Consider the following 72089-nt stretch of genomic DNA (forward strand, 5'->3'; position numbering starts at 1 on the left):
CAGACAGAATCCCTGGCTTAGCATTCTGCTGACCAGAACTGCCAGAGTTCAATGACTAGTTTAGCCATTTCCATTGCTTGTTAGGGTCTAGATCTAATAATACATAAAATAGATGGAAAACATTGACCTGGGAAAAGGTTGATAATACCTGACAAATTGGGGTAAAGGTGGAGAAGAGAAGACTGTAGAAGAACAATCCAAGTCTCACTGTGAAATGCTTTGACACCATAAATTATTTTATTTGGGGAAATGATCAGAAGGAGAATCCTTTGTCCCCCAAACATACCCCAAAACAGCCTATAGCACAAAGGAGAGCACATGTAGCATAGTAATAGCAGAGTGGCAGGCCAGGATGGTCAGGAAACCCAGTATTGAGTAGGTTGATCCTTTCTCTGTTATGTCTTATCTCATAGATGTATACGTAGTTGGCGGGGGGGGGGGGTAGGAAATAGAGAGGGAGAAAAAATTGGAAGTGGGGAGTAGGTATGATTACTAAAATGACCAAAGCTTCAAGAGCAAATAACTTCTCCTAGAGCAAATACCTCTAGTATAGATCAAAGACAGAAGAGCATGAAAGTTCAGAGAGAGGGATAGAGATGTTTAGATGCTCAAATTCCCCATTTCATGGTCCTAGAAGCTGTTACTTCCTCTTTGATGGGCAAGGAGTTATTTCTGCTGGCACAACTATAATGTTTATGACTCCTGGCATTTGTTAGAGTATAGTTATGGGCACTTGACCTAGTAAGGATGTGAGATTTTAAGAGGTGATTGGCAAGACAATTGGATTGCTGCTACTTCTGGTAGAACTTTTTTTCCCCCTGAAATTCAGAGAAGCTACCCAGGTGGGAGAGTCCAGAGGCCAAATCCAGAGAGACAGAAGCACATGGCTGGTCTAGGCTTATCCACAAAATAAAAGCCCTTGGAATTTACCAATGGCAGAAAGGATCCCACATGAAAAAAGGATGTTCCAGGATGAAAAGCCCCAACCATTGAGGGAAGTTCTGGGAGGTAGAAAGGAGTTGAATAAAGGTAGAAGAATTTAGAGAGTCATAAACACAACTAGGAGTGGAATCAAAGCTATACAGGATTTGTCTGTCATCTGAGAACCAATAAAACTAAGTTCAGAAAGATTCACTGATTAAAGGTAAGATATTCCATGATAATTTGGAAGCTCACAGAAATGTGAAAAGACTTTTGATGAAAATAGAGTCATTTAAATAATTTTAATAATTATTATTCCTAGTCCATCTAAGTTTCCTTCCCTTCCCTTTAACTTCTCATCTATTCATTGATCCTCTCTGGTTAATTCTATCTCTTTTCAAGTCATTTCCCAAACACTTTACCCACTTCTTTGTCTCATCCCTATAGAGTATAAAGAAAAAATGCTTAATCTATGGCCCTTCACTTCCCTATCTGTAAAATGTGGAGTGAAGGAGTTGGTCATATGATTCAGAGAATAAAACACTAGTCTGGAAATCAAAAGACATTTCACAACTTCTCTGTGCCTCAATTTCTGGTAAAGTGAGAATGAATGAAATGAGCTCTAAGATCCCTGCTTGCTCTAATATTTAGGGTCTCTATAATTTTACAAACTGTGAGTTATTTATAAAAATTACATAAGCATGGATAAAAACTTGAGACAAAGGTAGCAATTCACTGAAATTCTATAATAAATTCACATATCGCCATTGTTTTCCCTTCATTACTAGTATTAACTAAATACCTAACTGACCTATGTTAAGATCACATGAAAGAAAATGCATATATAAATTACTTTCTATATGTCAAAGACTATTAAATTCAAAGGACATAAATATAAAAGCAAAGGCAGTCTCTTATTTCAAGGAGTTTCATTCTAATTGAATCATACAACACACATAGGAGCATAGTATCCAAGGATGAAATTCTGATTTGCAAAATTGTAGAGTGAGTCCAATGAAGAGGTTGGGGGGTAGATTGACATATTTTTCCAGGACCAATAGCAGAATTCCAAGCAATGGCATGGTTCCAAATTTAAGAGAGAGTCAGGAAGAAGGCATGCATTTGACACCAAAATTGTTGGTAAGAAAATAGCTAGGAATTATAGTGAAGTATATAGCTGAAATGTTCTTGACAGAGTGAGTCAGATGGGGAGAGGACAATGGGACATCAGGGCAGAAGTTCTGAAGATGATTGGGTTAAAACCTCCAAGGCATGATTTTTGTACTCTAGCAAGTCAATTATGAGAAAAAAATTGGCTAAGGAACAGGAAATGAAGCTGTACAGATAATTTGGCAGGCTCCCAGGGACTCATACTCATAATAATATCTCAAGAGAAGACTACTCTAGAGAACAAACTTCTACGGGGGAAGAACAGTTCAGAAGAGGTATAATGAGTTCCACATTCTTATGATCTAGCACAATGTGGAAGTTAACTCTTCCTCCAGACCACTATACCAGGGGCATATATGAAGGTATAGCCTATCAGAGATAGGAGGATTAGGAATACAGAGTCATCAATAAGAAGCTAGGTCTCATTGAGGATTAGTAAATGGAACAATGTCAAAGAAAGAGATACAGGATGAAAGAAAGTTTTAGATTAGTAGATAGCCACGTCGTTAAATGATAGAAAGATGGGGAGAAATATACATAGATAAATAGATGTATAGCAATGTAGAACTTAATGTGTGCTAGGCACTGAGTTAAACACCAGAGATATAAATTCAAACAAGTAAAATAATCCCTGTCTTGAAGTAGCTTCCATTCTAAGAGGAGAGACAATACTTAAAACTATTTTATAAAAAAACAAAAAACAAAAAACAGTGATAAGTCAAACTATTTGATACTGATTAAAAATAGAATAATGGATCTGTAGTTCAGACCTTATGAATTACAAACAAATAAAACAGTCCGTTGTTTGGTAAACAGAAAAACATAAACTCCTTAAGAAAGGACTCACTATTGGAAAAAGAGTATAGTAATAATAGCTTATTAAAAGTTAACAGTTTATAACTGGGAAAAACTGGAAAGCAGTCTTGGACAAAAATAAGATTGGTTCAGTCACTTATTCTAAATTGAGAGTTCTTAAATGAAACAGACCACATTTTTTTTTTAATGTAAGAAAATGGAAGGATGTACCAGCTATATTAGAATACTTAACAAGAGGGAGAAGTAGTCATAAAATATAAAACAGGCATTTCCAAGTATATGAACTTGAAAAGTTTTTGCATAAGTAAAATCAATGGGATACAAGGGTAGAAGGAACAAAAGATCAATTAGGAGAATAATTTGGTGAGGTTATGTAGTCCATGAATCAGGAAGTCCAGGGGAGCCTGCTCATTTGTTCCAACACAGGATGAAAAAAAAAAGCCATTCTTTGTGTCAAGTATCTTTGATAAAGCTTTAATATCTGAGTTATATAGGGAATTCACATGCAATTCTGCAACTGTTTACCTCATTACTATTACCATTAGCTCCCTCTTTTGCAAGATGCACTGGGACAGCTGCATGCTTGTGAGCATTTCACACCTAAAAGTACCTTCCTGCCACCTGACTTTATTTGATGACAAATGTACCTCCTTGTCCAGCTAGGGGCAAGAGGCTAGAGAGGCAAGGAGGAAATATGGATTTACAGTGGATGGTCTAGGGGAAAAAAAAGATATTAAAAAGCTGCAAGAGAGGCAGTGTAATGTGCCATTATAAAGATACTGGTTCTCAGTCCAGTAAAAACTGAGCCCTAACTGAGTCCTGGCTCAAACACTTATTAGATGTATAATATTGAGTAATTCACTCAACCTCGAATCTTTCATTTCCTCATCTTTCAAATGGGAATAATGAAAATTACATTACCCGACTCACAGAATTGTCAGAAGAGGACAAATAAGAAAACTCTCTTGGGCTTCCTGATCCATGGACTACATAGCTTCACCAAATCCACCATAAATTATTCTCCTATTCTATCTTTTGTTCCTTCTACACCTATGTCCCATCCCCCAACATGCCTGGGCAAAGTGTCAAACTTTGGCCCTTCATCTTGGCACACATAACACCCTCTCCCTTTTTATTTAAACTTCCCTTCAAGAAAATATTTTCCTAATCTCTTTGCTTTTCTCAGCTCCTTCCTTGCTTTTCCTGTAGCTTTAGAGGAAAAAAAAACATAACAAATGCCCCACCCAAGAGAAACTATCCTAGTCTCCTCCTCGTGTACAGTTCTCTACTTACTAACAACACATATTTATAGATAAGGTCCTTTAAGGTTTACAAGGCACTGCTCTCCTGGCAACATTTCAAGGTAGAGTATATTTGTATTATTGTTCTGAAATTAAAGGTGAGAAAATTGAGGCTCCTAAATTTTAAGTCACCAGGTCAAGCTTCTCTTCTTGACCCTACCATTAACCAACTTCCCCCAGTCTCTAATTTGTCATTCATAACTAAGGAGTGGCAGAACTTGGATGTGACCCCAAGTCACTTGCTCTTGCTCTTACTCTTGCTCTTGCTACAGCATCACTCTGGTGATATATTGGATCCATCAATACAGCATTTCATATATTCATTGTCAACCTTTTGTTCCTCAGAGTTCAGTCTAAGAAAAACAGACTAGTTAGGTCGTATCTATGGATTTATACCTTTTAAGTAGGTGAACATGTATACATGTGAACATAGAACTGAGCTCAGGATAGGCATAGGAAGCAGAGTTTATAAAAACAAAAATTACAGAGGAGGTGGTATAATCCCTTAGTGGTCTTATCAGGTCATCTCTGAGCTGAGTTGTTTTTCAGAACTGGGAGTTGACAAGAATCTGCCTGTTTGATTATCTGGCATAGGAGGGGAAGTTCTGAATTCACTATACCATTACTGTAAAGAGCTTCCCATACACCCAGCTTAAGGAATGCTCAGTTTTATTTCTTGCTGGACTGGTCAGTCTAGCCTCTTCTGGGTAGTAAGGGAGCTTGAATAAATCAAAGTAATTATTAAAGTCATTAGCCATTCCATTTTCACATAATAGCCATAGCACTACAATGATGACTCATTTGCCTGTCCTTCCCTTAGGACCCCAAGTTCACTTTGAATCCATTCTGTCTTTTTGGTCATCTTTCCAAGTCTCTTAGTCCTTACACTGAATCTGTTGCATGCTTTTCTCAGTACACCTATCCACACACAGGATTATGCTTCTACCTACCGAGTATCTGTCTCTGATAATGTCTGGTCACTTTTTCAATTTTGTTGTGGACATCTGGAAGTCTGATCTCTCTCTTTTCGGCAACCCTTCACACTGGACCTCATTTACACAAATCACTCCACTGGTTTTTCATTTCCCTCTCCAAGTTATTGATTCTGATCTTTGTTCAACAATGTGAATGGATCTAATTGGTAAGTTATTGTTTCAGATAAATATTAAAAAATACTTTACTTTGTGACAATGTGATAACCAAGTTTCATTCATTACAAGAAAATCAATCTTCTCCAGAGCAAACTTTGCCTTTGCCTATTTCCTTTTAAGAACCTGCAGCAGCTTCTTTGATAAAAAGCCTCTTAAATTAGAACTAACCAGGCCTCCAAAACACTCAACCAATTAGTTCCATATTTCTTTCATTATTCTTTTCTTAAGAATCTGTTTTCATATTTTTAAATTGTGTTTCATATCTTTACTATAGTAGCATTAGACTTAGCACTAGGATAGACCTTGAAAATAATCTGGTCCAATGCCCTAATTTTGAAGATGAGGAAACAGCTGATTTTAGGCCAGGAATTTGAAAGTAGGCTCAAGCAGTTTGGCAGACCAACATCTTATACTGTAAACAATATAACACTAAAATGGATATATGATTTGGGTAAAAGAGTGATATTATAAATAAATTAGAAGAGCATGAAAAATGTTGCCTATGTATAAAAGATTTATGAATAAACAAGATATAGAGAGGATCACAGGAAGTAAAATGGATAATTTAGATTATATTAAATTAACTTTTGCACAAACAAAATCAATGCAAGCAAGACTATAAGGAGAGTAGGATATTGGGAGAAATGTTATAGTAAGTTTCTTTGATAAAAGCCTATTCTCAGATAAATAGAAACTGGAGTCAAATTTATAAAAACATATGGGTCATTCTTCAAAGGATATAAACAGGCAGTTTTTAGATAAAGAAATCAAAGCTATTTATAGTGACATGAAAAAATGCTCTGCATTATTACTGATTAGAGAAATACAAATTAAAAGAATTCTGAGGTGTTACCTCATATCTATTAGATTGTCTAATATGACAAAAAAGGAAAATGACAAATGATGAAGGGTACGTGGGGAAACAAGCACTAAGTCACTGTTGGTGGAGTTGTGAATTAATCCAACAATTCTGGAGTGCAATCTGTAACTATGCCCAAAGGACTGTGCATATTCTTTGACCCAATAATACCATTATTAGATCTGTACACCAAAGACATAAAATAAAAATATTTTAGTGGTGTTAAAGTATTGAAAATTAAGGATATGCTCATCAATAGGGGAATGAATGAACAAGATGTTTGCAATGGTATATGTTTGCAATGGAAGCCTATAAGAAATGACAAGTAGAAATGTTTCAGAAAAATCTGGGAAAATTTATATGAATGGATGCAAAGTGAAATGAATAGCACCAGGAGATTATCACATATACTAGCAGCAACAGTATACTGTAATCAACTGTGAATAACTTACTAATTCTTATCAATATAATAATTTAAGACAATTCTGAAGGATTTATAATGAAGAATACTATTTACCTCTATAGAAAGAATTAATGGTGTCTGAGTGCAGCAGCATAATTTTTTTCACTTTATTTTTATTACTTTTGAAGGGCAATATGGCTAATATGGAAATTGTTTTGCATTATTTCAAATGTATATGATCTCATATTTCTTGCCTTCTTGGAGGGAGGGAGAGAATTTGAAACTCAAAACTTTTTTAAATGTTAAAAATAAATATTTTTTAAAAATAGGCAATCTAACTAATTCTTCTTATTCATATACTTTGGGTGCATTTCTGGTTTGAACTGAATTAAAGCACTCTGAGTCTCAACTTTCTCATGTGTGAAATCAGAAGATTGGATAAAATAATCTCTAACATCTTGTCCAGCCCCTAGATATGATAATTGTACATTGAAATAAGGTAATATAAAGTCAGGAGATGGAGAATGAGAATGTGAGCACAGGATTGAATTTATCCCTCCAAAAAGACTCCTGGGGGCTCATAAACAAAATAATCACTAGGATCTGAACTAAATGATACATTTGATAACTTGAGTCTCAAAGGAGATGTTGTCTTAAGGTGAGCTTGAACAAAACAATGGGGCACAGAGTATTACAATTCCCCACTGGGACAAATGAATTATGAGGTATAAGACAAGGTGCAAAACAGTACTGAAAATGATGACCAGGGATTCCAAGTAAAACTTGGTCTCAGTGAGTCCCAGAAGATGGAAGGAATAAAAATTAGAAGGACTAAAATGAAGGAAAATTTGTTAAAGAATGGGAGTTTCAAGGACATAATACAAGTAGGTGTCATAGAAGATAGATCATTGAACCTAGAATCAAGATAAGATGAGTTCAAATCCATACTCAGACACATAACTAGCTATGTGACCTTAGGTAAATCATGTAACTTAGGTAAATCATGCCTGTAAAATGAGTTGGAGAAGGAAATTGCAAACAACTACAGTATCTTGCCAAGAAAACCCCAAAACGAGGTCATGGAGAGTTGGATATGACTGAAATAACTTAACAACCACCACCACAAATGCAAGTCTGGAATCTATGAACTTGTTTGTTTTAATATTTTAATAGCTATATTTCAGTGAAAATTGATTCCTTAGGAATATTGTGAATTTTATTTTGGGCATTTAAAATATTATTCTATGGGCTTCACTAATAGCCAAAGATGTCCATGACACAAAAAAGGTTAACAGCTTCTGGTACAGTGGGAAAGGATGGGGAAATCTAACATGGAACATTGGTGGAGCAAAGTTAAGATGCATAGGAATGAGGAAGCAAACAGCTGGGGTTGGGGAGGGACATTTATCATTCAGCAGTTTGGAGTTCCATCTCATTATGATAATGAGAATAAGAGGGAGTGGAATTGTGCTAACCGTTGGGAAATTACCTTAATTCACAAGAACTAATATTGTGTTAGATAACTATATACAACAAAAAAAGGCATAAAAGGTCTCTACTTTTTTTTTTAATAACTTTTTATTGACAGTACATAAGCATGAGTAATTTTTTTTACATTATCCCTTGCACGCACTTCTGTTTTGGCTTTTTCCTTCCCTCCCTCTACCTCCTCCCCTAGATAGGAGGCAGTCTTATACATGTTAAATATGGTATAGTATATCCTAGATGCAATATATATATATGTGTGCAGAACTGGACAGTTCTCTTGTCGCTCAGGAAGAATTGGATTTAGAAGGTAAAAATAACCTGGGAAGAAAAACAAAAATGCAAACAGTTCTCACTCATTTCCCAGTGTTCCTTTTCTGAGTGTAGCTGATGCTGTCTATCATTGATCAATCGGAACTGAGTTAGATCTTCTCTTTGTTGAAGATATTCACATCCATCAGAATATGTCCTTATACAGTATTGTTGTTGAAGTGTATAGTGATCTTCTGGTTCTGCTCATTTCACTCAGCATCAGTTCATATAAGTCTCTCCAAGCCTCTCTGTATTCATCCTGCTGGTCATTTCTTACAGAACAATAACATTCCATAACATTCATATACCACAATTTACCCAACCATTCTCCAATTGATGGACATCCATTCATTTTCCAGTATCTAGACACCACAAAAAGAGCTACCACAAACATTTTGGCACATACAGGTCCCTTTCCCTTCTTTAGTATCTCTTTGGGATATAAGCCCAGTAGTAGCACTGCTGGATCAAAAGGTATTCACAGATTGATAACTTTTTGGGCATAATTCCAGATTGCTCTCCAGAATGGCTGGATTCTTTCACAACTCCACCAACAATGCATCAGTGTTCCAATTTTCCTGCATCCCCTCCAACATTCATCATTATTTTTTCCTGTCACCTTAGCTAATCTGACAGGTGTGTAATGATATCTCAGAGTTGTCTTAATTTGCATTTTTCTGATCAATAGTGATTTGGAACACTCTTTCATATGAATGGAAATAGTTTCAATTTCATTATCTGAAAATTGTCTGTTCATATCCTTTGACCATTTATCAATTTGAGAATGGCTTGATTTCTTATAAATTAGAGTTAATTCTCTCTATATTTTGGAAATGAGCCCTTTATCAGAATCTTTAACTGTAAAAATGTTTTCCCAGTTTGTTCCTTCCCTTCTAATCTTGTTGCATTAGCCTTTGTACAAAAGCTTTTTAATTTAATATAATCAAAATTTTAATTTAATATAATCAAAATTTTCTATTTTGTGATCAATAATGATCTCTAGTTCATCTTTGGTCACAATTCCTTCCTCCTTTACAAGTCTGAAGTAAACTATCTTGTGTTCCATTAATTTATTTATAATCTCATTCTTTATGCCTAAATCATGGACTCATTTTGATCTTATCTTGGTGTATGGTGTTAAGTATGGGTCCATGCCTAATTTCTGCCATACTAATGTCCAGTTTTCCCAGCAGTTTTTGTCAGATAATGAATTCTTATCCCAAAAGTTGGGATCTTTGGGTTTGTCAAACACTAGATTGCTATAGTTATTGACTATTATGTCTTGTGAACCTAACCTATTCTATTGATCAAGTAATCTATTTCTTAGCCAATACCAAATGGTTTTAGTGACCTCTGCTTTATAATATAATTTTAGATCAGGTATAAGTAGGCTACCTTCATTTGATTTTTTTTTTCATTAATTCCCTTGAAATTCTTGACAAAAAATCCCTACTTTCAAAGAACTCACATTCTAATGAATTCAAAACAAAATATCAACAAATAGTAGGAGGACTAATGATGGAAGGCAGATGGTTAGAAAGCTGTAGGTTTTGGGAAGTCCTGGTCCTTTAGGCTTCAATTATCCAGTCTCACAGCAAATGGTGTTTCTCTTTCCTAAAGAAATGTAGAAGTACGACATATCAGGAAGCATGAGCAGGCTTTGTTAATATCGTGTTATGTGAGCATCCAGAAACCTAGCATGTGAAAATTATGAATCCATGATGACTGGGTCAACTACAAATTTATGTGACATAATCTCAACTGAGTCCCCGCTATACTGAAGCAGTTTTTTTAAAAACTATTTCCTAATCACTTTGCTATCTTGCTCATCATAGAATCTTTTCCAAATCTTTCATTCCTTTCTGTATCTTCTTCAGGTTGAGCTTCCTAACCATTGGTGACTTCCAAGGGTTTATCCTGGGCCTTCTCTTCTTTCTATATACTATTTTGCTTGATTATGTTATCTGCTCCTCTGAATTCAATTATATATCTGCATTGATGATTGCCAGATCTATTTTACCCTTACTTTTATTCTGTCTTAAAGAGATGTCAAACTGGACTTCCCATTTGCAGCTTAAACTCAACATATCCAAACCTGAATTCTAGTTTTTTTGAAAATTCTTTCCTCTTCCTAACTTCTCTATTACTCTTAAGGGGACTATTACCATCCTCAGTCACCCAAGCTCTCAATCTATATGTCACCCTCAGCCTCTCAGCCTTTTTCTCTCTCCATATTTATTCTTTTTACCATGTCCTGTCTATTTGACTTTTATAAGATCTTTCGTATATGTCTCCTTTTCTCTTATGCTACTACCACTCTGCAATGGGCTCTTATCTCATGCCTGGATTATTGCAATAGCCTCCTAAAAAGTCTCTTTCCTCAATTCTTTTCTTATTCCAAGTCATCCTCTACTCAGCCCTCAAACTGATCTTCCTAAAGCATAAGAATATCTCCCACCTCCCATCCAAAAAACTCCAGTAACTGCTTCTCACCTTCAGGATCAAATATAAGATCTTTGCTTGGTCTTCAAAGCCCTTCATAATCGGCCTCCTTCCTACCTTTTCAGACTTCTTACATTTCACACTCTTCCTCTCCCATGTACCGGCCTTAGTAATACTGATTTCCTTGGAAGAAAAGGCAGGAGATTGGAAGGAAAGGAAGGAGAAGGAAAGGGAACCAGAAGGAGAGGGAAGAAATAAGAGGGGAGGGGAAGGAAGGAGAAGGGAAGGGAAAGAAGGGAGGGAAAGAAGGGAAGGAAGTGATGAGAGGGAAGGAAAAGAAGGAAAGGAGAGTAGAAAAGGAAAGGAGAGGGAAGGGAGGATAAGGAAGGTAAGGAAAGGGAAGGGGAGGAAAGAGGAAGGGAGAAGAGAAAAGGGAATCTTCTTAATTTTTTTCAGAATCTGGGATGAGAATCTCTGGAGTGAATGCAGAACTGAGAACTGAGAATCCCTAAACTAGAAGGACTCTAAGGTCTCTCAATCTCTAATATTTTGTCATCCTTTCATCATGTGGTCTTATTATAAGATTGGATATTACATTTAACATGTATCTCAACATATTTAACATGTATTGGACTACCTGCTAGCTAGGAGAGGGAGTGGGGAGGGGAGGAGGGAAAAATTTGGAACAAGAGGCTTTTCATGAGTCAACGTTGGAAAAATTACCCATGCATGTGCTTTGCAAATAAATACATAAATATTTTTTAAAAAAAGATTGGATATTACTTGGAAAGAAATATGCAGATCTGCTGATTTGCTCATTTTGGTTCATGATATGATTGTTTGCATTTGCCTTATATCAGGACTGTGAACATCTTGCTTTGCTGTAATCCTTGAGTTTATGATTGTTTTTTACTTTATGGGTACTTTCTGTATCTGGCAAAAAGCTCATTTTACTAGGATAGTTTGTGAGTGTCCAAGATGGAAAAGTGAAAGACAGCTTATTTTCTCATTCTGTCTTTTTGTGTCTGTCTCTGTTTTGATCTCTCTCTCTCTCTCTCTGGAACTTCTAAGTGCTGTCTTGGTAGAAACATAACTAAAAATTTTTGCCTTTGGGACAAGCAGTAAAAAACATCTTTGAATTTGGTCCCTGTGACAAGGTTGGTAGCCAAAACCTTAAGACAGTATGAGGGCACTAATGAGGAAGGGAGCAAGGTGAGAAATAAAAAAGAAAAAAATTCACCTAGAGTCCAGTCAACTGGTCAGGAGCAATCTGATCTCTGGTAGCTTCCAAAGTGGAATAAGTCACAGATATTTAAAAGATTTATTGCTGAATATTATGTCTGAAGTTCAGCATCTATGCTGTAAAAGCACAGAAAATAGTATAGGGAATCCCTCTGAACTTTGGCACCATGTACTACTTAGATTTCTGAGACTAAGAATCTGATAAACAAGATTTTAGAAACACGTCAAAGAATAGATTACTATCTATAGGTTTGGCCATTTTAAAGATCATAGGAATAGCAAAGACTATAAACATTGATTGCTGTATAAAATTATCATTCTGATTAATGGGTATGTTGAGATAGAGCCAATGTCCCCATTATTGGGCCAGTAAGACACGAGGGAAAAGCCCTATTTTCCCTTTAAAAAAATTATTATATACTTTTGGACAAGAATTGTACAAGATGGGAAGGCATAGTGGGATTGTAATCAGCAGGAGGCTCCAATGAAAAAAATCTGTTATCCTCCTAGTGGCAGCCCACCCACATTATAGGGTGTAGAAGGACATAAACCTTTTCCTATGTATTTGCCTTGCAATCTCAGACCTATTTGATGCTTATAAAATCTGAAAGTAGGAGATCAGCTCCATAGACACAAAAACATCAATTGTACTTTTTGTCTTAGCAAGGTTTGGAAACAAAGTAGATGTCAATTCCTTGGTGAAAATGATTAGATGAGTTATCTCACAAGAAGAAAAAATATTACTGTATCATGAGAAATAAATACTGTAAAAGCATGTGAAGAGAAGGGAAGAGAAGCATGTGAAGACTTACATGAACTAATGCAAAGTAAATAAGAAAGATCAGAAAATCAATATTAAAAAAGACTGTAAATGAGAAGGACAGTAGAAAGAGAAAGCTGAAAACTTTAATCATAGTGACCAAGCTTGGTCTCAAAGAAGAGATGTGGAAATTCTCCCCCATCCATTTCTGCAGAAGTGGGAGATGCTGGGTGTACAACAATGCACATATTATCAAAAGCAGTTTAATGATTTCTTTTGCTGAGATGCTATTTATCATTGTTCTTTGTTGTCTTTCATTCGCAAAGAGAACCGTGACATTGTTTGTCACAAGAGAAGTTTCTCTGGGCAGGAGGAGGAGGAGAAATTAAGAAACCAAAGAGATGTATAAAACAATAAAAAAAAAAAAAGGAGAGTGCCAGTGCTCTCAGGAGCTGTCCAATGTGCAAGGAAACTAGAAATACCAAGTACTGAACAGTTTGGAGGCAACAAAAGAGGAATGTAAAGGGTAAAACAGGAGGTGAGCCAGCCTTCTTCTCCTAAAGGAACACCTTCCTTCTATTCCTCTCTCCTCTCAAAGCTTTAAGTCATGGAATTAGATTGGAAAAAGAAACTTGAAGTCTCTTTATGGTGCTGACAAAACTACAAGACAAGTTGAATAATGAAACGGGGATTCCTAGGAATAAAGAAATCCACATGGAATGGTGAAAAGGAATCCTACTTTTGTAATTAGAAGATCTAGCTTAGTGTCACAAATCTACCACCTGCTAACTATGTAATTCTGAGTCACCTAGCCTCTCTGGGGCTCAGTTTAGTCCTTCAAAAATTAAAGAAGTCTGATTAAATGTTGCTTTGCAGACAATGAAGTGGCACAGTAAAAAAAGAAAAAGTGCTATGACTGGTCATAAAGATCTGAGTTCAAACCTGTATAAGTCTGGGCAAGTTATTTAATCTGTTTACCTCAAGTTTTTTTTTTTTTTTTTTTCATCTGTAAACATGGGTGGTGGTAGTAATAGTTTCTACCTCTTAGGATTATTGTTAGTGTCAAATAAAGTCAAAGCACTTTATAAAGTGCTCAGTATAATGCCTGGAATATATAAATATTCCCTTCTTCGCTCCCAGCTTTAAATCCTATGATCAAACAAGTTAGGAAACAATTATTATAACCTTAGTAACACCATTTTCCATGTCAAAACATAAATGAAGGAAGCCTCTTTGGCATAACTTATTCAAAAATGATTATGTCAAATCAAACAATTCATAGTAATGAGAATGTCTCACATACACAAAAATTACTGGACATAGAGGAAAAGGATAGAGATTTTTGCACACCCCATCAACACTTCTCACTGTGATCTTTAGGAAGTCCTATGACTCCATAATACTCAAGTTTTCTTATCAAATGTTCATCTCAGAGAATCTTTTCAAAGAAAAACAAGAGCAATAATAAGGGATATAAGGCACTTGGGAAGCCAAGAAGCATGCTACAAGTCAATTGATTCTGTTCCTCCCCAGTGATAGTCTAGTCTTATGAAAAAATGGATGAAAAACATTTATCTGGAAAGAGTTGACTGCCAGACAAATAAAAGATAAGGGATGAAAAAGGAGAAAAACAATTTGGTGTCACCATGAAACAGAAGCTTTATTTGGAGTGGTGGAAGGTAGTGGAAGGATATCCCAGGGGGATGGAAATCACCACTCAATAGCACAGAGGAAAATTCACATAGTGAACAGGGAATCAGGGAGTCTGGTCTCTCAGGCACGTTCTTCCATTGAGGTTCCAGGAAGCCTGGCAAGGAGTAGCTTAGTGCTTTCTCTGCTGTCTTACATCCAGGGGGTATGGAAACAGAGGTGGGAGATGGGAATTAGTTGGAGGTCTTCTTTCTGAAAGAACTGCAACTCCAGGAACAAAGATGTTTCTCTCAGGGATTTCATTCCATCCAGGGTAGATGAAGGGTAGAGAGATATGGAGGAGCAGAGAGAGAGGGTGAGGGAGCCCTAATCTCCACAGGGATGCTCAAATTCCTAGTTTCATGGTTCTGGTAGCATCTTGCACTGCTACTTCCTTTTGAGTGAACATTGTTGCTGGCAGAGTGAAGGGCATAGGGGATATTTCTGCTGGCAATGTTGTGGCTGGCATGGCTCAGGGCACCTAGGAGGGTATGGTTCAGGGCACCTAGGAGGGTATGGCTCAGAGCACCTAGGAGGGTATGGTTCAGGGCACCTAGGAGGGCATGGCTCCGAGCATCTAGAAGTATATGTTTCAGGGCACCAAGAAGGGCATGGTTCTAGGTACCTAGGAGGGCATGGTTCAAGGCACCTGGGAGAGCATGGCTCTGAGCACCGAGGAGGACATGGCTCTGAGCACCTAGGAGGGCATTGCTCTGAGCACCGAGGAGAGCATGGCTCTGAGCACCGAGGAGAGCATGGTTCTGAGGACCTAGGAGGGCATGGTTCTGAGGACCTAGGAGGGCATGGCTCTGAGCACCTAGGAGGGCATGGCTCTGAGGACCTAGGAGGACATTGCTCTGAGGACCTAGGAGGACATTGCTCTGAGCACCTAGGAGGGCATGGCTCTGAGCACCTAGGAGGGCATGGCTCTGAGCACCGAGGAGAGCATTGTTCTGAGGACCTAGGAGGACATGGGTCTGAGCACCTAGGAGGGCATGGTTCAAGGCACACAGGAGAGCATGACTCTGGGTACCTAGAAGTATATGATTCAGGGTACCTAGGAGGACATGGCTCTGGGCACCTAGGAGGGCACAATTCAAGGCACCTAAGAGGGCATGGCTCAGGGCACCTGGGAGGGCAGGGCTCAAGGCACCTAGGAGGGTGTGGTTCAGAACACCGAGGAGGGCATGGCTCAGTATACCTAGGAGGGCATGGCTCAGGACACCTAGGAGGGCATGGTTCTAGACACCTAGGAGGGCTTGGCTGTAGGTACCTAGGAGGATATGGTTCAGGACACCGAGGAGGGCAGGGTTCTGGGCACCTAGGAGGGGATGGTTCTAGGCACCTAGGAGGATATGGTTCTGGACACCTAGGAGGACATAGTTCAGGGCACCTAGGAGGACATGGCTCTAAGCACTGAGGAGGGCATGGTTCAGGGCACCTAGGAGGGCATGGCTCTAAACACCTAGGGGGACATGGCTCAGAGCACCTAGGAGGGCATGGCTCAGGGCACCTAGGAGGGCATGGCTCAGGGCACCTAGGAGGGCATGGCTCAGGGCACCTAGGAGGGCATGGCTCAGGGCACCTAGGGGGACATGGTTCAGGGCACCTAGGAGGGCATGGCTCAGGGCACCTAGGAGGGCATGGCTCAGGGCACCTAGGAGGACAAGGCTCAGGGCACCTAGAAGGGCATGATTCAAGGTACCTAGGAGGGCATGGTTCAGGGCACCTAGGAAGGCATGTCTCTGGATACCTAGGAGGGCATGGCTCAGGGCATCGAGGAGGACATGGCTCAGGGCACCTAGGAAGGCATGGCTCAGGACACCTAGGAGGGCATTGTTCAGGATACCTAGGAGGGCATGGTTCAGGGTACCTAGGAGGGCATGGTTCAGGGCATCTAGGAGGGCATGGCTCAGAGCATCTAGGAGGGCATGCCTCTAGATAGCTAGGAGGGCATGGCTCTGGGCACTTCGGAGAATATGTCTCTTGGCAGTTAGGAGGGCATGGCTCTGGGCACCTAGGAGGGCATGGCTCAGGGTACCTCAGAAGGCATGGCTCTGAGAATTTGGGAGCGCATGGCTCTGGGCACTTAGGCTGGTAAGGCTGTGACCAAGAGGAAGAGAGTTGGCAAGGCTGTTTGCACTGTTGCTGACTTTGGTAGGACATCTTTACTGGATCCCCGTGTATCTGAAAGAAACATAAAACACTGTTTGCAGGCAGAAAATTCCAAGCATGAGAAGGCCTTAGACTTTCTACTGAGCTAAATCATGTTCTTACAAGTCTTTTGAGCTAGATTGAGGGTTAATAAAATGATTGGTAGACTGGTGACTTCAAATTCTGGGTGAAACATTTATTAGCTCTATAACCTTATATAAATCATTAAACTTCTCTGAGATTTGTTTTTTCATTTCTTGTTGTTCAGTCATTTTAGTTGTATCTGACTTGTTGGAGGATTTTCTTAGCAAAACTACTGGAGTGGTTTGCTATTTTCTTTTCCAGCTTATTTTACAAATGAAGAAACTGAGGCAGGCAGAGTTAAGTGACTTGCTCAGGGTCCCACAGCTAGTAAATGTCTGAGACCAGGAAGAGAAATTTGTGCTACCTAAGTGTTCCTTTTCCCATCTCTAAAATAGACCAAAAAAGAATATTCTTTTTGCACATCTATTCTACTCAATGAGGAAAGCTCCTCATGAACTGTAATGGGCTTTATAAATATGAGCTGTTGCTGTAATTTCTTCACTCACATCCTCTTCTAACATCTCATCACAGCAAAAAAGTGACTCTGGAGTCTCAGAGCCAAAGAGTAAAGTACAAATTTTACCAGGCCTTTTCTAACTGGAAATGGATTCCCATTCAGAATAAGCAATACATAATCTAAAGCTAAGTTAAAATTAGGTTGATCAGCAAATGATAAATTGAGGAGGCAATAGCAAATCATAAAGACCATGGTTCTAAGCAAGGCATAAACAGTTGGAGGGAGTCTTTAGATTAAGGATATTATGATTTGAAATATTTTTTATTATTGCTTCCCTGGTTCCAGATCACCCCCAACTTCCACTTCAATTACTTATCTACTCACTTGTTTCTGGAGCTAATTCTCTTTTTCATTAGTTCATTTTCCAGACAATTTAGGAACCCTGGGTCCTTGATGGCAACATACACCATATAACAAGGGGTTATGAGACCCTTGTATAACTCTGAATATCTAAATGTCTATTTCCCATCTATAAAATGAAAGTGTTAGACTATGTATAAAGGGAAAAACAAAACAAAAACAAAACAATGGTTTGGAAGTTAGAAGACATAAATCTGGGTCAATCAATCCATCAATTAAGTATTAAGTGGGCAATTATTATTTACCAAGCATGGTGCAATTAAGCAGTGGGGATATTAAAAAAAAAATCATTGCCCATGTCCTCAAGGAGTTCACATGCTAAGAGGCATAGTTCTTCTAAGAAATATGGAAAGTAAATGAAAGGTAACCTTAGAGGGACAAGTTTCTCTGGGCTTGTTATCAAATATCTGAAAAATAAGTGGGCCAGAACAAGTGATCTGGAAAATTATTCCCAATTCTAATATTACAAATAAATCCGATGAGCTATGGTTTTATAAGTGATCTGAGAGTATGAATAAAAGCTTGAGGGGAAAGGACTAAACTCACTGAAATTCTGACTAATCTTGTGATAAATCCACTTCACCATTATCATCATCATCACCACAACTATTAGGCCTTGATTAAAACCAGGGATGGGTGTGGGAAAGATGTACCAGTAGTTATACAGAGACAATGCAAGAGGCTATCATGTTGGCTGACTCCTCCTGGAGCTCCTCAGTCAACGTGGTAGCCTCTTGCATTGTCCAACAATTGAATTCCTCTATAGAAGGATGGAGCAAGGAAGGTTCTAACACATTCCATAGAATCCTTTAGTTCAAGGCCCTTTTAAACTTTTCTTGTTGCTCTTTATTTTTTTTTTTTGTACAAAGTAAACTCAAAGACCATCCACATAAAAACCAACCCAAACAGCCTATTCTTAATAGCTTTCAACAAGTTCTTCCTGATTTCCACCACTCCAACAATTAAACACATGATCCTCACTTAATCAGAGTTTAAAGGGATTCTAGAGGTTATCTAATCTAACTTCTTTTTACAAGTGAAAAAACTGAAGTCCAGTAACTTGCTAGAATTCACACAGTTAGTGAACCTGAGTCAATACAACCTAGGTCATCTAATTCTGTTTCCAGCCATGCATACTTTCTTTTACACCTTAGCCAAGTCACTTAACCCCATTTGCCTCCATTCCTCCTCAGTAATACCTCAGAATTTCAATTTTAGAAAGGATCTTAGAGATCAAAAAAGAAAATAAGAAGTTTCGATTACTCTGATGTCAGAACTAAAAGAATCTTTAGAAATTATCTAGTGAGAGCTTTTCATCTTACAAATGAAAAATTGAGGCTGAGGAGAAAAAAATGACCTGATTAAGGCCACCTAACTTAGAAATAGATCCAAGGTTTATATTCAGGCCTCATCATTTCTTATAATAGCATTTTAAACAGCACGGGTCATTTCACTGGCAATTATGAAAATTAAAAAATGACCATAATTAGATCTCAGGTATTTAATATGAAATTATAAGTTTATATTATTTCATAACACAGTACAACGTGTAAGCAAAAAGGACCTTCAAATTCACCAAAAATCCAGTACACTTCTTTTGCAGAAAAAAGAACTAATACCAAAGAAGGCAAAGGGACTATAATCCAGACTCAGAACTTCTGATTTCCAGACCAGGACTCTCCCTGTTCCACCAAACTACTGACTTTAAGCTTCCAAAAGAAATCCAGGGCCCAAGTTTAGCTTTGAAGAAACTCAGACTCACCAGATGCTCCAGCACAGATGAGGAACCAAGTGGTCAGTAGATGGTTATGGTATCAGTAAGAGTCCCTTTATAGGGCTGGGGAATCCTGCCTTGAGGAAATGGGGACAGTTCTTGACTGGGAGATCACAATGATCTTAACAAAATTTAATCTTCTTGCAATTCTAAAAATGGCTTGCCACATTCACTTTCATTTCTAGGACCTTCCTCTTTTGTAAGCCTCACTATAAGCTGCCTCCTTTTGAGTAATGCATCCAGAAATCCCTGCCATGACTGAAGTCACATTCCTTTGTTACAGAATTGGTTGAACCCAACCCATTCCTTGTCTCAGTTGGTTGCTCTGGACTCTCTCAGGACTATCTAAGGCTTATCTGTAAAATCACCTAGAAATGATCTAGAAGAATGAAGTCATTTAACTCTATTTGCCTCCTTTCTCCTCTGTAAAGTGAGTCAAAGAAGGAAATGGCAAACCGCTCTAATATCTTTGCCAAGAAAACCCCAGATGGGGTCACAAAGAATCAAACATGACTAAAAATGAAGAAATAGAATTAAATTCCATTAGACCAGTAGTCTAGTGGATCAAGATCCTTTTGGATCCTGACTGTGATGTATTGAATTAGCTATTCTTCCCAACCTTGTGGCATCTACAAGTCGGATGAGCATACCATCTTCAAACTTATCCACATCTCTGAAAAAAATATGAATCAGCACAGAACCAAGTAAGGTCTCTAATGGAGACCTCCTATGCCATTAAAATCAAATCATCCATCCAATTAGTTCTTAATCTATTTCATTATATCCTCATCTATTGATATCTTTCTATCTTCTCTAAAAGGAGAATATTAGATGCTTTATCGGTGCCTTTGAGAAGGTCAAGGAAAACTTTATCCTGACATCCTTCTCATCTATTAGTTTCTCTAGTAAAACAAAATAGAAAGTTTGTTAATCTGCATAACCTGATAAAGCCATGTGGATTCACTGGAATCACAACTTCCTTTTCCAGATGTTCATCAACTATCTCTTTCATAATTTCTTCTAGAATTATACCAAGAATCAAAATCAAACTTATTAGCATTTAGTTTGCAGGCTTGATTCTCTTCCTTTGGGGAAAATTGATATAAGACATTTATAGCAGCTCTTTTTAAGGTGGCAAAAACCTGAAAACTGCTCATTAGTTGGGGAATGGCTAAACAAGTTGTGATACATGATTATGATTGAATACTATTGTGCTATAAGAAATGATGAGCTGGTTGATTTTAGAAAAGCATAGGAATACTTGCGTAAAATCATGAAAAATGAAACAGAACGAACGTTGTTACAAATAACATCAATATTGTTCAAAGAATAACTGTGAATGACTAAGTTATTCTGAATATTACAAATACTCAAATCAGTTTTAAAAAATTCTCAAATCAAAGAACCTAGGAATAAAGATGCTATCCATTTCCAGAGAAAGTACTATAAATAGAAGTATGCATTGTATGGTATATATGTATATATATATTGTGTGTGTGTGTGTGTGTGTATGTATGTATGTATCTATATCTGTATGTATGTATGTATCTATATCTGTGTCAAATGTTACTTTGTTACTTGTTCAGAACTTAAAATGTAACAAATAAAATAAAATTTTTTAAAAATTGTTTTCTTACAGTTTCTCAGTACCACTTACGATGGCTTAACAATAACATCTATCAGTTCCTTCAGGACCTAAGGATAATGTTCACTAAAGAGAGGTAATTTTAATTCATCAAAGACAAATGGAAACTCTAATAATATTTTCTTCCTCATCTTGGGTATTAACTCCATGCTAACTACTTTTGTTCTGTCATTTTTGGTGCAAAGGTCATTTCTTTTGCAAAAGAAAAAACAAAATAATAAATAAAATATGAATAAGCTGCTTTACTTTCTTTCCGTAGTCAGTTATCATCATTTCATCTACCTCAAGAAGATATCCTATAATTTTTGATTCTCCTTTTGCTTCCAATGTGAAATAAATTCCATTTTGTTGTCCTTAAATTCCTTCACTAGCCATAACTCATTCTGAATTTTAGCATTCCAGCACTATTTTTATTTGATTGTATCTCACATTTATACACACCCTTTGTTATCTGGACTTCTAAAGACTTCCTTCCCTCTTCCTTCCTTCCTCCTTCTCTTCCTTCCTTCCTTCTCTTCCTTCCTTCCTTCCTTCCTTCCTTCCTTCCTTCCTTCCTTCCTTCCTTCCTTCCTTCCTTCCTTCCTTCCTTCCTTCCTTCCTTCCTTCCTTCCTTCCTTCCTTCCTTCCTTCCTTCCTTCCTTCCTTCCTTCCTTCCTTCCTTCTTTCCTCTCTCTCTCTCTCTCTCTCTCTCTCTCTCTCTCTCTCTCTATATATATATATATATATATATATCCCTTCCTCCCTTCCCCCCTCCCTCCTCTCTTTTATTTTCTTACATTTTAATAGGTTTGGTGAATTATCTGATCTCTTTAGATAAATCTCATTTTCCCTCTCATTGGGATTGTTTTCTTCCTGTGAATTTCTGTCTTTAACATCTCTCCTGAGCTAACATCTTCCCTGAGCTTATCTCCCCTGAATCATTTTATTTTATAGAATCCTATACTAATTTTAATCTTGAATTTATTGAAATTTCCCTCCCACCAAATCCAGGATCCATATCAGACTAAGACAAGACTTCCTATCTTTTTCTATGCAGATTTTCTATGACAACTCTAGAAGGCAATGGATGCTTTCTTCCATGTTTCCCAGCATTTTCACCTTAACAACTACCTCTTATTCATTCCTTCACATTTGGAATATGAAATTTTCGATAAATAAGCTATGAAGTTATTAGTTGATCTCTTTATAGCAGGGAAAAAATTCAATCACTTATTAACTACTTCTCTACCCCATAACTACTTTATCATAACTCTGTATGTCTTTGATTGATGATTCATTCAGTGGTACCCTTTGAGCTTTCTCTTTAGTGGCTTGAAAAATGAATAACTGTCTTCAAATCACATGTAGTTAATTGACAGGGTCAGAATTTGAATCCATTTATGTTGTCTATTCTACCACTCTGACACTATTGTAGCATCAGGACAAATGGTATTATCATGAATAAAATAAAAGAGACAAAGTTTCTTTACTAAACAAACAAACAAAAAAAAAACTTAAGACAACCAATAATCAATAAATTGATGATCAGTAATCTCAGTAACCAAATGTGCTTAATTACAAATAAAAGGAAGACATACCAGAATAAATCCAGGTCTGTCTCCCTAACAGCAATTTACTGGGAATTCTCCTGATAAGAGCAAAGCAACTCATGATTGGTGGATATTAAATGAGGAGGTGGGTTAAAAGCTCCCAATTCCTCTTCATTATTGGGGGAAGGGAGGAAGACTGAGATCAGATGAGAAATGACTGGTCATGAGTTTTGAGTTCCCTCTAGTAATCTGGTCACCTCTCTGGTTTTATTATTTATTTATTTTTATTTAATAAATGAAGGTCTAGAGACCACAAACTGTAATGAAGGGACCAAGGTCACATGAATAGCTCTTAGTAGTTCTTGGTAGTGAGAACCAGCTCAGTTTAGTTTTTTGGAATAATAGGAAGTCCCAGAAAAGACTTCGGTAGGGGCTGGTATGTGGCCACATTCTTCAGCCAGTTTTTGGAAATGATTTTTCTAATGGGAGCTAAAACTAAGAAGCAGGTATTTTAAAAAGAGAAGAGTATATAATAAATTAATATTAATAACCAAATGATACAACATTAAAATTGATTTTACTCAGTATACTTAACAATAGTCCTCTTTGTGTAGGCTCTAGTTCCCAAATCAGATTCACTAAATATACTAAGTAGAAAGGTTCTCTATTTCTTTGCTGTTCTCCCCTTCCTACAATTTAGTTTCCACTACAAGTTTTTGTGCCAAAGGACAGCTCATTCAAATCTTTGAGTGGTAGAACAACCAAATGAATCTTCTGCTAGAATGTCTTTGATTCCATCTGTGTGGTCCAGAAAATCTGAATGGTTTGACACCAGTTGAGTAATGCTCCTATGATGATAGATTTACAACTGGAAGTGACCTTTCATGAGAATATGGGATTCAAGACATTTCCAGTTTTCATCAGCTGTACTCTGGGGAGAGTGGAAAAACTGGATTTACTTAAACATACCTCCACCCAGTGAAACAGGTCCCTTAGATTCCATAATTTTCATCATGTCTGCTAGGGATCAGAGGCTTGTTGTGACATCAGTATTTGCCGAGATTTCTCTATGGAGCTGAATCTTCATGCTTCAGGAGCAATAGGAGCAAGACCTTGTCTCCACCTCCCCCTGAACTTTTAGGCTTTTGGTTCCTGTAAATTCCAAATGACTTTTGTAGTGTGGGCAAAGACTGTCAAAGGCTTTTTCTTGTTCTTAGGATAAAGAACAACTTCTTTAGCCTGGCATTCAATTTCATCCACACTCTCAGCTGGGTGATATTAATCTAGCACCTACTTTCTCCGTCCTAATCACGCAGGTCTGCTGGCTGTGCCCCTTACACTGGGTTCCCCCTCCCATGCCTGTACCTTGGCATAAGTGATCTCCGTGTTATATACTCCCTCCTCAACTTCTCCCTCTAGACTTCTGAAATTCAGCTCCTCCTCACCTCAGTCCTGTAGACTTCCCTGCTTCCCTCCTTTGAAGCACAGCTCCTGTTCGAACTCTTAAACACTCTTTGCTTTTATCTCCGATTATTAACTCTGTCACTCTTGAAATTACTTTGTATTAAAAATGCTTTCCCTTGGAGCCTAGGGCCCGACTGTGAGCGCGCAGGCCCCGAACCTCCTGCCCCTCTGGTCAGTGGCCCCCGGCCCGATTCTGGAGTGGGTAGTGGATGAATTGTTGAGCCACACTGTGCTTCAGGCCCGGATCTATGAGCTCCAAGAAAAGGCGCTAGCCTCGGCCTAGATTCAGTGCGTTGACTTGGTGCGTTTCTAGGGCGGCCTGGATGGCGCGAGCCAGCGGGCGCGGGGCTTCAGCATGGACCACGGGTGGGTGACCGAGCAGAGCGCCACTGGGACAGGGCCATGAGTCTCTTGGCTGCCCGTCCTCCACCCGCGGGAGCCCGGCGCGCTCTTCCACGCGGAGGACCCGCTAGATATGCGCTCGTGCAGCGCTACCACGGCCTCTGTTAAGACAGCAGGCAGCTTGAGGGCGGAGTGCGCTTCTTGGTCCCGCTGTGAGCAAGACCCCGACCCTGAAGAAAGCTGAGGGACGGGTGGTAAGTCTAGAAAACCAATGCCACTAAGAGACTGGTTTGCCCAAGACCGCATAGCTAGGAACAACAGTGTCGGGATTTGACTTAGGAAATGAATAGTCTCAGATTGGTTTTCTTTTTCTTAAAAATTTATTTAATTTTGATTTTAGGTTATACTTGTACATCCATTTGGAACATATTTACATACGAGTCATGTTGGGAAAGAAAAAACAAAAAAAAAAAAAACAAAAACAAACAAACAAACACGAGAAAGAGAAAGAAAAAAGGTCAAAATATTATGCTTTGACTGCCTTCAGTTTCCATAGTTTTCTTTCTGGACACGGATGGCATTGCGCATAAAAAGGTTTTTGAAATTGCCTTGGAACATTGAATTGTTGAGAAGAGCTTTGTCTATCAGAGTTGATCAGCACACAATTTTATTGTTGCTGTCTTTCCTGTTTTCCTGATTCTGCTTGCTTCCTTTAGCATCAGTGCATGTCTTTCAAGGCTTTTCTGAAGTCACCCTGTTCATGATCTCTTATAAAACAATAACATTCTATTAGTCATTTGCCATAACTTAGTCAGCCCTTCCCCAATTGATGGGCATCCACTCAATTTTTAATTCTTATAGCTGCTATAAGCATTTTTGCACATGTGGGTCCTTTTCCATTTCTTCTCATCTCTTTGGGATTCAGATCCAGTAGTGACACTGCTGGATCAGAAGGTTGTACAGTTTGATATCCCCCTTGGGCATAGTTCCAAATTGCTCTCCAGAATAGCTGGATGGATGCACAACTCCACTAACAATGTCCCACTTTTTCCACATCCCCTCCAGCATTTATCTTTTTTTTTCTGTCATCTTAGTCAAATCTGATAGATATGAAGTAGTACCTCAAAGTTATCTTAATTAGCATTTCTCTAATGAATAGTTGTAAAGGGCTAGAACTGAGCAAATGCACTTGGATAATGGAGCACGGGAGACTAATTGCCAAGTGGACGGTTCTCTATTAACTTGTTTGAAGGTTGACCCTCCCCAGCTGTTCTGTGCTGACTTGGTTGGTGGGACAAAGAGGGGGAAGTGACGTGGGGGGGTAGGAGGAGGAAGAGGAAACTGAGGCACTCTCTCGCTCTCTCGTGGTGTTTGAGGGAGGAAGGTATGTGTAGAGATTGCTAGATCTAATCCCCTGACCTTGACATAAAAGATCAAGAATAAAGACGTTTAGTGATCCTGACTCTGGCTGATTTCTGGGAAGACAGAGTTCCAGCAAATAGTGTTTTAGAGCATTTTTTCCATATAAGTGGTTTTAATTTTTTCATCTGAATGGTGTTCATATTTAATAATTGTCTTGTTGCTGAACAATGTCTGTTCATATCTTTTGATCATTTATCAATTGGGGAATGACTTATATTCTTATAAATTTGACTCAGTTCTCCATATATTTTATAAGTGAGGTCTTTATCAGAAACACTGGCTATAAAAATTGTTTCCTTTCATCTTTTCTTCTAGTCTTGGCTGCCTTTAGGTTTTGTTTGTGAAAAAAAACCAGAGCATGATACTTGGCTCTTACCTTGTGAAGTGCTACAGAAAATCAATGAGCATAAGATTGTAAATCCTGTCAAAAACTGGATGGACATGAAGCAGACATGTTAGGCCATATTGAAGATATCATTTTCTCCCCCTCACAATTTAACACCTTGGAAACCACTGATAATTTTGTATGTTGCATTTACCAGTGAGATTTTCAACAATATCCAGGCAATAGTGAAACAGTTTTCTCATCAGAAACAGAAGACAAAATCAAAATTATCTCTGCAATTATCTGTCTATCAATTTTACCTAGTAAGGACTGCAAAATATTGGGTTGTTAAATGAGTTGTTAAGAACGCACAGAGGAAATTCCCTCACATTGAATCTTTTTAAAGTCTGTTATTTATACCTGGATTCACTGAGTTCTTATTTAGGAGGAATGAATTCTTTATAGTTATGAACATAATGAAGTCTCAAATATCTTAGGAGGCCCCATTCCTGAAAGTTTGAAGATTCTTTTTAACTAGTTATGAATGGATGAAATCTGAAAAGCTGGTCAAGTGCTAAAATCCCCTTTGATGACACTCTGTGTTTGGTACTAATATGGAGGGAAGCATTATGGGTATGCCTCAAATCCAGTGGCAAACTTTCCTTGCAGTGATGACAAATTTGAACCTCAAAGGCATCCTGTGGAATGATGGTCAATTATCTTTATCTATATTTCTTGAAGGAAACTGCTATAAATAGTTCTACATGACTGGAAGCCAAGAATAAATTTAGTTTCTCAGTTTCAGAAACTTGGTAAACTTTAAATAGATACTTTTAAAATTGGAAGTCTTTTTTTCCCCAAAATCAGGAAGTAATTGTAGAGTTTTGTGTCTCAAAGAAATCCTGTGTAATGAAAGAAATTGAACTGCATTCTCTTTCAAACAATGGATTTGTAAAAGATTCTGCATCCCAATTTACAGTAATTTTACTTCACTATACTAGCAAATGAATGAAAATTTAGGCCTCACTGTTAGTCTGATAAATATACAGATAGATTATTCACAAGTTTCTAGAGAGAAGAAATAAATTCAAGGTCTTCTATGTATTTAACCAAAGAAATCACTAATGAATGGGATAAACTGAACAAAGACCTCTCATAAGAATGTAGCCTTGACCTTTGCTCTAATTATGACTTGAGTCTTTGCAATAACAAGTATAGCTAAAAGCTGTAGGTGTTTCATTATGTTAGATAAACTTACATTCCTCCCCCCCCCAACCTTTTCATTAGCATTAAGTTCCTAATATAGTAAAGAGTGTGTTATTGGCTTGTATTCTTTGTTTCTGGGGTATATTTTTAGTCTCTGGCTAGATTTCCATGTTAGCATATAAGCCTGGACTCCCTCAGCCAATAGGAGAAAAGGCAGAAGGGAGTGGGGGCTTCCCCATTAAGGGTCTTTATAATCCCCTGTTTGCAACTTGTGCTTTGCACTCCTATACCAACACTACTGTCATTGAGAGCTTCCCTTTCCTGCAAGATCATAATAAATCCTTTTTCCTTTTTACCTTGAGAGTCTCTGATTTTAATTTGTGTAAGGATTGCTATTCCACACAGCTTTGAGAGCTTACCTAGGATATATACTTTTCATGAGGAGTCTTCCATTTACTAGGCATCCTCCAGAGAGTTTTCCAGTGGTCCTTGGACTTGACTCAGGAACTCCTACTCCAATCAGGTAAATTTTTGAAGAGAGATGCTCAGAGAAAACAAAACAAAACAAGCAAATGAAGCCCTGCGATCAGGCTAGCAAAGATAGAGGATTAATTTAGTTCAGGAGATAAGCTAGTGGAGAAAAGTTTGGGATCAGTTAGGGAAGTTGTACACACCACACAGGTAGGCAAGAAACTAGGGAAGGGGGAGAGACTCCAAGTGGTTAAAGTCTATAAAAGTACTTTCCCTTTGACAAGAACTGGTGAGCTTCCTGGATGACTGGGGTTGGGAAACTTTAAGCAGTTAGAGTCTATATGAGTGCTCCTAGTTCCCTTTGGTAAGATCGGTTGACTTCTCCATCAAGAGGGACACGATACTATGAACCATGGGAAAGGAAAAAGCTAAGGTAGCTAGCTCTAAAAGTCTATCTAGTGTCCCAGAAGATGGCTCTTTAGAAGAATGGGATGAAATATCAAAATTTACAGGGAAGGACAAAAATAGAATGATTAAATATTCTTTTGTTTGGGCAGGTTTGGGAGAAAATGTCTTTGGCCAAAGTATGAATTTCCCCGAAGTCAGGGTGTGCCAACAATTGAATCTTCATATAAATTCAAAGGATCCCATTGATACTGAGGAGAGTAAGTATGCAGCCTTGTGGTTGCTGACTCTGGGACAATTTGTATTGAATGAGGAGGGAAAGTAGTCAGAGAAATCCAATCCTTGGGACTCCCTCTCAGCATTGCCTCCTCCCTATGCCCTCAGCTGGCCATTGCTTCTATAATTGTAGTTCCAGAACTTGATGCCTTGCCTCTGCCTCAAGGAAGGGCCAAAAACAGGAGCTTGATTGACTTAAAATCACCATCTATTTCCTCTCCTCATGGCCCTGTTTGGAGGGAACTTAAGCAATATTAAACACATTTGTGTGTGTGTGTGTGTGTGTGTGTGTGTGAGAGAGAGAGAGAGAGAGAGAGAGACAGAGACAGAGACAGAGAGAGAGAGAAAGCGAGAGAGAGAGAGAGAGAGAGAGAGAGAGAGAGAGAGAGAGAGAGAGAGAAGAGAAAGAGAGAGAGAGAAAGAGAGTGAGAGCGAGAGCGCAAAAGCCTATGTTTTTGTCTTCTGTTTCTCTCATTCAGCTGAATTACAAAAAAAAAAAATCAAAAAAAAAAATCTGGTCTTTTGGGACTTAAAAGTGCTTGTCTTATAAAAGTGTGGACTATTCCTATGTGACTTGTGAAATCTAGGAGAATAAAATCTTTTCCCCTTCCCTATTACATGGGTTTAGGGAAGATTAAAAAATTTTGGGTCGGAGTTAGGAGCTATTGTAAAGATTTTGGGAATCTAGCATGGTGAAATTTTTGAGCAGAAAGATAAGGTTTTATAAGAAATAATGGGGAGGGATAGCAAATTGAGTGGAAGCTCCATACAGCTGGGCATCTGTTCTCATCATGGAAAGTGGAAAGAATATCAGATTCTTAAGAAACAAATTACTGTTAGAGACTAAATTGCCTTGGACCAAATCTTTGCCTATTGCTTTGTTAAAAAATTAGAACTATCTCCGGAAGTGATCTGGGACTTTCCCATATGAGATGCTGTTTGGTTTACTTTATTTGGGAGGGGAAAGGGAAATGCCTTCTTTTGAAGCAAAGGATAAGTTTTTAAGGAATTATATATTGTCAGTATCCTCATTCCTTTCAGCTCTTAGGAAGCAAAGATTGCTGGCCCAGCCAACACCTTTAGAGTTTGTAGTTCCAGGACCGAAACTGCTGTCCAAAGGCTGAGAAGAGATGGATTCATTACATTAGGGTTAAAGAACCTGTGAAGGAGCCTCAACAATGGACTGTTGAAGATAATTTATAACCTCTACAATTAATTTTGCACCAGGCAATTAGGAATGTTTTGTTTGGAGGGGAGTTACATCAAAATCCTGAGGATAAATTTCCCCTATAAATCTGTTTGTGGCTCACTTTGTTGAATCCCTTTTGGGGACACTCTGCCTCATGGTATCTCTCTTCTCATTCCCTCACCATTTCTCATGGTGTCTTTCTCCTTCTTATAGCTAACTAACTCTTTTAGAGTTTAGCTGTCAGCTAAGGGCATACTCCAACTCATGGGGTATTCCCTTTTCCTGGTAATTATGAATTTCATTAAGAAACTTGTCTTTTTATTCATTGTTAAAATCTCTTTCCTCGCTATCTACAAGTTCTCTCAACTCTACTTCATATTTACCATTCCTGGTGTCTATTGTATCTTTTCATTTTATCTGTAACTTTTGCCTAGCTTTTGCCAAAGAGAATAGTCCTTGTGAATTCTTCACATGACTGAACCCCAACATTCAGTGCACAAACCTCAATCTCACCATTTGATGTAAAACCCAAACATATTATTTGGAAGTGGGTATTACTCCTCTAAATCTCATCAGGCACCATGACAAAAAGGAGGTCTGGATTATGACACATTTTTCTTTTCAATGTATAAGTGTGAGAGAGTAACAAAGATTGTTTCCACAGAACAGTTAAATTTAAATTCCTCAGAAACCTTGAGCAGATAATGAGAAGTATTGAAGAGTCAGAGTCCCACAGAGAGTTGCAAGCTTCAAGACAGTGTGAGATAGTAAGGATCACTGACCAATGAGTTTTCAGGGGGAGAAACTTACTTGGCTACAAATTTCTGATACATAAGTCTAAACTTGAAATTGGGTTAAAATGACCAGGATCAATGATCTGTAGAAGGCTTTTTTTTTTTTAACTTTATTTGCTTAATAAGCTTTATGGATATAATCAGACCCACCTTGCATGAAATTAGAGGCTCGTTAACATAACATGGGATGTACTAAATTGGGTTAAAATGACCAGGATCAATGATCTGTAGAAGGCTTTTTTTTTTTTAACTTTATTTGCTTAATAAGCTTTATGGATATAATCAGACCCACCTTGCATGAAATTAGAGGCTCGTTAACATAACATGGGATGTACTAAGGAGGGGGAAATATGCTTAGAAATAACACATAAGAGGTGATGTAACCCAAAAGGAAACTGATCAATCCGTTCTCTGAAGGGAAGGAACTGTGACCTGAATTGTGTCAAATAACCAGTAAATTCATATCACGTGGAATTGTATTTGCTTGCTACTGGAAAAAAATTAACTGCACATGTAAATCTTTTTTTTTTTTTTTTTGTCATTTTCCCCACTCACTTTAAGTATTAGCATTTGTTAAATGAATAGATGCAAAAGTACTGTATTTTAGTACTTGACTTTTGAAGATCACTACTGTGTGAAATGAGTAAGACAAGGTACAGGGGAGGAGTTGGAAATCTGGCCCAGCGTTGTGAGATGTCTCAAAAGAATTTATAGGCTTAGACCATCTCCAAATCAAGAGGTAAAATTTTATTACATTGTTAGCAGAAAGTTAAGTTACAAAAGGGAGTTAGCCTTGTCATTACCAAGCGGAAAGAGGAATACCCTAATGCCATAACAAGGGGGAAGATGCCATAAGACAGGCACAGTTCCTAATGAACCAGCCATTGTGAGATTCATAAGTGCCCAAGATCCTAAAGAACTCACCATCAGCAAGGGGAAAGAAGTGGGTAATGACCTATTGCCTCAAGGCAAGGCTAAATTTCTAAGGAACTAGCCATTGCCAAAGAAAGGGGCATACATATAGAGAAATAAGGGGGTAGGGAGGGAGGGGAGCAAACAGTGTTAACATCTATACTTTGGCCTCCAGATTAGATACACCTTCATTTTGGGTTCAGGATAATCTTGTCAATGTAAGGAACTCAAGAAATGCTGGAAGCCAACAAAGTTCCATTTAAGAACAACAAAGATTACCCAAGGAGAGAGACTTGCATGAACTGATGCTGAGTGAAATGAGCAGAACCAGAAGATCACTGTGCACTTCAACAACAATGCTGTGTGAGGATGTATTGTGATTGAAGTGGATATCTTCAACATAAAGAAGATCCAACTCACTTCCAGTTGATCCATGATGGACAAAATCAGCTACACCCAGAGAAGGAACACTGGGAAGTGAATGTAAATTGTTAGCACTACTGTCTATCTACCCAGGTTACTTATACCTTTGGAATCTAAAACTTAACGTGCAACAAGAAAATGGTATTTACACACATATATTGTATCTAGGTTATACTGTAACACATGTAAAATGTATGGGATTGCCTGTCATCAAGGGGAAGGAGGGGAAGGAGGGAGGGGATAATGTGGAAAAATGAATACAAGGGATAATGTTATAAAAAAAAATTACTCATGTATATATACTGTCAAAACATTTATAAATAAAATTTAAAAAAAAGATTACCCAAGGATAAAATAATCCCTCATTATCTGTCCATCATACATCAATTTTCATACATGCAGTATCACAAGGTGATATTGTAGCAGCAGAATGGACTTTCCCTTATGAAGATCCAAGCAATTGTAGAATACAAATTCCTTGAGGGAAAGATTGCTAAATTTTTATCTTTTTATCTCTTACACTTAACAAAGAAACTTAGATTTTGCTAAAAGCATGTTATATGTTATGGTTACAGGAAACTAAGGAAGTTTGGAACTGAATGTTTAGAACTGAATTATCTCATGACAGGGACAGCTAGATGGTGTAGTAGATAGAACACTGGTTCTGGAGTCAGGAAGCCTCATCTTCCTGAGTTCCTATCTAGCCCCAGAACTTACTAACTGTATCACTCTTAGTGAATTGCTTCACCCTGTTTGCCTCAGTTTCTTATCTGTAAAATGAGCTGGAAAAAGATAATAGTGAATTTCTTTAGCATCTTTACCAAAAAAAACCAAAACCAAAACCAAAAACAAAACAAAACAAAACAAAAAACTCAATTAGGATCAGAAAAAGTTGGATGACTGAAAATGACTACATAGCAACAATGTCAACAAAATTTTATGACAGAGATTGAATTTTCTCCTGAGGTCACTTCATATAGATTACCATACCTTTGTATCATGCCCAAACCTGTTTCCTTAACAATGCTTTCTTTGATCTCTAGGACTTGGACTATAGAGATAAGGGCATAGACTGCATCACGATGTCATCATACCATGTTGACCTCATTGTGGATTTTTCTTTGTAATACTTCTGCCCAGCAGGCAGTCTCCCCCAAGTCCCTCTTCTAGCCCTAGAGGTAAATTTCTTTTAAGCCTGCACTGTCCAGACACAAACTAAAATGGAAACCAAAATTTTAGTCCTGCCTACCTTCCTTTCTTTTCTCATTCTGTTCCACATGCTTAGGATAACATATCCCAGTGTTTCTCATTCTCTGCCCATTTGAAAACCTACTCATAAATCATAAATCAGGGCCCAGTATAAATGCAACTATAAATCCTTCTGTACCTAAGAGTGAAGTGATCTTTCTATTGTCACATATTTGAGTAACTTGTGCTTCTCTTTTAAGGGGCAATGACCATGGCAGAAATGCCCAAGAGCAAGAATAACCAGCTCTTCCATTCTGCTTTCATCATGATTGAGGGTCACCTTGAAATTTGTTAAATCTTTAAGGCAGTTTATATTGTTCAACTAGAGGTTAGATGTGAGGTGAAAACATCCCTGAAAAGAAGTGCTTGTTTTTATCTCTAAGGCTCAGTAGGAGACACTAACCACATGCAGAGTGAAGACCTTGAACTCTCAGGCAAGGAAGAGGTTCAATTAATTTGCTCACCAAGCCCAGCCAAGAGTGAGGACTAGGGAACTTTCCTTGGTGGGGAAGGATAATAGTCTTGGGAAATACCTGAATGAACTTTTATGTATTTTTTCTATAACAACTGGTTGTTATTCAATTGTATCTAAGAAAGCTGAAAATGTGCAAGTTAGCACTAAGCCCTTTTGAAGTGATAGAGCAATAAGTTGTAGGAATAATTGGCAACCATAGCATTATATGACAGCTCCAGGAAATGATCAGGAAGAATAAAAATCATAGCAGCAGGTGATAGCTTCATTCACAATTGGCAATCTTAGCTGCCAATTCGTGAATGAAAGCTTGTGTAAGTACAGCATAATCAAGGCTCTGGGATCTTGCCAAGGAAGATGGAAGAAGCACAGACAAGAAGTAGAGAGACATAGATGAAAAGTGTAGACATGTTCCATACAGAGTACTACCTTTTCTTTCCATGGAAGAAGTGTGAACTTGGTAGAGACTAGATTCCTTTTTCACATCAGTTGGTGAGATTCATGTACTAAAGGAATGAAAATAATTTTTTTTTGTCTCTATTTTTAACTTAGCTCTCTTCTTTCCTGATTAAATGCTTTGTCAGAGAGTTATCTATGCCTGTACAATTGTTAGAGAATGCACTGGATTGGGTTTTGAGTAGAATTATTAGCCCTAATTGCACCAGAGAAGTCATAGAATTCCAGAGTTGAATAACATCCCTTTATATTCTTCTCTACTTAGCATGATCTTGTTCATATTATGTTTATGTATATGTATACATATATTATCGCTCACAATACATCATAAGGAAAGGACTATGTTTTACTTATTTTATATTCCCCTAGAGGGTGGAAAGGGAGTGGAGTGGCAGCAAAAATATCTTGGAGGTAATGGATTCAAGAACAAAATATAGAATTTCTTCTTGAAAAGAGACAGAAAACCCCCTACAAACTTATGGTAATCTATCATTCTCAGTAATCCACACTTAAAATAGTCTAACCAGTTTAGACACATGACCATAACTGATATAAATAATATGATAAATATTTGTCAAACAAATGAATGGGTTATGAATCCTGAAACTTTGTCTCATTTTGCCCTAGAACTTCTTAAGCTGGGGTCTTCACATACATTTTTAACCAAATGTCCATCCTTATCCATTTTCTGGAATTTGCCATTTTCTAGGGACTTAGTGTAATTCACCTAAAGACACCATACTTAGATTTTGAACATATATTTTTAAATGACACAGATGTAGAGAATGCTGGAGTTAGAACAGGTCTAAAAGATAACCGAGGTCAAATCCAACATATTACAAATGAGGAAACCAAAACCCAGAGAGATTCCTGAGGATCACAATTAGTAAGCAGTTTGATAGGTTCTCTGACTTCAAATTCAGTACTCTTTCTTTTTTTCTCTCAGTGACTTTTCAACTATTAGAACCCAAGTTTCCTGATTTCAATATTCCCCCAAAGACAAATCATTGGCATTAATTGGCACTCTAAAGATATGATTGAAATGCTAAAGCTTCAGAGACTACATGGATTTCCTTCTAGATATTATGAAAGGTTTTCCATATGTTTGCACTATTACTTTAAAAATAATCTCTTCAAAATTGAAACTATTTCTAGCCATATGAAAAGATGCTCCAAGTCATTATTAATCAGAGAAATGCAAATTAAGACAACTCTGAGATACTACTACAACACCTGTCAGATTGGCTAGAATGACAGGGAAAGATAATGAGGAATGTTAGAGGGCATGTGGGAAAATTGGGATACTGATACATTGTTGGTGGAACTGTGAATAGATCCAGCCATTCTGGAGAGTAATTTGGAACTATGCTCAAAAAGTTATCAAACTATGCATACCCTTTGATCCAGCAGTGTTACTACTGGGCTTATATCCCAAAGAGATCTTAAAGAAGACAAAGGGATCCACATGTGCAAGAATGTTTGTGGCCAGAAATTGGAAACTGAGAGGATGCCCATCAGTTGGAGAATGGCTGAATGTGGTATATGAATGTTATGGAATATTATTGTTCTGTAAGAAATGACCAGCAGGATGATTTCAGAAAGGCCTGGAGAGACTTACATGAACTGATGCTGAGTGAAATGAGCAGGACCAGGAGATCATTATATACTTCAACAACAACACTATATGATGATCAATTCTGATGGGCGTGGCCCTCTTCAACAATGAGATGAACCAAATCATTTCCAATAGAACAGTAATGAATTGACCCAACTACACCCATCGAAAGAATTCAGGGAAATGAGTATGAACCACTACATAGAATTCCCAATCCCTCTATTTTTGTCCACCTGGTTAATTGTACACTATTTCAAAGTCCAGTTCTTTTTGTGCAACAAAATAACTGAATGGAGATATATATATATATATATATATATATGCATATATATATATATATATATATAGTATTTAACAATATACTTTAATATATTTAACATGTATTGGTCAACCTGCCATCTGGGGGAGGGGGTGGGAGGAAGGAGGGGAAAAACTGGAACAAAAGGTTTTGCAATTGTCAATGCTGAAAAATGACCCATACATATATATTGTAAATAAAAAGCTATAATAAAAAAAAAAATGAAGACACACACACAAATAATCTCTTCATTAAGATAATGATCATAAATAATAAGAATGAATAAAGCTGGTCTCACATTATGCTACCAGGACTCTCAAGATCCTTTTGGATCATAATGTCTAAAACAAAAATAATTTGCCTTTTTTTTCCCCTGAGGCAATTGGGGTTAAGTGACTTGCCCAGAGTCACACAGCTAGGAAGTGTTAATATCTGAGACCAGATCTGAACTCAGGTGCTCTTGACTTCAGGGCTGGTGCTGTATGCAATGCACCACCTAGCTGTCCCCAAAACCCTTCTCTTAGCAAAAATAATAACAAGACAATTATACTACAAATAAAATAGCAGATAGTTTCTGGCTATAGCCTTTGGTCATGTTAATGGCAGAGATTGATAGGTAAAGCTATTCAGAATAGAAGTCCCTATTCTTGGTTATCTATTTTGACATTCATTCATTCAATCACTTACTCTTTCAAAAACATATTTTGATTGTCTCCCACTTTCATGGTTCAATGTTATTCTTGCTGGGCAAATTAGAAAAGATCAGAAACAGTTCCAGATCTCTAAGAACTAATACTTTACAGTGCCTTTGCCTACACAATTTGTTTTGCTTCACCTTAAAACTTTGGTAATTTGAGGAACTGGGAAGTTTACCATGTTTTCAGGTTATCAATCTGTATGAGGGTATGAGTTGGTGAAGAGAGTCGCTATTAAACCCAGTGAGTAAAAGAAGAGAAGAATTCTAAAGACCAATAGACAACAGCTATCAGAATTTTAATTGTATAGTAGCTTTAGGTTGAGTGTATGTATCTCAAAGAAAAAGAAGGCAAAACTTTAAGAAACACAGAGATTCCAGGGGAGAAAGAGACTTGTAGAGATATCAATCCCTTTTTGATGCTGGCAACAATGAAAAGGTAGAATGGACTGAAAAGGGAATTCTTAGGAATGAAAAAGACTACATGTAGTGGCAAAAAAGAAAATTTGTCAGTCTATAATCTTTGTCTATTGGACTATCATATTCTATTCTCTTTATTTCTTTAGAGTAGTGGCATCTAAATTGTATGTTGCCCCAATTCTTGATTCTTTGGTACACCAATTCTTTCTTTCTGGCCATTCTTATTTGATCTGGGAGCTCTGGATTTTGATTATTATATTCCTAAGCATTTTCATTGTTTCAGGAAGTGACTGGTGAAGTCTTTTCTGTTTTTATTTTACCTTTTGGTTCTCAGAAAACTGAACAGGTTGCTGGTTTTTTGTTAGTTTTTTAGTGATTTCTTAAAGTGTGATATCTAGGCTTTTTTTTTTTTTTTTTTTTTTAATCATGGCTTTCAGGTAGATCTATTATCCTTAAATTATCTTTCTTCAATCTGGTTTCTAGATTTAGCAGGGATTTGCCATTAAGGACCAGAGACACACAGAGAGATCAATTCATAAGAGGTATACAGTTGAGAAAGGATATCCTTACCAGAGTGACCTGAGATGAACTGGGTCAAGGGAAGGGCTCTTTGATGGTGCCTCCTTCATTCCCACCAGCACTGAAGAGTTTAATGACTGGATTCCATGTCCAATCCCACTTCTGACATCAATTTAAATGATAGCCAGACTAGAACCAGCCTATAACTTATGGGTGGTAAACAAACAAAGGGAGGCAAACAAAGCAGAATAGAGAGAGGGAACTCAGGAATCAAAAAGAAGTTTAATTTCAAAGTAAGGGGAAAATTTCAAAGCTTGCTGGAGCTCCACTCTTTGTGGCTTTGTTAGAATTATTTGTGTCTGTCTTGTTGTTTGGTCTGTGTATCTTTGTAAAATGTAAAAATACCTGTGTCCAGTCATCTCAGCACCTGGGATTCCATATATATATATTTATATATATATATATATATACACACACACATATATATATATACACACACATATATATATATATATACACACACATATATATATATATACACACACATATATATATATTATTAATTTTATAATTATAACATTTTTTGGCAGTACATATGCATAGGTAATTTTTTTACAACATTATCCCTTGTACTCCCTTCCCTCCACCCCCTTCCCTAGATGACAGGCATTCCCATACATATTAAATATGTTATAGTATATCCTAGGTACAATATATATGTGCAGAACCGAATTTTGTTGTTGTTGTTGCAAAGGAAAAATTGGATTTGGAAGGTAAAAATAACCTGGGGAGAAAAACAAAAAAATGCTAACAGTTTGCACTCATTTCCCAGTGTTCCTTCTCTGGGTGTAGCTGATTCTGTCCATCATTGATCAATTGGAATTGGATTAGCTCTTCTTTATGTTGAAGATATCCACTTCCATCAGAATACATCCTCGTACAGTATCATTGTTGAAGTGTATAATGATCTTCTGGTTCTGCTCGTTTCACTCAGCATCAGTTGATGTAAGTCTCTCCAGGCCTCTCTGTATTCATCCTGCTGGTCATTTCTTACAGAACAATAATATTCCATAACATTCATATACCATAATTTACCCAACCATTCTCCAATTGATGGGCATCCATTCATTTTCCAGTTTCTAGCTACTACAAAAAGGGCTGCCACAAACATTTTGGCACATACAGGTCCCTTTCCCTTCTTTAGTATTTCCTTGGGATATAAGTCCAGTAGTAGCACTGCTGGATCAAAGGGTATGCACAGCGTGATAACTGCCCAATTGCTGCCTGGAACCATTCTGGTACCCCTAGCAGTACCTAGCATGTAGTACAAGGTGTAGGGGCCAACCAGCCTCTGCCCTTGGAGAGTAGTTCCAGTTTCAGTTACAGAAACTTATTAGCTGTGTAATCTTAGGGAAGTTATCTTATCTGCCCCAGTTTTCTGATATGTAAAGAGAAAAACAATGATACCCACCTCCCAGAGTTGTTGTAAGATCAGAATTAGATAATGATTGTAAAGTGTTTTTGTGATTGGGACATGCTAAGCATTTCATTATTTTTTAATTGAATGTAATTGTTTCATACCAGATAATTCTTAAGTAGTTTTAAAATTCCAAAGATAAAAAGATTAATGATTTTTATATGGGATAATCTGAAAGTGCAATTAACTGAATTGATATCATCTGAAATTTTGTTTTATGTTTTAAATGTGATATTGCCTATGTTATCATTGCATTTCTGAATTTTCTTTTAGTGAGAAATTTGAGAGACCACTGTAACAGAAAAGATGTTACATAAAACATCTTTTAAATCTGGATACTATAACACAAATGGGGTTGTGAAAAAGGACATGATAAGAAATAGATAATATCAATAAATACTTATTAAATATCCAAAGAAGTATATTTTGTTATAAATAATAATAATAATGTTTACTATAATGGTGAATTTTTATTTGTAAATTATTGACTATTATGAAAATGAATAGGTGGTTTAAGGATGTAGCTTCAAAATAATGATGAGCCAACTAGTTGATATTTACTATATGTCTGAAGCCACAGAATATGGGTAGTTTTAATTTATAAGCCCAAAATAAATGAAATGTTAACCACTAGGGAAACATTAGGAGATGTATTCAAACCCTAAGTTATAGTTAGTGAAAATTTTCTATTTTAAGGTAAAAATTCTTGGGTCTGTAATTTATTATTGTTTTGATTATATTAATAATAATAATAAAAATATGTGATTTTGTCAATAGATGCCCAAAAAACTTTTGATAAAGTATAACACTCATTCCTATTACAAACATCTGAAAATGTAGATATAAATTGCCTTTTCCTTGTCATCAGCTATGTAAAATACCTAGAAATACATTCGTCAAAACACACCCAGGAGCTATATCAGACTGAAATAACTGGAGAAATAGAAATTATTCATAAGCAGTCAGAACCAATATAATAAAAATGAAGAACAAAAGGTCAAAAGTAGTAAAGGAACTAATAAAAAGATGTAAAGGAAGGAAGTTCAGTAGTATCAGATCTTAAACTATATTATAAAGCATTAATTATCAAGACTATTTGGTGCTAGGTAAGAAATAGAAAAGTAGCTCATAATTTTTTTAAAAGAATATTTTTATCTCAGGTACAGGATTTAGGTAAGGATAGAAACAACAAATGATATATAAACGGAAATTCTCTGAAGTTTCAGAATTGGAAAACCAAACTTCAATGATATTACTAGAAGAACTATCTAGGAACCTCTAGATTTGGGACCAAAAAAGCAGAATTCCTTTGAGAGTTATATTAAAAATAAGCATATTGTCTAAGAAAAGATATCTAGGGACCAAATAACTAACCCAAGACACCTGGGACTCAAAATGTGCTAGTTAAATGTATATTTGGAATTAATTATTAGGGTACAAAGAGACTTAATGTTAATTAACATTGGTGATAATTATTGTATTGCTTTGCCTGGTTTATATTCAAGTTTTCTTGGATACCAATAAAGGAACATTCTTTGTTATAATTACTGAAAATATACAGATGTCAGACCAAACTAATTAATAGAAGGCAGTTTAAGTGACTTGAAAAGATCATCAGGGAGACAAAACCAAGATGACAGAATAGTGGGAAGAAATATAACCCAGATAGTCCAAAACAAGTCCTTCACAAAGAAAACATGCAAAACCAAATTATAAAAGGTAAATCCAAGAAAAATTCAGTGTGTCATTTTTCTAGCCAAGGTCAGCATAGGGAGAGAGATTTGTATAGTGTGAGGGAGAGGGATAGTAGCTTCTAAATGTTTGAGGGAAGGAGTGTTCATGTGTTTGTTCTTTCTTTACCTTTGAGGTATTCCTTTGGAAATGCTGATCTAGCTGTGAAGTGGATGAATGGAACTGGGGTGCAGGTGACCAATAAAATTGGGAGAACAAGCATATACGTGATTGAACCAACAGAAAAGATGAGGCACTCCTCAGATTCCCTTAAAGATCCCAGAGAACTCTGGGGAAGTGGGAGAAACACAACAAGCAGAGATAAGGGTAGTCACTTTTTTTCTGTCATCTCTAATTTTAAACTACTCAGCCTATTCCATTCCGCAATTTGACATTCCTTCCAGGTAAATCTTCCCTATGCATAGCTCTGATCTCATCACTTCCTTACTCAACGATTTTCTTTAGATCACTATTTCCTATCAAATAACAGTATAAGCTCATCAGCCTAGCATTCACAACCCAATATGGGTAGGGCTCCAATCTGCATTTCCAGTCATGCCTCATTTAAGTTCCCTTTAAGTACTTCACATTCCGGTCAAACTGGACCATTTAAATTTCCCCATACTTGTAATTTCTCATCTCATAAATTGAACACATCATCACAATGTATGGAATGGTCCCATCCACTGCTACTGAAATTTTTTCCTTGTTTCAGGACTATCTTGGGTGCAACCTTCTCTACCCACATTTCTTTCACTGATGCCCCAACTAGTATTATTTCCTCTCTCAAATCTCCTACAGCATTTTGCCCTTAACCACTTTTCCTAATCCCTAAGCAAATTCTGTTTTCTGTGAATTTAGGTATATATCTTATTTTTCATGCTATTTTGACAGATTCATAACTATTTTTATGATTCATAACTATTTATAACTATTTTTACCCAGTGTCAAATAGAGTTACTAGCATGCCTCAGTATTTTTCTTCAAGGATCCCTATTTTTGCTGATATGTCTTTCTGCCCACCCCGTTCCCTTTTTTTGGACAATACAAATTGTAACCCATCTCTATGTTATTTGATAGACTTTGAAAGCAAAAAGATCTACCTTGTTGTTTTTGTAGAATTCAATAATGACTGTGAAACAGGTGAGAATAAAACTACATATAGCAGACATTAATAGCATTTATTGAATCTTATAGTCTTAGATTTAAAAAAGGCTCTTCAAGCCCAACTAGCCCATGCTCCCAACTAATGTGGCAATCTTTCTATAAAATGTTCCACCAAATAGTACAAGATCCGCTTGTACTATTCCAGCAAAAGAAAACTTGCAATCTCCCTTAATCAAATTGTCCTCTCTTTGTTGATTTTCTCCAATTTATTTTGCATTATACTTTGTACAATAATTGTTTGCAAATTAACTCTCCCATTAAATAATGAGATACTAGAGGACAGTGACTATTTTTTACTTTTCTTTGAATCCCCAGAACTTTGTCCGATGTCTGACATTTTGTAGGTACTTAATAAATGTTTGTTCAGTGACTAATGGGGAAGCCAATTATATTGTTAAATGGCTCTAATTATTGGGATTTTTTTCCTACATTGAGATGAAATCATCTTTCTATATCACTCATTCATGTTTTCTGGATTTGATTTCTGGAATTCCTCCAAAATAACCTAATCTCTCTTAAACATGATGGCTTCTGAAAGATTTGAAGTCAGTCATCATTCCCTCACTGCCTTTCCAAGAAAAAAAAATATCAATTTTTTCAACCATTTCTCATAGGACATGATTTGGAATTTTGTTTGCCTTTAAATGAAAGTGTTTAGGAACACAATCTTTCCTAAAATATGTTGCTCCAAATTGGACAAAATACTCTAGATGAGATTTGATCAAAGAAGTGCAGAAATGAATGTTTCCTTTCTGTGTTATGGACATTGCATTTTCATTATAACTTGAGACTTTATTCCAATCAGTTCAGCAAATATTTAATAAACATATTCCATATATAATGTAAGAGCAAGAGCTAGTGATCCAAAAACAAAAGCTAAATACTTCCTGCTTTCCAAAAGCTTTCATTATACTTTTTTAAAATTAATTTTATAATTATAACTTTTTTTTTTGACAGTACATATGCATGGGTAATTTTTTACAACATTATCCCTTGCATTCACTTCTGTTCTGAATTTTCCCCTCCTTCCCTCCACCTCCTCCCCCAGATGGCAGGCAGTCCCATACATATTAAATATGTTATAGTATATCCTAGATACAATATATGTGTGCAGAAATGAATTTCTTGCTGCACCGGAAGAATTGGATTCAGATGGTAAAAATAACCTGGGAAGAAAAACAAAAATGCAAACAGTTTACACTCATTTCCCAGTGTTCCTTCTCTTGGTATAGATGATTCTGTTCATCATTGATCAATTGGAATTGAATTAGATCTTCTCTTTGTTGAAGACATCCACTTCCATCAGAATACATCCTCATACAGTATTGTTGTTGAAGTGTATAATGATCTCCTGGTTCTGCTCATTTCACTCAGCATCAGTTCATGTAAGTCTCTCCAAGCCTCTCTGTATTCATCCTGCTGGTCATTTCTTACAGAACAATAATATTCCATAACATTCATATACCATAATTTACTTAACCATTCTCCAATTGATAGGCATCTGTTCATTTTCCAGTTTCTGGCCACTACAAAAAGAGCTGCCACAAACATTCTTGCACATACAGGTCCCTTTCCCTTCTTTAGTATTTCTTTGGGATATAAGCCCAGTAGTAGCACTGCTGGATCAAAGGGTATGCACAGTTTGATAACTTTTTGGGCATAATTCCAGATTGCTCTCCAGAATGGTTGGATTCTTTCACAACTCCACCAACAATGTATCAGTGTCCCAGTTTTCCCATATCCCCTCCAACATTCATTATTATTTTTTCCTGTCATCTTAGCCAATCTGACAGGAGTGTAGTGGTATCTCAGAGTTGTCTTAATTTGCATTTCTCTGATCAATAGTGATTTGGAACACTCTTTCATATGAGTGGAAATAGTTTCAATTTCATCATCTGAAAATTGTCTGTTCATATGCTATGAAGCTTTCATTATACTTGAAGGATATCTGTCACAAACAAATAAATAAGAAATCATGATTTTTAGAGAGGAGGGCCAATATTGGGAGGTATCACAAAAGGCATCCTATAAGAGTTGGCACCTGAACTGTGCTTTTAAGGTGGTAGAAAAATCTATAGCACAGAGGTGAAAATGGAGTGTATCCTAAATAATGCCATCACTTATATAAAGATATGAGAATGAGAGGTAGGCCAAAGTGTATAGAGAACAGGCACCAAACAAGCTTTATTAGAATAAAGAATGTAGGTAGTAGAACAATATAGCATAAAGCTGTTGTTATTGTTTGGTCATTTTAATTGTATCTAATTCTTCATGACCCCATGGGCAGAGATATTGGTTTGCCATTTCTTTCTCTGGTTCATTTTATAGATGAGGAACCTGAGGCAAATAAGGTTAAGTGGCTTGCCAAAGTCACATAGCAAGGAAGTGTCTGAGGTCAGATTTATACTCAGGTTTTCATGATTCCAGACCCAGAGCTCTATCCATAAAGCCATTTAGCATGCCAAAGAAGTTGTTCTTTATCCTAAAAGCAATAAGGAATTTTTTGAGTCTTGGAATTTATAGGAAACTGCCTAAAAATCTAGGATGAGATAAAGATAGCTTGACTTTTCCTTCTTTCAAAGCCTGAACAGTCAATTCCATGGCGAATTATGGCATTTGATGTCATCATCAAATCACTGATCCCTTGCTTATGTGTTGAAAGTGTGATTGCTGAAATTCCAGAGACCTGCTTCTCTGGATAAAGATCTATGTGGGTGACTCAGGGTCCTCACCCTGCCTAGAAGACAATTGTTGAAAAACAGAAATCAAATCCTCATTATTATTGAAGGTCCCTTCAGTTTTTAAACGTACCAAATTATGATGATTACCTGTCTGGCATCATTCGAAATGGCAAAACTCCATTCCAGGTAAAGAATGGAATCTGATAGATAGAATCAAGAAAATCTTAGCAGGGGATCAGTTTGGATGGTCTCCCACCCAGCGATTAGAATAAACTGTCCCTTGACATGGAGGTTTTTGGTAGACAATAAATTGAAAGAAAAGGAAGATAGACACAAAGATGAAAATATCTAAGAAATACACTCTTTAGTCATAAAGAACTCAAGAAGGCAAATAGGGTTAAGTGAGTTGCCTAGGATAACACAGGATCTGAAGATCTGAATTCAGGTCTTCATTACTCCAAACCTGGAGCTTTATCTATTGAGAAAATTTCAAGGGCTAGTTGGATAAGGGCCTTGAAAACAGTAGAGAGTACTTGCAAGCTTCAGAAGTCCTGGAATCCTAGATGAATATATTCATCTTGCAATAAATGAGCTATGTGAAGGGAATTGGCATGAATTGAAATACTATTTGGCATGCTGAGTTTCACTTAAAACTTAAGAAGCTCCATGTTCACTGTAGAATGTGGGGCAGAATTAATATCTTGGGAAGAAGGATATGAAAAAGTTTGCTGGGTTGTATATACAAGTGACAGTAAAATTAAAGAGAAGTCCACAAAGGATGATGAACTTCTAGGTGTCAGAGGTGAAGTGACCTGAATAAATCTGTTAGTCAATAAATATCTATTATGCACCCACTATGTGCCACTAATTTGCTAAACATTAGGGGATACAAAAATAGACAAGAAACAGACATGAATATGTGTACTGTCATGTGTATGATGAGGGGGTAACAGGAAGATTGTCCAACAGGGATTCAATAAAGACACTGAGTAATTGTGCCTCAAAGTTTAGTGATTTGGGAAATCAGCTGTGACTGAAGATGATCTTGGGATCTTAAAAGGAGGATAAAAATGTGAACCCCAAGGAAGTACAAAGTTACTGCTATTTTTCAAAAAACAGATATAGAGTTATATTTTGATGTTAATATTTATTTATTTATTTGATGTTAATATTTATATGACACTTAAAGATTAGCAAAGGACTTTGTATATATTCCTCCCTCCCTCCTTCCTTCCTTCCCTCCTTCCTACCTTCCTTCCTTCCCTCCTTCCTACCTTCCTTTCTTCCTTCCTTCCTTCCTTCCCTCCTTTCTTCCTTCCTTCCTTCCCTCCTTTCTTCCTTCCTTCCTTCCCTCCTTTCTTCCTTCCTTCCCTCCTTTCTTCCTTCCTTCCTTCCTTCTTTCTTTCTTTCCTTCCTTCCTTCCTTCCTTCTTTCCTTCCTTCCTTCCTTCCTTCTTTCTTTCCTTCCTTCCTTCCTTCCTTCCTTCCTTCCTTCCTTCCTTCCTTCCTTCCTTCCTTCCTTCCTTCCTTCCTTCCTTCCTTCCTTCCTTTCTTCCTTCCTTCCTTCCTTTCTACCTTCCTTTCTTCCTTCCTTCTTTCCTTCCTTCCCTCCTTTTTTCCTTCCTTCCCTCCTTCCTTCCTTCCTTCCTTCCTTCCTTCCTTCCTTCCTTCCTTCCTTCCTTCCTTCCTTCCTTCCTTCCTTCCTTCCTTCCTTCCTTCCTTCCTTCCTTCCTTCTTTCCTTCCTTCCTTCCTTTCTACCTTCCTTTCTTCCTTTCTACCTTCCTTCCTTCCTTCCTTCCTTTCTACCTTCCTTCTTTCCTTCCTTCCTTCCTTTCTACCTTCCTTCCTTCCTTCTTTCCTTCCTTTCTACCTTCCTTCCTTCCTTCCTTCCTTCCTTCCTTCCTTCCTTCCTTCCTTCTTTCCTTCCTTCCTTCTTTCCTTCCTTCCTTCCTTCCTTCCTTCCTTCCTTCCTTCCTTCCTTCCTTCCTTCCTTCCTTCCTTCCTTCCTTCCTTCCTTCCTTCCTTCTTTCCTTCCTTCCTTCCTTCCTTCCTTCCTTCCTTCCTTCCTTCCTTCCTTCCTTCCTTCCTTCCTTCCTTCCTTCCTTCCTTCCTTCCTCCTTCCTTCCTTCCTTCCTTCCTTCCTTCCTTCCTTCCTTCCTTCCTTCCTTCCTTCCTTCCTTCCTTCCTTCCTTTCTACCTTCCTTCCTTCCTTCCTTCCTTTCTACCTTCCTTCCTTCCTTCCTTCCTTTCTACCTTCCTTCCTTCCTTCCTTCCTTTCTACCTTCCTTCCTTCCTTCCTTCCTTCCTTCCTTCCTTCCTTCCTTCCTTCCTTCCTTCCTTCCTTCCTTCCTTCCTTCCTTCCTTCCTTCCTTCCTTTCTATCTTCCTTCCTTCCTTCCTTCTTTCCTTCCTTCCTTCCTTCCTTCCTTCCTTCCTCCTTCCTTCCTTCCTTCCTTCCTCCTTCCTTCCTTCCTTCCTTCCTTCCTTCCTTCCTTCCTTCCTTCCTTCCTTCCTTCCTTCCTTCCTTCCTTCCTTCCTTCCTTCCTTCCTTCCTTCCTTCCTTCCTTCCTTCCTTCCTTCCTTCCTTCTTTCCTTCCTTCCTTCCTTCCTTCCTTCCTTCCTTCCTTCCTTCCTTCCTTCCTTCCTTCCTTCCTTCCTTCCTTCCTTCCTTCCTTCCTCCTTCCTTCCTTCCTTCCTTCCTCCTTCCTTCCTTCCTTCCTTCCTCCTTCCTTCCTTCCTTCCTTCCTTCCTTCCTTCCTTCCTTCCTTCCTTCCTTCCTTCCTTCCTTCCCTTCCTTCCTTCCTTCCTTCCCTTCCTTCTTTCCTTCCTTTCCTTCTTTCCTTCCTTTCCTTTCCTTCCTTTCCTTCCTTTCCTTCCTTTCCTCCCTTCCTTCCTTCCCTTCCTTCTTTCCTTCCTTTCCTTCTTTCCTTCCTTTCCTCCTTCCATCCCACATTTTTTCCTTCCTTCCAAAAGATCTTCACAAGTCTAGAACTCTATCCTGTCACCTGTCTTATGTTACACAGAACATACATTAATCCATCTAAATTCATTATGACCAATAGCATTACAGAGTATAAGAAGCAAAGAATAATTTTAGAAGAGCAAAAAAAAAAAAAAAAAAATTCTTGAATTCAGAAAGGGACTTAAGTAGGAAGGAATGGAGAAGTGTCATTTCTTACATGGATAAAGAGGCCAAGGAGAGAGTGCAGTCTGGTTCAGCACCAATGGTGAAGGTGAGTTAGGTTAGAGGTGACAAAATCTATCTAGATAAGTAAATAATTCTGAGAAAAGTGGCTATAACAATATAGCATTCCAAATCAGAAGGCTGACAGGGTTATCTTGATTAGCTTGTATTACAGGAGGCTGGAAAAACATTTAACACATTCTAATTCCTTTTATCTACCAAGAAACCCATTGAGAGATAGATATAATGTGGATAATATCCTTCTTATTTTACATGTAAGGAAGTGCTTCTTTAGTAAAACTGAAGATCTGAAGGGCACAAAAATAGATAAAACCCTATGTAAACACAAAACCCTTTCTGATATAAGGGGAGCATTCCATATCTTAGACTATTGTGAGGGTTTAATAGCAACAACCTTCCCTTTAGGGCACAAACTATTCTCATTCCCAGGAACCCAGCACAAGACCACAATAGGAATCTGGGGAATTATAATTAGGTAATCTCCCGCAAGTAAAGATATACTACTCTGGGAATTGCTCTGAATCAAAAAAATCTGCCAAAACCAAGAGACTGAATCTTCCCTTGCCCATCACCTAGAGATAATAAAGTTCAGGGGCAAAGGCCTGAAGCAGTTAAAGAGAAGAGAGTTTTTTTTCTTCCCAATTCTAGGCTGTGTTAGTGTACTTGCTGCTAGTACACACAGGCACTGCCGCTGAAAAGCACTCTATAACACTCCTGAAGAGAGCACAGGAACTCTCAGCCTAAGTGGGGCTTAAAAGTGGTGATGCTGGCAGATGTCTACTGAAAAGAAATAATAAAGTAAATAGTAAATAGTAAATAGAGAGTACAAGTTACAGACCTTCCATCAGAGGCACACAAATACATGACATAATAGTGATGAGGGACTTTAAATAACTACACACTACTGAGGTCTTTGAGGGCAAGGGTTGTTCTTTTTCTCTTTGTTCTTAGCACAGTACTTGGCACACATTAAGTGCTTAATAAATGCTTATTGGTGGATGGATCTATTTGAACTTTCTCTTTGACAAAAAAACTTAGCAGATAGCTTTTTGACTTGTTTTAAAGATAATTTCATGTATCAAAAGGTACAGAAACTAATCAGCAGCATTTGGGTCTACCTTACTGAAAGGAAAGCATTGGTTGCTTATATAGGAAGCAGAGAAAGAACTGACTGTTTAAACCAAGAGAACACTGTACATAATAATAACAAGATTATATGATGATCAACTGTGATGGAGTTGGCTCTTCAACAATGAGATTAAAGGCATTTCCAATAGACTTGTTATGAAAGTTCATCTGCATCCAGAGAGAATTAGGAGACTCAATATGGATCAAAGCATAGGATTTTCAACTTTGTTGTTGTTGTTTGCTTGTTTGTTTTTTCTTTCTCTTTTTTTTTTCCTTTTGATTTGATCTTATTTTTCTTGTGCAGCATGACAAAGATAGAAATATGTTTGGAAGAATTGCACATGTTTAACCTGTATCAGATTGCTTGGTGTCTTGTGGAGGTGAGGGTATGAGAGAGAGAGGAAAAATTTGAAACAAAAGGTTTTACAAAGAGAATGTTGAAAACTATTTTTGCATTTTTTTTGAAAAATAAAATATTATTATTTTTTTAAAGAGAGACTTAGCTTATCCTAGAGTTAACATTAGAAAAAGATAGGAAATTTGATTAGAGGAAAAGCAGATTTCAATAAATTCTATTTTGGGGGGGGTATGTTGCAGTGACCATTTCTTTCACATATAAGTTGAAGCAGAAGTAATTTTCAGCCCTCAGATTTACTATATCTCTGATCTCCAAATGGATGCTCCTTCCATGACAGGTCACTGCTTTTCCTATCACTTTTTAATATATTTTACTTCTAGGTGATCCATTTGAAAACCTTCTGTACTTCAATGTCCTCAGCTGGGACAAGAAATGCATTTGATTTAATCAGTTCTTCTACAAGGGGCTGTGATTTTCAGTGAAGGCAGAGACTCCTGGATGAATCACTTAGATAGGCAGCTACCTCTGTGAAGCTTGCAAAAGAGGAAAGCTATGATCATGAGGGTGAGTGTGGCAAGGCATTTTCAAAATTGTAGGTGGATTACATTTTTGTTTGGGAGATAATTGGGATAGCAGAGTCTGGGGCTGTCCCTTTTTCCTCTGGGCAGGACTTCCCAGCCCTATAAAAGGGGCTTTTGTTGGCACTGTAGCCATCCGTCAGCCACCTGATTCCTCATCTGTGCTGGAGCATCTGGTGAGTCTAAGGCTCTTTGGGGCTAATCTTGGGGCTGGAATTTCTCTTGCAGGCTGAAGGCAGTTTAATGTAATGGACAGAGTACTGGTCTGAGAACCAGAAGTCCTGGGATCTGAATTCTAGTCTCTGCTATGCCTATAACTAGCTGTGGGACTTAAAGAATGTTATTTCCATTCTTTTGGCACCTGTTTCCTCCTTTCTAAAAGGTTATTCTTGACTTATTGGTGATCTTGAAAATACTTTTTTTTGGCTTATACATTCTATGAAATACCATAAATGAATAATTTATTATATACCTGAGATATGGCCACTTTTGACCTCTCCTAATTATCACTGAAATGAACACTAGCAATTAAAAGCTCTGATCAGAAAGGGAGACTCCAGATTCTAAGTCTTAGATCTATTACTAATCAGCTATGTGACCTTGATCAAGTCACTTTTGTTCTGGGTCTCATTTTTTTCGATTACAAAATAAGAGTTTGTACAATATCACCATTAAAGTTTCTTCTAACTCTTTTTGATCTCCAAGATTCTTTTCAAACTGAAATTCTATGGTATGTTATGGATGCAGTATGTCGGAAAGGTATATATGGATTGAAAAGAAGAGACCTAGGTTTAAATTCTGGTTCTTCTACCTTCATATTCTGATCTTTGTCCATTACTGCGCCTCTGGTTCCTCAGTAGTAAAAAAAAATTAAATCTGAAGCACTCTAGTATTAATTTTCACTCTGAATCTTGATCTTAAGATAAAGTGAGCCTCATGAGTTTACTTGATTGATTAAGGAGAATTAGGGCAAGTCTGGTGAAAGGTAATGGTCCTGATATCAATTGATATTGGTGATTTAGTTGACTTTTTTATCAATGATCTTATAGTCTAGGTCAAACAGGGAAAACAAAGAGGACTAGAAGAAATCTAGGAATCTAGACATATTGAGTTAAAGGATTCTGTGGAATATGTTAAGAGTCTTCCTGCCCCACACTTCTGTAGAGGAGTCCAATGGTTGAATCCCAAGCCATCATTGTTGCCCATTTGAGGGTGAACTCCAGGGGAAGTATGGGAGCCTCTTATGTCTCTGTACAGTTCCTGGTACATCCCTTCTCCATGCCCCCCAGACTTTAATCGGGGCCTTTTGGTTGTGATGATGGTGATGATGACAATGATAGCAATCTAGATTTATCATGGGATTAACTAAAATTTCAGTGACTTGGTCCTTTGCCCTCAAACGTTTAGCAGCATTCATTGACCATTTATAAAACCATAGACTCATGGAGCATTCATTCCACAGACATTTATTTGAACATTAGAGGTGACAGATCATCTGGTCTAGTTCTATCATTTTTCAGATGAGGACTTGAAGGCCCAGAGAAACCTTTTCTCTTTAAGATTACCTTCCATTAAAGTTCTTTGTTTCTTATATAAACCTGTTTGTTTAAGTGTTGCCTCCCCCATTAGAATACGAGTTCCTTAAAGGCATGGACAATGATTTTATCTTTCTTTGTATCCCCGGTAGTTATTAGCACAGTGCCTAGTAAATTATTAAGTGCTTACCCAATGCTTGTTGATTAATTGATTTACTCAGACTTCTTTCTTCTAGCTTCCAGAGCAATGTTTCTTCTTTTACAATACATGTTCAACACCCTCATATTAAAGATGGAGCAATAGGTTCAGGGATGTAGACACAGTTACATGTCTCACATAACATGTATATATATGTATAATCACTATAGATTGTGCATCCCTAAAGCACTTAGAAAATAAACTGAAAACAGAGAATTAACTAGAGAGATCATTGAATGGATGTGCAGTTAAAATTGAAGGCAAAAAGACAATAATTATAAAAATTCTTCCAAGACTCATGATTTCATTGATCTGATTCTCTTCTGTTCATAAGTTAGTTTAGGGTACTTATGAGCTGTTGTGCCCTCCAAAACTTATCTCCTGATAAAACTCAACTTAATTTTCCAGAAATCATCTTTTGCTTTTCCTGAATTAGAATCCTTTCTAATGTGAAAGCATCTCCTAAGTGCTTGGGCTCCTCAGTCTTAGGCTTTGAGGCTCCAAGACATTTAGGAAATGTCAAATCTCTATGGTATTGGTTATTTTTGCCAAGAAAACCACAAATAATATCATGAAGTGTTGGACATGGTGTTGAAGGAGGGTATGAGTGAAGGAATAATAGCATTGGCTCCTGTTTCTACAGAATTTTGCACTATATATGAAGCTTTCCTCATATAACAGCTCCAGTGAAGTACACAGGCAAAACAGAGTGATATCATTATACCTATTTTTGTTGTTTTTATTGTTCAGTCATGGCCTTCCCATTGTGACTCTATTTGAGGTTTTCTTGGTAAAGATACTAAAGTGGTTTGCCATTTCCTTCTCCAAGAAGAGGAAACTGAGGTAAACAGGATTAAGTGACTTACCTAGTGTCACCAACTAGTAAGTAAGTGTTTTGAGGCCAGATTTGAACTCAGGAAAATGAGTCTCGCGGTCTGGTGCTCTATTCACCGTAATGCATATCTGCCTCAAAAAATGTTGTTCAGTTGTGTTCAACTATTTTAGATAGGTTCATATTTTAGAGATGGAAAACCAAGTCTCAAAGGAGTTTACAAGATTGTACAATTCAGACCCAAGATTAAAAATCATGTCTTCTTACTGCTAGTCTAGAGGTCATTTTATTAGCTTCAAAACTAGCCCAAGAGACTTCATAAATCATTATGGCCTAGCTCAGTATGAGAACTCAAGACTTGTTCCTCTGAAAGTATTTGTCTCTGAATGTTGTTGTCTGTTTCTTTTAGATACACAGAGATCTAGGAAAGATGTCTTACCAGAATCAGCAGCAGTGCAAACAGCCTTGCCAGCCACCTCCTATTTGGTCACAGTCTTGCCAGCCTAAGTGTCCAGAGCCATGCCAGCCTAAGTGCCCTGAGCCATGTCCTCCTAGGTGCCCAGAGCCATGCCAGCCTAAGTGCCCTGAGCCATGTCCTCCTAGGTGCCCAGAGCCATGCCAGCCTAAGTGCCCTGAGCCATGTCCTCCTAGGTGCCCAGAGCCATGCCAGCCTAAGTGCCCTGAGCCATGTCCTCCTAGGTGCCCAGAGCCATGCCATCCTAAGTGCCCTGAGCCATGTCCTCCTAGGTGCCCAGAGCCATGCCAGCCTAAGTGCCCTGAGCCATGTCCTCCTAGGTGCCCAGAGCCATGCCAGCCTAAGTGCCCTGAGCCATGTCCTCCTAGGTGCCCAGAGCCATGCCATCCTAAGTGCCCTGAGCCATGTCCTCCTAAGTGCCCAGAGCCATGCCCACCACAGCAGTGCCAGCAGAAATGTCCCTCATGTCCTCCACCTTGTCAGAAGTAGTACTTCTTGCCAGAGGTGAAGTATACTGTCACATGCTGGCAGCACCATGAAACATGGAGCATGAGTAAAGGCTTGAGCTCCTCTTTTTCCCCTCTGAACGTCCTTGTTTTGCCCTGGATGGAGTCTCTGGAAGAAGAACCCTTGTTCCTGGAGCTACAATCATTTCAGAAACAAGACTTCAACTCCCCTCCTCCTCGCCAGCCCCCTCTCCCCACCTTCTTGGGTGAAAGACGCCAGAGAAAGGATCCTCAGTAACAAGCCTCCTGGAACTTCAGAGAAACGTCCATCCTCGGGGACCATACTCTCCAGCTCCCTGCCTCTGCATGAGCTCTTCTCTGTGCTGGAACCGGGGAGGGTGGTCTCCATCCCTGGGCCCCTGTAACTCTTCCCACTGCCCCAAATAAAGCATATGTTTCATGGTGAGATGTGAATTGTTTTTTCCTCTTTTCCCCTCTTCATTCCCAATTTGTCAAGTGGTGTCTTTTCAGATTCATGTTTCATAGGGAGTCTAGTCTATCAATGGGAATAACAAAAACATATCATTTTGTACATATCACTTCTTGGCTTTCCAAGTTCTTTATATCTTTTTTTATGTCATTTACTCCTGATTGTTTATTATCCTCATTTGTCTGATGAGCAAACGGAGACTAAAGGAGGTATGACTTGTCCAGAGTCACAGAGTGAACTTATTGTTGTGGGAGGCAAATCCCTTTGTTTCTATGTCCCGTAGTTTATTTCTTTTTAAAGTAAATTTTTATTCCATTTTTAGTTTGACATTCTCTTTCTCCAATGTCACCTCCAATTGGGAAAGCAAGAAAAACAAAACCCTGTAAAAACCAGGGGCTTCTGTAGACAGGTAAGTGACACAGGAGATAGAATGCTGGGCCTGGTGTCAAGAGAACATGAGTTCAAATTCAATCTTAGATTCTTACTAGTGATCCAATCCTGGGCTTGTCCTTCAATCTCTATTTGTCTCAATTTCCTCAAATGTAAAATGGGGATAATAACAGTACCTACTTTGCAGAGTTGTAGTGAGAATCAAATGAACTTAGTAAAGCATTTAGTATAGTACCAGGCACATAGTAAGTGCTATCTAAAGTGTTTAATTATTTCCTATCTGTAGTGTAGCTAAACAAATTCCCCAAGTGACCTTTTCTATATACATATATTATATATAATTGATATATATATGCATATATGTATGTGTTTGTATGGGGGGCATGTATATGTGTATGTATTGTGTGTATGGGAGCATTTGTTTAAGAGTATGTATGTATGTGGGGGGGGGGAAGAGAGAGAGAGAGAGGGAAAGAAAAAGGAGTGGATATATATATATATATATATAATTAGATGTTTTATATATATATACAAAATGTGTGTATACATATGAGAATGAGGTATGTGTGTCCATACATATATATACATATATAATATGTAGAGAGGCAAAATATGTGTATATACACATATATTTATATATACATATACATATATATGCCCCAATCTGCATAGTGAATGCATCACCTTTATACTAGAAGATCTCAGTCTACTGATTGAAAATGAATTTGGGGGAAAAAAAGAGTACTGTACTTGGTCAGATGACCCACATTCAAATCTTTGCTTAATTACTCCTAATTTTGGGGAGTAGCTTAGTCTCTTCACTTTGGCTTCCTAGTCATTTAAAGTCTGACTTGACTGATCTTTAAACATATTTCAGTTCTAATATTTTCTTCATGTAATATATACTCTTTTAAAATATGTTCTCAATCAAAGTGTGGTAAATTGAGGCAAATATTTCCTAGTGTCTTGAGTCTATAGGCAATGATAAAATTTGGTGAATAAGTAGTGATCAATATATTTGGTTTGGAAAATGTTTAAACACCCCTGAGCAGGGAATTCTGGAAAAAAATTTGATAGAAAATTTCAAGATTTATACATTTATTCAATAAGTATTTATGTATTTATATTGGTTGTAGTTGCATTCGTATTTCAGCCAGCCAGCTTTTCTTATGTGGAATAAGGAATTATGAAATGCTTTTCCCTTTTCTCTCCACTTATCTAAGTAGTAATAATTCAACCTTTTCTTTTTCTGTTTATTTAAAGCTTTTATTCTTAAATTCAAAGTCTTTCTAGTCATTTAGTACTTCTTTAGCCATTTTATTTTCTTCAGGAAAGTAAAGCTTCTAAAATGTCAATTTTGAGATTCTCTAACCAAATTTTATATTGCCTTGTAGATTTTGCCCCCATAACCCTCTTCACCACTTTTTTTTAATCTTGTCTCAAGCTTAGAAATAAACAAATCATATGAGGGTCATGAGGATAGAATCCTTTCTCCTATCACAGAAATTTCCCTATGTCTCAAATCATATGATCTAGGGTTATCCCCTGCCCTCTTCTTGATAATTTTTGCCATTCATTGTCTTCTCTAGAGTCATGCTCTCTCCAGACTTATGGATGCTACTTGTCTCATGGAGCTTAGATTTCTGTTTTATTAAGCAGGATATTTCATGAAAGTACAACATTCTTTTAAAGGAAGCAGTCTCTATGGAATGGTTTCACACAAAATTTTCTAGTCAATGGAAAGTAGTAAGGATAAAAAAGTATAAAGCTTTATGTTAGGAGTAAATTATATTTTAAAAAATAAAGCTGCCCAAAGGAGATTACACCACAGAATAATATATATGCATGTATACATATATACATTTTTACATGTAGATAAACACATATATGGAAATAAAATATATAGACCAAAAAATAAGAGTACAGGAGAATATAAATGTAGTATCATTCAACCTTGGAATCCCATAACTCCCTTGGTGTAAAGTAGGAGCTAATATTCTGCTCAAACCTATCTAGTACATTTTCTAATAATACAGGAAGGAGCCCCCAAGTCAAATAGCCAGAGATTTCATTAGAAAAAACTAGCAAGGTAAATGATAGAACAATCTAGGAACTGAATCATTTTCAATTTTCTAATCTCAGCATAGAAAAAGTTACTCTCTCGTTATTTGGAGAACGAATCAGCTGCCCAGCAAACTCAGGATTTTTTCATGGCGAGGAAGGATTACACTGTTTATGGAACACCTGTCTAATCTTAGTTTCTTGTCTCTCTCTCCTATATGTCTCAGCTTCTGCCATTTCCCTTGGCATGATCCCAGAATCTTAATTATATCATGTTACCACAAGCTTAGTTCCCTGATTCTTGCTGAGAAATTGCTGCCAGCCAGGAAATCTGTCATCTGCTGTTACAACTGCTCCTTCTTAGCCAACTCCTAGAGCTATCATATGATGTTATATTTGTTTTTTCTTCCTGGGGAGTCTTACTGTTCTCTCCTTCTGGGATATCACCTCAGGCCAACTTATCTTGATAACAATTAGCTCGCTTTCAGCATTTTTGTCGGACGAACTGTACCCATTTGTTACAAAAAAGATGCAGAAAAGATAGCTCAAGAAGCTATCAATCCCATAGACCACCACAGAAAAGTCCTATCCTGCCCCCTCATAATAGGCAGGACTTCATGGAACCTCTTCCTTGCCCTAAGGTTCAGATTTTGAACCTCCACATAGCTAGTGACTTCTAATGAGTTTTTCCAAGTCTGGGGGTTAAACAAATACAGATTTCTCAAGGGTTTTATTAGCTTCCATCTTGCCTCTCCCTGGGCCATGCATATTGACTTAAACCACTGCCCAGGACAATGGCCCCATCATGGGAGCATCCCAGAGAGATCACTTTTCTCTGGGGAAGGTAAGATTTCTCGGAAGCATTTATATGGAGAATTGACATAAGAGAAAAGCTATAACTGGCAGAAATTGAGATGGGGTAGGGATGTTGTTTTAAGAATGTGGAACACATGAGAAAAAAGAGGAAGGCAGGAAAGCCCTGAAATTAATTTTCTTATGCTCTATATCTGGACAGTGTAACCGTGGCAAGAGCATTGCTTCTTGGGACTGGAAGAGTGACTTGGAGGAGGTAGCCTTTGGTGGGAGAGTTATCACCAAAAAGAAACTCCATTGTGTTTAATATTGGTGAATGACATTGCCATTCAGGCTGTGCTCCTTCTCCCAAGGACCCAAGTTCAATATATCAGAGAGAATGCTCTTAGGAAAATATGTTTAGGATATAATATAAAGCTGTGATGATTTGTGTACAGTGTCCTTCTGTGATAATTTAATTCATGAGAATTAAATTAAGTCATAAAATACTATTGCCCAAGCTCTAACCCTTTATCCCTCAAATATTTTAAATACACAACATATTTTTATTAAGGGCTGAGCAACATCCATGGATATCCAAATATAACAACAATAACAAAAAAAATGAACTCTTTCCTTGAGTTTGTATTTTTTAAAATGAATTGTGTCACTTCCTGTGTCTTGTTCATTTTATCTCTAGAACAGCAGCAAGAGCTGTTGATATTAGAGATTCCTCCAAATCACATTTCTAGAGACCACGTTTGGAAGGAACCAACCCTCCTGACTGAGCTGTCCTTGGAAGCCTGTATGCTTACTGCCACTGCCCAAAGATAATTTCTTTCTTGTTCTGAGAATGAAAATCAAGTTAATGCTACAAGTGCCTTAACACGGCATATTAATGGAATATTTACTAAGCATGTTCTCTGTACCGTGTACTAGTTCTGGGGCACAAGGACAAAAATGGAATGTTTTTAGGGAGTTTTCATTAAACTTGGAGGAAAAACCATAGTGTTCACCCTCCTCATTCCTGCTTCCTGGCTTCTCTAGTTTCCTTCATTTGTAAAAAGATGGAATTGAATTAGATGATCTCTAGGATTTCTTTTCTTTTCATATCTTCCTATGATCAAGTGAGGTTCATGTATTTGGCTATCTAGTTGGGAGGAATTAGGATATAATTATTAAAAGATTGTTTCTGTTGACTTTCCTAAGTATGGATGGGGTGTGGATTCACTTTGCACACAGGAAAATAAAGAGGCTCAGGAAATCTGATCTGTCAGAGACCTGGGATACTGAGCTCTGGAACAGCTGGGGAACCTCTCACATTTTCTTTCAAGTTTTATTCAGTTTGCCATGCTTGTGACATTCTAGGGATGTGGATTTATTGGAACATTAGCCAGAATTTCAGTGACTTTGCTGTTTATTCCTCAAGCTTTAATTCACAAATACACACACTGACCATTTGTAAAAACCATTTATTTTGCAATGATTTACCTGTAATATTAGAGCTGAGAGGAACCTTCCAAATCTTCCCATCCAGTCTTCTCGTTTTTTCAGAGGACTAAAGAGATCTTTCCATTTAAACAAGTTCCATCGACATTGCACATACCTAATATAGACCTAATTTTCCCTTACGTTATCTTCCTCAATGATTGGAGAATTCTTTTATATAATGGGCGGCGATTTTGCTGTTTTTTCTTTTTTCTTTTTTTTTTTTTTATATCCCTAGAGCTTAACAAAATGTTTAGTCTATAGTAAGTGCTTACTAGACTATTGATTAAGTGATTGACTCAGACTTATATGTTCTACTGCTCATAGTGGTGTTTCTTTGTCTAAGCTTTTTGTCCAGCACCCTCAATTTGTAGATGGTGAAATAGAGTGCATAGAAATGGCTGAAGCTGTTCAAGGGGACTATAGCATACTTGAGGTGATTGTTTCCATCATGGACTGGAGCTTTTTAAGTTTTTAGAAACCAAATTAAAGACAGAAAGAATTATCTAGAATGACAAATGAGTAAATGTGTAGTAAAAAGGGAAGGCAGGTAAACCTAGTTGAATTAATGTAATCATGTTCTATGTCACTTTGCAAGTTTATACTTTCTTACACATGAAAGTATTTATATATTTGTGAAATCTTTTTTCTTTTAGATTTGCAGTGATCTGGGAAAGATGTCCCATCAGTACTCTGAGCAATGCAAATAGCCTTGCCAGCCAACTACTAAGTATCCACAACTTTGCCCATCTGCTTACCTGAAGCCATGTCTTCCCAAGTGTTCTGAGATATGTCTCCCCCAATGTCCTGAATTATGTATTTTCAAGTGTCCAGAGCCATGTGTTCCCAAATGCTGGGAGCCATATATTCCCAAGTACCCAAAGGCATGCTTTCCCAAGTGCCCAGAACAAAGTCTTCCCAAGTGCCAAGAGCCATGCTTTCTGAAGCGCCAAGAGCCATGTCCCCCTAAGTACTCTACTTAGTACTTAGTACTTAGCCAGTGTGTAAAGTTCTTGAATTGTGAGGGTCCCCTAGTCTGCTCAATTATAATCCATCTCTGGGAGGAGATCTGTAAAATCTTTTCCTCTGTGCGCAGGTTTCTTGGGAGCTCTGAATCTCCTCCAGCTCTTGTCCTTCCCCAAATCAGACTGGTCTCCTTACAGCCTGCCTGGCATCACAACGCTATCCCAGAGTAGATTCTTAGTCATGCCCACCACCACTGTACCAGCAGAAATGCCCAGCATGTCCTCTATTTTGCCGTCATCAATATACAAGCAAGAGGAAGTAGCAGTGCCAAATGCTGGCAGAACCATGAAACAAGGAGCTTTATCATGTCTGTCAAAGTCTGTTTCTCTATAGATACTCTCTGACCCTTCACACTCCTCTACCCTTGAATTGTCATGAATAGAATACCTGAGAAATGAGCCTTTGTTCTATCACCATCTTCACATCTCTAGGGATGGGAGACAGCAGAGGAAGTTCTACCCTATTCAATCTCAGATTTCCTGAAAACTTGGAGAAAAAGCAACCCTGAGAAACCAGCCCCCTGGTTCCCTGTGTCTGCATCGGCTCTTTGTGCTGTGATCTGCAGGGTGATTTCCATCCCTTATAACCTTGTAACTTTTTTCCTTCTACTCTAAATAAACCATATGTTTCATGGTGAGCCTGCAACCATTATTTTTCTCCTATCACCTCAACTCTCATGGTGAGCTTTTATTTATCAGGTAATGTCAGATCATTCCATATCAATGTTTTCCTCGCATATTTTATGATAAGATCCAGTCTAGGAATGGGAATAACAAGACCAGTTCCCTTCTGTATTACACTTAGTGGATTCACAAGTCCCTTATGTTTCTTATTATTTGAATTTTTGCTGATAATGATCCTCTAAGATTAGCCAGCTGGGATTTTTGTCTTGAGTTATCTGATGAGAAAAGTAGGCCATCATGAGCTTATATATTTTGTCTAAAGTCATACAAGCTTTTTTTTCCCCCATTGACACATATGTATAACTTTTTTGTCTCATTTACCTTATTTTGCATCAATTATTATAATTCTTTGCATGCTTCCCTGTTTTGCACAAAATTATATTTATTTTCCAAAATTCTTTTAGTTATTCACCAATGAATGGGCACCTACTTTGTTTCCAGGAATTTTCTTCCTTTAATTGTACTCATATAAATATTTTAGTGTCTATGTGACTTTTCTCCCACTTTCAGAAACCCAGATGATTATATCTGCCTTCACTTCATTGATCTAGGTTTGCAATGAACATATTCATGGAGAAGTTGTTTTGCTCTTGGACTATAAAAAGCTACATGATTCGAATGTAGATAGGCTGCAATGAGAGAGATAAGGGAGTGGTCTCATCTTTTTTTTATTATTTATAATTTTTTTCACAGTATATATGCATGAGTAATTTTTTAATATTATCCCTTGTATTCATTTTTCCAAATTATCTCCTCCCTCCCTCTACTCCCTCCCCTTGATGACAGGCAATCCCATATATTTTACATATGTTACACTATAACCTAGATACAACATATGTGTGTAAATACCATTTTCTTGTTGCACATTAAGTATTAGATTCCAAAGGTATAAGTAACCTGGGTAGATAGACAGTAGTGCTAACAATTTACATTCACTTCCCAGTGTTCCTTCTCTGGGTGTAGTTATTTCTGTCCATCATTGATCAACTGGAAGTGAGTTGGATCTTCTTTATGTTGAAGATATCCACTTCCATCAGAATACCTCTTCATACAGCATTGAAGTGTACAGCGATCTTCTGGTTCTATTCATTTCACTCAGCATCAGTTGATGTAAGTCTCTCCAAGCCTCTCTGTATTCCTCCTGCTGGTCATTTCTTACAGAGCAATAATATTCCATAACCTTCATATACCATAATTTACCCAACCATTCTCCAATTGATGGACATCCATTCATCTTCCAGTTTCTAGCTGAGTAGTCTCATCTTATATAATTCTTTTATGGAAGTGGATGAGAACTTTTTTTTTTACTCTCATGGGAAGTTTGAACTATTTCTTCTCTCTATGTTAGCACAATTAACAGTGAAGTACTTAATATATTGGCTCTTTTCTCTTTCTACTGAAAGAGCCACAGAGAGATATCATTCCACACAGTGTCTATCTGCTAGACTGACCTCTCCCTTCTTTATTTGCAGGGGAGCTAGAGAAGTCTACTAATCCTACTTCTACTTTCTATATACTCACCTGATCTATCTCCTATTTTTCCCTTCACTTGAGCTGCTCAGAAGTCTGAAAAAAATTCTGCCGTGAGACTGGATCCCTTGTGATATTAATAACCTATTTAAACACTTTAGCCAATAATTAATAAAATTTCATCCATGTGTAGCCTCCTCATCTCAATGATTCCTAACCCCTGTTTGTCAAAACCTGATCTTCACTGCCCACTGCCTCATTCCTATCAACTTCAGCCCGACACCTCCCATGTCTCACTCTAAAACTACTCAATGCTTACACTGCTCTCTAGTATGTTTGCTTAATGCCATTTGCTTCCATCTCCTGATTTGCTCTTAAGCTCTGCTTCCATCTTAATGGCCACATCTCTGTCCACCTTTTCTTGCACTGAGAGTATTCACAGTATTCTCTCCAACTCTCTGATTGAGGTGAGATAGTGGAAATACTCCTTGCTCCCTATCTCCATTTCCCTGAACACCTTTGATCACAATCACACCATGATCTTTTCCTGTAAGATGCTCTCACTCCACATTGACCAGTGCATCATAGCCTTGGTAGTTTTTGTTTACTGACTCCCAAGACACTCTTTGTTCTTTGATGAGAAAAACAAAAAAAAAACCCCTAATTGTTTATTTTCTCCTTTTCCTTCCCAAAACCTGAGGACTCATAGTAGAGAATTTCAACATGCATATTAATATTCCTTCCAATATGTTAGCCTCCCCAGTTCCTCAATTTTTATCAATGTTTAAGGCAAAATAAGGTATGAAAGATGACAGTAAGACAAGAACCTTCTCTGATCCATTTCCTTATGCCAAGTAGAGTTCAATACTGAGTCTTGTACACAGAAGTCAATAAATACATATTTGTTGAATAAAAACGATCTAATGAATAAATAATTGTGGAAAGAGATATCCTAGGTAGGTAGGATTATTTTTGTGTGTGTGTGGAATAATCCTCATGCTGTGTTTTTGCTTAGAAGATGATTTTGTTTTTAACATTCTTGTTGATTCCTAAGGACACTAAAAATCCTGATGCCTTAGAGTGAGAAGAGAGCTTGTTCAACTTTTTAATGTGTGATTTTTATTTATTTTTAAAGTAAAAGCAGAATTGTGTTGAAAAGCATATCACCCTTAGTTATCTCTACTTGAGAAAACCTGGTTGGCTGGGTTTAGGGTGATAATCAGGAATGACCTACCATTCACCAAGTAGTAGCTACTTACCTAGCTTTCCTAGAATTGAGGGGGAATTCCACAGAGTACCTGGAGGCTTAGTTTTGTAAGTCTATGTTACAGTGCGAGTCAATGTTAGATTTTGTTCATGGGAAGGGCACTTGACGGAGCATCAATAAATCTCAGTTTTATTGAGTGAAAGAGAATTAAGAAAAAAAGAAAAGAGAGCATTGGATTTGTGATCAGAATCAATGTTCAAATATTGACTTCACTATGGTTTTTAGCCTGAAGGATGGGGGCCTCTTTTGATTTTGTTTTATTTATTCTTAAAAAAGGCAAAAGACTGGCATAATTTATGTTAAAGGTTTATCTTACCTTCAAAGTTCTCTTCATATTTTCAGTCTAAACATGTTGTCTTGAATTGGGTTTTTTTTTTCTAGAAATGTGCTGAGTCTATGGATAATGGCAAAAATTAGCAATTAAATAAGGATGAACTTTTTGTTAAAATGTTTAAATACCCCCAACCAAGGTGTTTCTTGGGAAAATCTGATGAAAAATGGAAGGATTTTTACATGCAAACATTTATTGATTCAACACGCATTTCTTTTAATAGGTATTTGTGTGGTTTATAATTATGGTTTGTTTGATTTTTTTTACTTAGACAGGTATTCTTTGGGTAATGAGTAATTGACATTGATAAATTATGATATGCTTTCTTTTTTTCTTCACCCTTTTCTAAGAAGCATTTCTTAATTCTTTTCACTAATTTCCTTTTTTCTGCCTATTCTAAATTTCTATTCTTTGTTTGGAATTGTGATTTCAAACACATAGAACAAAATGAGAGATAAGAGAGACTTGAAAAATCTTAAAATAAATGATTTTATGGTTTGTATCTGAACAACTTGACCTTGACAGTAGCATATCTTTTAGGTCTGGAAGAATGATCTAGACAAGGCTATCTTCTTAATAAAGGCATCACCAAGAAACCCCCCCCCCCCTTGCAGCTAATATTGATGAGCAGACATGGCCATTCAGGCTGTGCTTCTTGACTCCAGGAATCAGATCTAATCCCCAAAATCGTAAGGATTGCCCTTTGAGAAATATGTTTTGGGTATGCTATAAAGCTGTGGTAATTTGTGTCATTTGGGAAAATTTAATATCTGTGTTATAAGCTGCTATAATCCAAACTCTAAACTTCTTACTCCCATATTCTTAATATTCAATATACTCATTTTAAGTTGAGTAAAAGTGAGATTTTTTTTTTGCTGAGTTTGAGAAATATAAAGACAAAAAAAAAAGGAATGATTTCTTCCCTCAACAAATTTATATTTGACAAGCAGTTGACTCCAGTTGCTGAGTCTTGCCTATTCTACTTTGAAATAATACCCATATTTTTTGCTATTGCCAAATTCTCTGGATAAGATCACTAAAACCAACTTGAAAGGAGCCAAGCCTCTTAAATGAGCACTCCTTGGGACCATGTACCATTCCTGCCACTGCCCAAATTTTTCCCTTCTCTGATTTCAGTCTTGCTTTAAGAACAAATCAAATCAACACTACCATGGCCTCTTTAAAGGGCCTTCAAAGGATTATTCCATTCTTTACCTTTGTGACATTCTAGAACATACCTCTTTTTTCCTGACCATTACTCCTCTCAGTGTCTAGTTTCCCCTGATAAATGCAAGTTCTTTGAAGGCATAGAATGTCTTCATTTTATATTGATACTGATAAATTGTAGCATTCTGCTTAGAATTTATCTTAATAAATGTTATTAATTCATTCCTCCATAGCTCTTAAATCAATCTCCTCCATTCCATTGTTGCTGTAACCACCCTAATTCAAACCTTCACCACTTCTTTTCTGTATCACAGCAATACCTCCTAAAATATATTTCTTTTTCTATTTTCTAACTACACTTATATAAACAAGCTTTGGTACAAATACAGGTCACCTAAGCTGGAGACACATGTGTGGGAGACTTAAGGTCCTGGGCAAAAACATTCTATGTTCCCTTACCATGAGATATGGATATCCTCTTTTCATTGACTACTTAGCTGAAACAGGGAAGCTTTTGAACTGCCAGATGGGAATAGTCTTACTCTTTTTCTGGTAGTGTCTAGAAGAGGAAATTCCTGTTTACCCAAAATTTGTGTACCATGGAATCAATGGGATTATGGGAAAGACTATCCCTCTTTTATGGGCCGTTGTCCTGGAAATCATTTGTAAGGTTTTGAATTGTTTTGGTTCTTTCATTTCAATTCTAGATGCATATGATTTGAGTCCACAGACCAAACTCAAGCCATGATAACTCAGGGTAATGATTCTAGGATAGGTGGAAGCCTCCAGAAGGACGGTTTAAAACTTGGTGGAATGAGGCTATATAAGGATGGAGTTAAGCTGGGTAACGCCTCTCCTTTAAATCACCAAAGAGAAATAGTCTAAGGGAGCTACAAGATTATGCTTTCTTTTTGATATTAGGGGGAAAGGTCTCTTTTCTCCATATCTTGTAAATATATATTTCATTTTGAATGTTTATGGCTTTCAAGTCATTTAAATAGAACTGGGGATCAGGAAAGCCATTTTCTCCTTTCACTTGATGCAATATCTTTTGTGTAGAATTTCCAAATGAGTGGCTAAAAGATGCCTATTTAAACACTTTCAGTGAAAGGAAACTGAATATCACCTTGCATTTTAGTGTCTTCCCTCTCTTGATTATTTTCAATTTATTTTATATGTATGTATGTATATATATATATATGTATATATATATATATATATATATATATATATATATATATATATACATATATATGAGTTCACTGAGATCTGGACCTGTCTTTTATCTTTCTTTGAATCTCCAGGGTTTATCACAATGATAATGGACACTTAACAAATACTTGTTGACTAATTCATGGGAAAATCAATGCCATAGTTGGACTGTGCTAATTATTGGGTATATTTCTGTTGAGTTAAAACCTGTCTTTATGTATCTTTCATTCACTTATTCTGATCCTGCCTTCTGGAATTCCATTGAGTCATAAAACCAGTTTTCCACATGCAACCACCTTACAGGTAATAGTCAAGTGTTGGTCCTTTCCTCTCCTTTCTTGGAAAAAGCATCCCTAAATAGTTAGATCATTCCTCATAGTTTCTGAGTTATGTGCTTATAGGATATGGTTGGAGTCTTGTTTTTTCTTCATAGGAATGTGTTTCAGTTTAATATTTTTTTCTAAAATATGGGGTCTATGATTTCAGAAAAGCCTGAGAAGACCTGAACTGATGCTGAGAGAAGTAAGCAGATACAGGAGAACATTTTACAACAAGTTTATGTTACAACAAAATTATGTGTTGAGCAATTGTGATGAACTTGGATCTTCTCAAAAATGAAATGATTCGAGCAATACCAGTAGACTTGGGATGGAAAATGCTAATCTCATTCAGAAAGAGAACTATGGAGATTGAATATAGATCAAAGCACAATATTTTCACCTTTTTGTTTATTTCTTTTTTGTGATTTCTCCCTTTTTGGTCTGATTTTTCTTGCATAACATGGCAAATATGGAAATATGGAAGGATTGCACCTATTTTACCAAGAATTAAGAAGGATTTGATAGGTAGAATGGGATGCTAGGAGTCAGGAATGAGGAGGGAGAGCATTGGTCTTAACCCTCTAAGTGTTATAGAAAATAAAAACCATTCAGCTTTTGTCATTGTACTCTCAGTACTGGGTATAGGTTCTGGTATATGATATAGAAAACATGTTAGTGAATATTTTCTGAGTTGATTGGAAGAGAGTCCTAGGGGCACAAGTGGAAATACAGTGTCCAAAATGAGGAAAAAAATAACTCATCTTTCCTGATCAAAATAATCTTGATCAAATTTGACTTGACAAGCAATATCTGGTATATTTTGTATAAATCTATTCCACATATTTAATTTTTAATAGAATTTTATTTTTCCAAATTCATGCAAAGATAGTTTTCAATATTTATCCCTGAAAAACTTTGTATTCTAAAATTTTCTCTTCCTTTCTTCCTCCCACCTATCTTCTGAAGCCAGTAAGTAATCCGATATAATTTAAACATGTGCAATTCTTCTAAACATATTTCCATATTTGTCATGCTGCACAAATAAAATCAGATATAAACACGAGAAAGGAAAAACAAACAAAAAGGTAAAAATACTATTTTGATCCACATTCAATTTCCATAGTTTTCTCACTGGATACAGATGGTTCTTTCCATCAAAAGTCTATTGGAATTGCCTTGAATTATCTCATTATTGAAAATAGTTGATCATCAAAAAATCTCGTGTTGGTTGCATGCAATGTTCTCTGGCTTCTGCTCCGTCCACATAGCATCAATTCATGTAAGTCTTTATAGGTTTTTCTGAAAGCAGCATGCTTATCCTCTCCTCTAGAACAATAATACTCCATTAAATTCATATGCTATAACTTATCCATTCCTCAACTGATGGGCATCTAGAGTGAGTATATATTAACCATCAGAAATCATTTATGACAAAATAAATGTATGGAATACTGTATGGGGCACAGGCAGCAGAATAGCTTAATTATACTGATGAATGTAGGTTGCCGAACAATAAGTTGTGAAGCAACTCCTTGAAGCAATAAGGATCCTTTTGTCTTTCTTTTTTCATTCCCTTCCCCTATAATCCTTTCCCAATGCCAAAAATGTTCACTTGGGGTTCATGGGAAACAATTGCCTAAAAATTCAGAATGAGGAAGAAATAATTTTTCTTCTTCTTGTTGCCTAAGTCTGATGCATCTGGGTCTGTGGAGAAATCCTGACAAATACCAATGTCACCCACCAATCAGGATCCCAAGTAAATGTGATGAAAATGATGGAATCTGAGAAACCCATTTCACTCGGGTGTGTGTATGTTTGGGTGGCTTAGTATCTCCATCCTGTCCCTAAACTCATCTGTTGGAATGTGGAAATCCTTAGTTTCACATCATCACTGGCTTTAAAAGTTCTTTTTACAATTTAATCTATCATTCTATGATCATTACCTGTTCTGACCTCATCCTAAATGGCAAAATCCCTTTCCAGGTAAATCTTCTGGTTAACCTAGATGGAATTAAAGAAGTTCTAAAATTATTTAATGTTTAGTGGTCTCCCACTTAAAGAATATATTGAGTTTTCTTTAGTGGTAGAGGGCTTTAGAGAACACTGAGATGGAGGAGTGTGGATAAAGAAATGAGAACCCCTTAGGAAAAATAGACAACCTCTATACTCATAAAGAGCTTTGGTTGGATAAATGATTAAAACTATGGGAAAACACATGGTTAAATACACCATGTTTGTGAATTTGTGAGAAGGAGAAAAAATCCAGACTTAATGCAATGGGAAACCTTGATTTTGAAAACGTATATTTCAAGAATTTTCTTTAGGTCAGAATTTCTTAGTGAGCATTCTTTCAGGTACATATTATCTAAATGACCACTGAACTACTTTTCATCTCTCAGAGTCTATGATTCTGTGACCCCAAAGCCAATGCTCTTTCCCTGTAAAAAGTCAACTTTTCTTATTACTCCTTAATACCTTTTATTTCTGGTGAAATCATGGGGAACTTACATACTTATCTCAAAACTCTTCCAGTTGGAAGGAAGAATAGATTAGATTCAATTAGTTCTGATGCAATGGACTTGGACTTTAGGTCACAACAGAGGCTTCTAGAAGAATCACTCACAGGTAAGTAGCTGTTCCAGTGAGGCTTGCAAAAGAAAGAAGCTATGATCATGAGGATGAGTATGGCAAGTCATTTCAGAATTGCAGGTGGATTAAACTTTGTTGAGGAGATAATTGGGATAGCAGAGACTAGGCTGTCCCTACTTCCTCTGGGCAGGGCTCCCCAGCTCTATAAAGGGCATCTTGCTGAAGCTATAGCCATCCACTAGCCACCTGGTTCCTTTTCTGTGCTGCAGAATCTGGTGAGTCTGAGGGCTAATGTTGGGCTGGAATTTCTCTTGAAGGCTGAAGGTCAGTAGAGGCAGTTTGGTGGAATGGACAAAAACCTGGCCTGGGAATCAGAAGTTCTGGGTTCTAGTTTCTAGTCCCTGTCCTGTCCCTAATTATGAGATGTTTGTTAACTATGTTATCCACTCATTTGGCAAAAGTTTCCTCCTCAGCAAAATGTCATTCTTGGCCTACTGGTGATCTTCAAGGGTCATTTCTGTGGATTCTATGAAATAGGTAAATATAATATTTCATATTGCTTACACAAGAGATCTCTGTGATCATCATGAGCTTTCCTAATTTCTCCTGAAATCAATAATAATAAGCTCTGATCAGAAATGAGGAGACCTAAATTTAAATCCTTCATAGCTATATGGCCTTGATAAAGGCATTTTTTGCTCTGAGCCTCAGTTTATCTGTTAAATGCAGATAAGCTCTAAAGTCTTATCTAGCTTTTCTGACCTTAGATAGCATGTTTTCTAAATACTTATTTTTTTGGAACTCAAATATTTTAAAACTAAAATTCTGCAACATATATTATAGCAGCAGCTTGTGTGGAAGGGTATGTTTAAGAATGAGAAGACCTGGATTCACATCCTGACTGCCCGTTGCTCCTACCTCTATGACCTTTGGCAATTTACTGGGTTTCATTTTCTTCATTTATAAAAATACAGAATTAAATTAAATGATCTGTAGAATTTCTTTTCTCTTCAAATCTTCCTTCTGTGATCAAGTGAAGTCCATGTATTTGGCTACTTAATTTTAAGGAACTGATACACAATGATTGAAGGATGTTGATGAAAAGACTGTTTTTGTTGACTAGATGAATGGATAGCATCCAGTTCCACTTTGTACATGAAAATAAAGAGGCTCAGGAAAAGTCTTAAGAAATTTGGTCTATCAAAGACCTGGGATACTGAGCTCTAGGGACAGTTGAGGAACCTCTCACATTTTCTTTCAGCAGCTCCAAACTTTATTTGAGCTGTGACATTCTAAGGATATGGATTTATTGGGAGATTAGTCAGAATTTTAGTGACTTTGCTCTTTATCTCTCCAGCTTTTATTCACACACACATACACACACACACACACTGACCATTTGTAAAACTATGGAGTTTCCAACCATTTATTCTGTAATGATTTATTTGTAATATTAGAGTTGAGATGTACCTTCAAGATCTCATCCACCCCTCTCATTTTTCAGATGAGGATGAGACCCAGAAAAATTTTTTTGTTTTAAGATTAAATTTCATTAACATTGTATATATCTTCTAAATTTTTTTAAAATTTATTTTCATTGTAGTAAATTTATTTTAAAAAAATATATACACTGCTTTATGGATCATATTGAGACAGAGAAATCAGAACAAAAGGGAAAAAACCCTATATAGGAGAGATTAAAAAAAAAAAACCAGAAAAAAAGAAGTGAACATAGTATGCATTGATTTACATTTAGTCTCCTTCGTTCTTTTTCTTGATGCAGATAGCATTTTTCTGCCCAAAGTCTGTTGGGATTGCTTTGGATCTCTGAACCACTGAGAAGAAGTCTTTCATGATTGTATCACTGCACATTCTTGCTGTTAATGTGTACAATATATTTCTGGTTCGGCTAGTTTCGTTCAGCATCAGTTCGTGTAAATCTTTCCAGGACTTTCTAAAATCGGCTTGTTCATAATTTTTATAGAACAGTAATATTCCATCATCTTCATGTACCACAACTTATTCAGCCATTCACCAATTGATGACTGCTTTTCCAATTCTTGATACCACAAAAAGAGCTGCTATAAACATTTTTGCACATGTGGGTCCTTTTCCCGCCTTTATCATTTCCTTGGAATACCCCAGTAATGGCACTGTTGGATCAAAGGGTATGCACAGTTTTATAGCTCTTTGGGCATAGTTCCAAATTGCTCTCCGGAATGGCTGGATCATTTCATAATTCCACTTACAATGCATCAGTGTCCCAGTTTTCCTACATCCCCTCCAACATTTATCATTATCTTTTTCTGTCACCTTAGTCAATCTGAGAGATATGAGATGGTACTTCAGAGTTCTTTTAATTTGCATCTCTCTAATCAAGAGTGATTTGGAGCATTTTTTCATATAACTATAAATGGCTTTAATTTCATCATCTGAAAATTGTTCATATTCTTTGACCATTTATCAATTGGGAAATGACTTATATTTTTATAAATTTGACAAAGTTCTTTATATATTTTAGAAATTAGACCTTTATTAGAAATACTGGCTATAAAGATTTTTCCCAGCTTTGTGCTTTCCTTTTAATCTTGTTTCTATTGGTTTTGTTTTTGCAAAACCTTTTTAATTTAATGTAATTAAAGTTGTCCATTGTGCCTTTTATAATGTTCTCTAGTTCTTCTTTGGCCATAAATTACTCCATTCTCCAAAGATCTTATCTTATCCCTTGTTCTCCTATATGTTTGTGATATCATGCTTTATGCCCAAATCATGTATCTATTTTGACCTTATTTTGGTACGTGGTGTGAGATGTTGGTCTATGCTGAGCTTCTGATATATTATTTTACAGTTTCCCCAGCAATTTTTGCCAGATAATGAGTTTTTATTCCAGAAATTGGAGTTTGGGAATTTATCAAATACTATATTGCTATAAGTCTTGATTATTGTGTCATGTGTATCTAATCTGTTCCACTGATCCAACATTGTTTCTTAGTTTTGATGACTGCTGCTTTAAATATAGTTTTAGGTTTGGAACTGCTAAGCCACCATCCTTTGCATTTTTAAAATTAATTCCTTTGATATTTTTAACCTTTTGTACTTCCAGATGAATTTTGTTATTTTTTCTAGTTCTATAAAATAATATTTTGGCAGTTTGAGTGACATGATACTGAAAAAGAAGACCAATTTAGGCAGAATTGTCATTTTTATTATGTTAGCTTGGCCAACCCATGAACAATTGATATTTCTAATTGTTTAGATCTAATTTTGTTTGTGCGAAAAGTGTTCTGTAATTGTGTTCATATAGTTCTTGAGTTTGTCCTGATAGGTAGATTCCAGTATTTTATTTTGTCTACAGTAATTTTACTTTTTTTTTGGGGGGGGGTGGAGTTTAAATGACTTCCCTGGGTCACACAGCTAGGAAGTGTTA

At 37.1% G+C, this 72089-nt stretch overlaps 1 protein-coding gene and 1 pseudogene across 5 annotated transcripts; one reads left to right on the plus strand and one right to left on the minus strand.

The window, feature by feature from the left end:
• Window positions 1–14503: 14503 nt before the first annotated feature.
• LOC141539375 (uncharacterized) lies at window positions 14504–24535 on the minus strand. 5 transcript variants are annotated; one of them, XR_012481284.1, is made up of 3 exons: window positions 24060–24535; window positions 23584–23766; window positions 14504–16738 (listed from the first exon to the last, which is right to left on the minus strand). XR_012481284.1 is itself a non-coding variant. In XM_074262089.1 (2 exons), the coding sequence occupies exon 2, from the start codon at window positions 16715–16717 to the stop codon at window positions 14939–14941; it is 1779 nt and encodes a 592-aa protein (XP_074118190.1). In that variant the 5' UTR covers window positions 16718–16738; window positions 24060–24150; the 3' UTR covers window positions 14504–14938. The 5 variants fall into 5 exon arrangements, 4 of the variants coding, with proteins under 4 accessions (XP_074118190.1, XP_074118191.1, XP_074118192.1 ...); XM_074262089.1 differs by lacking the exon at window positions 23584–23766 and having other exon boundaries at window positions 24060–24150; XM_074262090.1 differs by lacking the exon at window positions 24060–24535 and having other exon boundaries at window positions 23584–23671.
• Window positions 24536–24553: 18 nt separating this feature from the next.
• Window positions 24554–26990, plus strand: LOC141540827 (malonyl-CoA decarboxylase, mitochondrial pseudogene; annotated as a pseudogene).
• Window positions 26991–72089: the final 45099 nt, after the last annotated feature.

Source organism: Sminthopsis crassicaudata, chromosome 4, assembly GCF_048593235.1.
Source record: "Sminthopsis crassicaudata isolate SCR6 chromosome 4, ASM4859323v1, whole genome shotgun sequence".
Classification (NCBI taxonomy): domain Eukaryota; kingdom Metazoa; phylum Chordata; class Mammalia; order Dasyuromorphia; family Dasyuridae; genus Sminthopsis; species Sminthopsis crassicaudata.

What these genes read in the sequence shown, in the direction of transcription:
- LOC141539375 (XM_074262089.1), bottom strand. Translation starts at nt 16,717, where the DNA reads ATGTCCTACCAAAGTCAGCAACAGTGCAAACAGCCTTGCCAACTCTCT.